The sequence below is a fragment of the Marmota marmota genome, unplaced genomic scaffold, assembly GCF_001458135.2.
Source record: "Marmota marmota marmota unplaced genomic scaffold, marMar, whole genome shotgun sequence".
NCBI lineage: Eukaryota > Metazoa > Chordata > Mammalia > Rodentia > Sciuridae > Marmota > Marmota marmota.
In genome coordinates, this window is record NW_025999926.1 from 3618329 (window position 1) to 3686704 (window position 68376).

General features: G+C 44.2%; 2 protein-coding genes across 4 annotated transcripts; one reads left to right on the top strand and one right to left on the bottom strand.

Annotated features, from left to right (window-relative positions):
* Window positions 1-33325: 33325 nt before the first annotated feature.
* LOC107157636 (homeobox protein prophet of Pit-1-like) lies at window positions 33326-37230 on the bottom strand. Its single transcript, XM_015503983.1, has 3 exons — window positions 37218-37230; window positions 36071-36225; window positions 33326-33973 (listed from the first exon to the last, which is right to left on the bottom strand). Exons 1-3 carry the CDS (start codon window positions 37228-37230, stop codon window positions 33326-33328), a joined length of 816 nt encoding a protein of 271 aa, XP_015359469.1.
* A 13973-nt stretch (window positions 37231-51203) lies between these two features.
* Window positions 51204-58880, top strand: Cdk20 (cyclin dependent kinase 20). 3 transcript variants are annotated; one of them, XM_015503954.2, is made up of 8 exons: window positions 51205-51554; window positions 51914-52027; window positions 54260-54448; window positions 54636-54757; window positions 54869-54931; window positions 55522-55645; window positions 56058-56213; window positions 57854-58880. In XM_015503954.2, the coding sequence occupies exons 1-8, from the start codon at window positions 51480-51482 to the stop codon at window positions 58049-58051; spliced, it is 1041 nt and encodes a 346-aa protein (XP_015359440.1). In that variant the 5' UTR covers window positions 51205-51479; the 3' UTR covers window positions 58052-58880. The 3 variants fall into 3 exon arrangements, with proteins under 3 accessions (XP_015359441.1, XP_048656257.1, XP_015359440.1); XM_015503955.2 differs by lacking the exon at window positions 55522-55645 and having other exon boundaries at window positions 51204-51554; XM_048800300.1 differs by lacking the exon at window positions 54260-54448 and having other exon boundaries at window positions 51204-51554.
* The last annotated feature ends 9496 nt before the right edge of the window (window positions 58881-68376 follow it).

Below are 68376 nucleotides of genomic sequence, written 5' to 3' on the forward strand. Positions count from 1 at the left end.
TTTAGTCAGCTTTGCATCATTCTGATCAAACTTCCCAACAAGAACAACTTAGGAGAGCAAAAGTTCATGGTTCCAGAGGTTCAGTCCAAGGTGGGCCGACTCCCCCACTATGTACAGTTACCATGGTTAGATCATTCAAATAGGATGGACTGGTGAAGGTAAAAGCTGTCACAATCCAATCACTTCACCTCTGAATATTCCTGCATTAACACAGGAGCTTTAGGGGGACACTTCATATCCAAACCACAGCAAATATGGAGGCAGTCCAGGTAGAGGAGGGTTTGGACCATGGTGGTGAAGGAGAATGAAAGCTGGGCCCAGAGATGTTCAGAAGGTTAAATCGAGAAGAATGCACAAGTCCTCTTTGTCTTTTCTTGGCCATTGTGGTGCTTGTGCTCGATTCAGCCCCTCACCCTGTCTTCTCACAAGACTTATAGGATCAAGTGATTCCTGGTCAAGAAACAAAAGCAAAATCATCCCATTCCCCAGTGGATTTGAATGAAAACTGGTAATAAAATCAGGTACAACTTCCAGAGGAGCAATTGGAGAACCAAGCTGAAATCTGCTTATCAACAGCCTCCAACCTTCTGAGGTTAAGATAGAGAATCCTTAGCTTTGCTGGGAGCCATTAGCCAAGTAGGTATGACAATTTCCTTGCCAGCGTACCCCATGTTGCTGACATTTTGCAGTGACATCGAATGTAGGTGACCTTGCTCAAGGACCAGGGCGGATTAGGGTGTTCCCGGTTTAAGATAATCGGGTTTAGGGCGTTCCCAGTTTAGGTTCCAGGTTTAAGGTTTAAGATTATTCCTGCTGGGAATAGGGCGTATCCTGCTGCCTGAGTTCCCCTTGAGTTCTCACGGGATTCAGACAGTATTTTTTGGGAGACAGATGCCCAGTGGATGTGGATTTGGGCAGAGAACGTGGATTTCCCCAGAACGTGATTGTAGACGGCTGGTGTGAGTTCGGGAATAAAGAGTTGCTGTTTGAATCTACAAGCTGTGTGGTGGCTCGGGATTGTGTGCCCAGCCAGACTGTGGCATAGCTTGGCCTGGAAAGCCCTAGTGATCCATCTGGTTCCCCAACTCTGGGCTTCTCTAGCTTCCAGACTGTTACATGTTCTCTAATGCCTCAGGGCCTTTGCACATATTGGTCTCTCTTCCTTGAATGCTCTTCCTTAAGGCCCACTGGTCTTCAACCAGAAAACTACTTCTCACACTCTATGATCCAGAGTAAGCAAGAGCCCCCTGTGATGTGACCTTGTAGATCACCCCATGAAGAGGTGAAGTCTAAGAGGAGAGTTGACCATGAGATTTGCTTTTGCAGATGGGTCATTCACACATGTAAAACAAGAAGGGACTTGTACATTGGGGCCCATTCTCTTGCTGTGACTAGAATCCCAAGACCACTAAGTTAGAATCAGCCTGCTAGATTCTTGGAGGTCATGCTCAGAAAGCTAAGGCTCTCTGGTGGGAAAACGGAGAGATGCCTGAGGCCACTCTCCACCAACCAGCAGCCAATCTATGCCCAACTTACCAGGATCAGAGAAGAAGCAGAGATGACCCAAGCTATCCCTGCATGGAAAGCCAGCCCAGTAACACAAAAAATCATGTGCGATAATAAAATGGTGTGGTTTTACGTCACTAAATATGGGGGAAAGCTGATGGATATGCATGAATTTGCATCAACACCCTATAATAATCAACAGCATCCACAGACTAAGAGCTTGTGAAGGCAGGTGCCAGGTGTACACTTACCCCCTCATCACTGATGTTTAAACAGCACCTGGCACAAAATAGATTCACCATAATTATTTATTATTCTGTGAATTAAGTAAATAAGTCATTAATCTCCACTGTGGAAACCAAATTAGCTTTCAAGTTCTTAAAAACAGCAGCTCTCAGGGCTGGGGATGTAGCTCAGTAGTAGCATGTTTGACCAGGAAGCTCAGTGCCCTGCATTTAATCTCCAACACTACAAAGAACAAAAAGTAGCCAGGTACAGGGGTTGTGCACGCCTGTGATGCTATCGCCTTGGGAGGCTGAGGCAGGAGGATCACGAGTTCAAAGCCAGCCTCAGCAAAAGCAAGGAGCTTAGTAGCTCAGTGAAACACTGTCTCCATAGACTGTGGACTGGGGCTGTGGCTCAGTGGTTGAGTGCCCCTGAGTTCAATCCTCGGTACCAAAAAGAAGTGATGCTGTCATGTTATCTCACACTTTCTTGCCCAGCTGAGATTTTATAGGGACCTTTCTGAGGCAAACGGATTATTCCTTTACAAACCACCTCCTCCTCCTCCCCGATGACTCTGGCTTGGGAACCCAGTCTTGTTCAATGCTGCAACCCCACCCCCAACTTTTTAAACCTTGGATCAAATAAAACAAAGTGAGCACATGAAGGACTGGGGTTATGGCTCAGAGGTAGAGCACTGGCCTAGCATGCACAAGGGCTTGGTGTCGGTCCCCAGTAAAGCGTTCACACACACATACACTCACACACACACACACACACACAGTAAGCACACGGAAAGCTAAGTGAGGCAGTGGCTCTGGCACTTGCACACTATAGATAAACCTGCAGGCATGTGTGTGACAGCAGAGGCCAGAGAGCCTTCTGCAGTGGTGGAAGCACTCTGCATCCCCACTGTGGTGACCCCGTGAGTGTACGTTATTTATCAAACTTAACTGCACACTTAAAATAGGTGCAATTTGTTGTGCTCTACCTTCCAGTGACCTCTGAAGGGCCACGTGTGGTCCTTCTCTATTTCCTGGCTTCTTCTCTGCTCACCTGCCACCCTGGTCAATAGAGGGATGAGGAGGAAGAGGAGAGGGCTCCTGCTCCCCTGTCCAGGCATAAACAAGCTCACGCTGGGACCTACAATAGTCCTCGGAGAGCAGTTCCCCTGGACCTCTGTTTGGCCCAGGGCAGGAGTTATCCCCAGCCCTTGTGCCCCTGGAACCCCAGAGGCTCTGTTGAATTGACCCTCAGTGGGTGGAGGTGAGAAGGCAAGCACCCATGCCCTCGACAAGGCAGGGGGAGGGTCTCCCGGTACATGCTTCCCCAGGCTGTCTCTCCATGGCTCTCCTGCATTTTCTAACTTCCATGTTGGGGTGGGGCAGTTCACGTGGGAGCTCAGCATCCTTGGAAACTTTAACCGGTGGACTCCACCTTGGTCATATTCAGAGATGTGTTTGTGGCCATCGGGCTTTTTGTTGTGTTGCTATTGGTTCTACCTCTGAGTCACACCACCCATCATCCGCAGACGATTCCTGCCACTGGAGCTGCTTAATTCTTCTTAGGTAAGATTTCCCCAGCTCAATCCACGTGGTCCTGGTGAAGACGACTCGGGAGATGAACTCAAAAAGTGGTGCAGAAGCCCATCCAGGGACAGAGGGCTTGGCTTTGTAGATACCCCAGAAAGAGCAATCTGGACCCAGGGCCTGTTAGGGACTGGATGACGCTCCTGCCCATGTGTATGTTGACACAGGGCTGATACGACATAATAGGGGCCCAGTGATGTCATAGGGTGGGGCCCTTATGACATCAGTTCCAATGGAGATGGGCTCACAGTAGGGGTGGGAGTCCCTGGGAGTTTTCTTTCAGTGGCCTCTTATCCTCCAGGAAAGTAACAGCGAAGTCACTGGGTGAGGGTGAGAGAGTAAGTCCAGGTCACCAGGTAAGCACAGGGACACAGGGAGGGGCCGGAAGCCAGAGCTCCCAGGCGGGTAATGGGGCCTGGACTCCAAGAGGCAGGTTGGAGATCAGGGGAGTGCAGGGGAGTGAAAGGCGAGGTCACTTGGCAGGGGAGCCAGGAGAGGATGCCAAGATCAGGGTGAGGCGCAGGCAAGGCGCACAGGCTGGCTGGGGACTCACAGGGACCAACGGTGCCAAGCGCGGAAGAGTCTCTCAGGGCTTGTGAAAAGCTGTCAAAATCCAACAGGTGTTTTAAGACTGGTAAAGCGAAAATGAAAACTAGCTTGAAGGTAAAATTACAGAGGGCTGGGCGCAGTGGCTCGGGCCTGGAATCCCAGCTACTCGGGAGACTGAGGCAGGAGGATCCCAAGTTTAAAGCCAGCCTGGCAGCTCAGTAGGAGAGTGCCCTTGGGTTCAAAGCTAGTACCTGGGGGGAAAAAATTACAAAGAATCTCCACAGGTATTTACAGTGAGCAATGACACACGAAATAGTCTTCTACTTTTAAAATAAATATTAAAATGGAAATATAAGGAATGGTTAACATTTAGTAAACTACTCTGCCCAGATGATATTAGACTTTAAAATTTCAAACATCTCTCAAAATGACTATTGATGAATCTGTGGCCAAATTAAAAATTGAAACTGTTAAATGATGTTTAAAATGGTCATAAATATATCCATAAATGCCACATGATTCCTATTTTGCTACAGAACCAAAGGACTTTTAATTTATATTTCATATAGTGCACTCAATCTTCCTTCTGGCTCCTTGAATCCTTAGCTATTCCTGAAATTAAGAAGAGATTTTCATTGAAATTGGCAAAATTTCAAAAAGATCGATTGGTTTAACTTGACACTGACCAGCGTGTTTTTCATTTTCATTCATTACTTTCGTCCAGGCTGATCCAGTTTTGCCTCCTGCCCCAGAGAAGGAGCCAGAGCAAACCTGCAGAGCAGCACCATGGAGTTTCAAAATGGGCTTTTAGGTTCCCAGCAGAAATCATGATTTGGAAGAAAAGACTTTGGAAACTCAAAACCACAAATTCTGAGCACCAGATTCAAAATTTTGAAATAAACAAGATTCACTATGAGGAAAATGCTGGAGTCTATTCAGAAAGTAAGTTTACAGTAGAAATTAAGTGCATAGCTACTAAAACCCTAGATGCATGCACTATGAGAGATATCCCATCAGCAACAAGTGAAAATCTGCTCAAAATCTTACTAATGAAGCCAGTGGAAAGAAGAAGACCAGAAACTGGGATGTGTTTGAAGAAAAAAAATTTTATATATTTATACACACACACACACACACACACACACCTACACATACTTTGCCATTAGCCTTGGAATCTAAAAATTTATCTGATTGAATAAAAAATGTCTTGTCTTGGGGCAAATAGAGCCTAAAATGCACTGGTATTCTGCATAAATGTCTGTTTTCCTTAGCAGCAAAACATCTGGTGAGATAGGATACATTGTTTTAATTTAATTCTAGACATGGGATATCCCCAAGAGTCCCTTCTGAGAAAAGAGCAGTAATGCTGAATCTAATAGATGAAACCTGAAAATGAGAATCCACCTTCCCTGGAAGACAAGATGCTGTGGAGCCCTGTTTTAGAATGGGGATGGCCCTTCTGTAAGACAGCAGGCGGGATGTCTAATTCATTCCCATGCTTGTCACACCTTGATCTTAAATTTCTGGGCCTCCCTGATCAATTTCATCACTAAATAGCTGGGGAATTGATATTTCAAGCCCGGAGACTTCAGTGGTAGGCCACTTCCTGCATGAGGGGTGCTCTGTTCTTTCAGACTAGACTCTGAGCAAGGAGAGGAGGGAGCCTGGGAGGTGACAAAGATTCTGCTTCATCAAACTTAAGTCAGGTTTCTGAACCTCCCCCTAGGCCCCTCTGTACACTTCCTGGCAAAATCCAAGAGCCCTGCTAAGTCAGTTTAGCAAGAATCCCTACCCTTGATTCCTGATGGGGTTCTTCTTCTGCCACCCTCTCCAGGTGACTCTGGTTACCCTGGTCTGGCTTCAGCAGGAATCCCGTTAGGCTAGTTGAGCCAGAATTCCTCCCACCTCTATTTCCCCGGGGTCATTATCCATCCACCGCCCATGCTGTGTTCAGAGATGATCCCAATCTCTTTCCACCACTGCACCCACCACAGAGGTCCTAAGTAAAGTCAACCGTGCCTTTTCTTTTTAAACAAGAGTCATTGAGTAATATACTTTTGAAAGCTGCTTTGAGGGCAAGGTGGAATGTGCTTTCCAGACTCAGCCCCTCACCAGCCTCTACTAATCATGCTTCAATAGTGGCCAGCTCTCCTGGCCTCCTTTACATCCAGGTGGAGAGGGGTCCTGCAGCCAGACAGCCTCAACTGGCTGGGACATAGCTGGGGCAGCTGGTCCCATAGACAGGGGCTTGTCCCATAGGGTGCTGCCCAAGGCCTCCTGAATCTCCTCTCTGCTCATTGGACTTCCTCCTGTCTCTGGGAAAGGACCTCCGTTTTCTCAGAACATTTTTCTTTAGAAAACGAGGATATGCCATATTTAGATTTAATTGAAAGCAATGTATTCTGTCTCACCAATTGTTGCAAATTTTTTCTCTGTCCTTTCCAGATGTATGTAAATCTTGTTTAAAAAGCCTTTTGCCAGGATGGCTTGAGCCCAGGAGTTTGAGGCCAATCTGGGTGACAAAGGAGACCCAGTAGCTTGCTGATGGAGTACTTGCCTAAGCATGCATGAAGTTCAGGGTTCAATCCCCAGGACAACGAACCAACAAACTCCTCTTTCTAGTTTTTAAGACCCAGAATGGTGTTTCTCTGAGACCTTGGCACCCTCTCTTAAAAATGTAATTCATCATCCACCTCTGCGCCCACAGGACTCCAGGCTTGGGAGCGCCCCTGGCTGGTCCTTCATGGTGAGAGGTTTTGGGGTGCTTCTCTCCCTTCTGTGTAGTTGACAGTCTAGGTGGTGAGGAGATGGCTGACAGTGTCAAAACCTTTCTCCAGGACCTTGGCAGGGGAATCAAAGACTCCATCTGGGGTATCTGTACCATCTCAAAGCTAGATGCTCTAATCCAATAGAAGAGAGAGGAGCGTCGTTGAAAAAGGGCAAGTAGTGTCCTGGGCGCAGAGGAGAGCCCGGAGTATAGAGCGGAAGCTAGAGAGTGAGCCACGTATTCTTGGTAGATTTTTCCAGGGCGGTGCTTGGAATGGTGGAGTATTCTGGGAATTGAAATGCACCAGCGATTGTCAAACATAGAAAGGAATTGGCCTTACTACTTTGGATTTGGTTTGCCCTTGGCTTTCCTAACAGCAATGCGGTCCTCATACATTATCAGTGGCTGCCTCGCTCTCTTTCCTTTATCCATCATCAGTGCTAACAAAGCAAAGACCCCTGGAACAGCATACCTTTTCCAGTTGCGCCTGTTCTCCTTGGTGGTCTTCTTAAGCAACAGACTCTTCCACAGGACAGGCTATCTGCAGTCTGCCCTGAGCAGCTCAAGGTCTGCAGACAAGTTCCCTTCACCACATCCATCTCCTGCCAAACTGTCATCTAAAGGGTCGGTTGGATTGGAAGGAGGCTGTGGCAGCTCCTTTCTCTATCCTGTCCTGGCTAGGGAAGGCAGGACCCACTCTGCCCAGAGCCCTCTGTGTATTCCCTCCTCTCTGAGGAATTAGAATTTGTCTCTGGTACACGGAAGGCAGAACCTTCCGACACCAGTCTGTGGATTTTTAGTACCCCTGGGAGTCTGAAGGGAGCACAGGTTTCTCTGTAGCTATTTTCTAGCATTTGCCAGCCCCTGTGCCTGGACTGATTTAAATACTTTGTTTTTCTCCCTGTGCCATTTACCCTCCCACCTCTCCTTCCTGCCTCCTAGCACCCTTGGATGAATGGGTCTTGTAATTCCACCTGTTGTGTTTTGTGGGTTTGTTATTTCTGTTGTTTTTCTGTGAAGAACATACATTGGATGTGGGAGCTAAAGGAGTTTTTCAGTTGCTCCTTGTTTACTCCCTTTATAACCATCACTGTCTTGTTTCTTGTATTAGGTTTTGGTCTCTCTTGCTCTACTGCAAAAAAAGTAAAAGAAAAAAAAGCAAAAAAAAAAAAAAAAAAGATTTTTTTCCTGAAGATATGGGACAGATTGACAGAATGAAAGACCTCACAGCCAGATTGGCTGGGTTTTGAGGAGTGATCTTTTTTCCTTCCCCTTGAAGGGGGGAAAAAGCTTTTTTCACCGGTACATTTAAAGTTCCCCAGCTATGGGGAGGTACCAGTTCTGGACAAGTGCCACTGTAACACAGAATGTTCAGAGAAACCGAACTTTTCAGCTCTGGAAGGTGGAAATTTTCTCTTGGTCACTGCCAGGTCTTACTGGTATTTCAAAGAAACATTGGATGCTGAAAATAGGAACTAAAGGGGTAAACTTATTAAACTCATTAAACCTGTGATCAGTGATGTTTTCCTGTTATTTTAAGAGACTAAATATGGGCTGGGAGGCTAGTGGTCAAAATACCTGTACAATTTTAAAATGTCACAATTAAACGTGAGCTGGTTTCGGAAAAAAAAAAATGTAATTCATCTCAGGAGCTAGTGCCCTCGCTTCCCAGTGCCTAACTAGGAGGCTGCAAAGCTACCTTTCTTCTGACAATTACCAAACACATGTATCTTGAGGGTTCCTCTTGCCCAGTGCTGAAAGGCCCTCCATCCTTAGTCTCAACAGAGTTCAGGCTGAGTGCTGTCCTCTCCTCCACATGAGGATAACTTCGAATAAACTCTTCCTTACCTTTTTTACCTGTCTGGTGCAGGTTTTTCTTTGACAGTACCATGGCCTCTGCTATATAGGTAGACTATGCAGGGCCCTGGTTGGCCTCCTTGCCTGCTCTCTATTAGGAAGAATGTGACACAGGTGGTGCCATTCTGAAACATATCCTTCATCTTGGAACAGCAATCACCCCTCGGTAACTGGGACTCAGCCGCTCAGCCCAACCTAACCCTCAGACAATACTCCAGCATGACACAGAAAGGGAACTGTTACCTGGGACTGAAATCCGGCAAAAAACCTGGTTCAACATGAAACAGGGACCACCACAAAGAATGGAGGTGACACTACAGTGACCCTTCCCTGACAATCCCTAGCAACGGCCTAACCACAAAAGTCCCTTCACTCCCTAACTCTCCCAGTGGTCTCAGTCTCCACTGGGGCTCCCTCCGCAGGTTTGCCCAAATAAACCTGTGATACTATTGAGCTGCCTTCCTGCATCTTCCAACACTGATGTGCTCACTGTCTTTACCAGGATGGAGTGGACCAGGAACACGAGTTAATTCTGGGTGCAGCCAATGGGTGGATCAGGAGGGGCTGATGTCCAGTCCTGCAGCCTCGGGGCCTCTGGCCTAGCTCACTTGCCATCACTTGATCCTCAAAAACAAATTTCCATAGAAAGTTAATCATCAGGGGGAAAAAAAGCATTTATTTCCATTAAGCCCACAGTGATATAATAACCTTCAGGCAAAAGGATGTGGGCTTATCTCTTCTTTTTTTTTTTTTTTAAGATCAATTATATCCTGAACAAAACTCTGACATGTACCTCAATTTTCCACCTACACAGTCAACTTCTGCCTACTCATAGAAGGAAAAGATTCTTAAATATTAAGGTCAGTCCTGAAGAATGATTTCAACTTTTTGTGGAAAGCTTGGAGGCCCCAGGTAGGACAGGCCTGATTTTAGGCCTTCCTCTGAGGACCCAGTTATCTTGTGCTTATGCATGCCCCTTTGGAGGACTGGAAGACTGGCCCCAACTTTTAGGGAAAATGTGACATTGATCCTAATGTGATCTTCCTAAAATGGAAATACCATCAAAACTGCCTGGGAAGCACCAGGTTAGGGGTACTGGTTTGATTCGGATTGGTTTGGGGGTGGGGGTTCTTTGCTAGAGTTGAATGGTCCATCTCCCTTTCCAAAGAAGACAGGGAAGGATAAAGTCAGATGTTTGCAGGAAGGTGGTCTTTGGCTCAGACCAGCCAGCTGCAGCAGCCACCTCACCCTGCCCCAGGGAGCAGCCCCCGCCCCTGCCTCCGCCCCTGCCAGGCATTTACACTTAAAGACTGGGCTGTGGGGCCTGGAAAGGTGCCCCCAGCGCCCTCATCCACTCCCAGAATGGCTGCTTTTGTTTTCTCAAGTACTTCCTTGCTGCTCAAGGCGCTCAAGATGCACTTTGTAAAAGGAGCTAGAAATAGAACCCTCTTAGAAAACCCTCTGGAATCCAGATAAAGAAAGGGAGCCCATCTGAAAGCTTTTCCCAGAAAAGGACTGCAAACCTCGGATGTGACGCAGACGGGCCAGCGGGTTGGGCCAGCGGACTCAGCAGCCACGCTGGGGCTTCTTTAACACTCCTGCACAGTCACTTTGCAGTCCTTTGAGAGGACACCTGGTAAGTATTTAAGCATTGACCTGTCAATCCTAAGCCCTGTGCCTTCTGTGCCAAGTACACTCTGCCTTGAAGTGCTAGGTGTGGCTGCTTATGAATTGGTAGTCTCTGGAGTCCAGAGAAAAACAGGGTAAAAGTTCTAGAAATTTTCACAGTAATTGTCATTATGAAAGACAACCTGACTTCCCAAACACTAAAAAGAACTTGTTTCACTTGTGTTCTAAAAGACACCTGGTTGCTGGACCCAGTGGCACATGCCTATAATCTAAGCCACTCAGGAGGCTGTGGCAGGAGGATCATGAGTTCAAAGCCAACCAACCTCAGCAACTTAGTGAGGCCCTAAGCAACTCAGTAGACCCTGTCTCTAAATAAATTAACTTTTAAAAAGTTATTTTAGTAGTTCCCTATTATCTACAGGAGATGTGCTCCAAGTGGATACCTGAATTTATGATAATATCAAAGCTTACACATGCCACACTTTTTCCTATATGTGCCTATGATAGAAACCAATCAATCAAAAGGATGTGGCTCAGTGGTTAAATGCCCCGAGTTTAATCCCTATTAACAAACAAACAAACAAACAAACAAAAAACACAACACCTTGTGATTTTTATAGCCCCCAACTGATAGGGATCTATAATAATACAATGCCTTTTAAAGTACAATGTAAACTGGGTGTGATGGTGCACACCTGTGATCCCAGCAGCTCAGGAGGCTGAGGCAGGATGATTGCAATTTTGAGGCCAACCTCAGCAAATTAGCAAGGCCCTAAGTAACTTAGCCAGACCCTGTCTCAAAATAAAAAGGGATGGGGACGTGACTCTGTAGTTAAGCACCCCTGGGTTCACTCCCCAGTACCACCCCCTCCAAAATAAGAAGAAAAAAAATGCACACACACACACACACACATACACTTATATATAATAAAATACAATATAAAAATATGTTGTTGGGTGTGATGGCATGCACCTATAATCCTAGAGTCTGTGGAGGTTGAGCAGGAGGAGTCCAAGTTTAAGGCCAGTCTGGGGGGGGGTGCACAATTTAATGAGACCATGTCTAAAAAAAAAAGAGGAAGAGCTGGGTATGTATCCCAGTGGTAGAGTACCCCTGAGTTCACTCCACAGCACCTCACACATACACTCTCTCTCTCTCTCACACACACACACACTATATATATATATATACACACACACACACACACACATACAGTTGTCTCTCTAAATCATGATTTTGCTTTCTGAGGTTTCTGTGGTCAAACTCAATCTGAAAATATTCATGGAATGTTCCAGAAATAAGCCATGGTCAATGGTGCATGCCTGTAACCTCAACTACTTGGAATGCTGAGGCAGGAGGATCACAAGTTCAAAGACAGCCTGGGTCTCAAAAATTTCTTTTAAAATTTTTTAATGGGATGAAGAAATAGCTCAGTGGTAGAGCGCCATTGAGTTCAATCCCCAGTACCACAATTTTTTTTCCAAAAAACAAATGAAATGTAGAGAGAGAAAATTCTAGAAATAAACACTTTATATATATATATATATATATATATATATATATTTACTTATTTTTTGAGGTGATGGGGACAGGATGGATACAGGGCCTCTTGAATGCTAAGCAAATTCTCTACCACCAAGCTTCTCTCCCAACCCCTACAATTCATAAGTTTTAAGTTGTGCATTGTTCTGAATAGTGTGATGAAGTGTTGAGACACCGTGCAATGTCATGCCAGACTTAATCATCCCTTTCTCTAGACATATCCCCCCCTGTATGCTCTATTCGCCTTGTAGTAATCTAGAAAGACAGAGACAACACATATATCTGTACTACAGGTTACTTGTGTTACATGTTGCTATGATTGTTCTATTTCATTAGCTATTGTTAAACTCATGCTGTGCTTCATTTATAAATTAAATTTTATCATAGGCACATAGAGGAAAAAGTGTGGCATTAGTACTATCATAAATTCAGGTATCCACTTGGAGCACTTCTCCTGTAGGTAAGAGGGAACTATTATAATATAAAAATATTTAAAAGTGGTCATTAAAGTACTAGCAGTTGTCAAAGTATTCTTTAGGTGTAAAAGTGTAAAGAAAGCTACTTTATGTATTTTGCCGCAGTCTGGCTGGGCACAAATGCCGCAGTCTGGCTGGGCACACAATCCCGAGCCACCACACAGCTTGTAGATTCAAACAGCAACTCTTTATTCCCGAACTCACACCAGCCGTCTACAATCACGTTCTGGGGAAATCCACGTTCTCTGCCCAAATCCACCACCACTGGGCTTCTGTCTCCCAAAAAATACTGTCTGAATCCCGTGAGAACTCAAGGGGAACTCAGGCAGCAGGATACGCCCTATTCCCAGCAGGAATAATCTTAAACCTGGAACGCCCTAAACCCAATTATCCTAAACCGGGAACACCCTAATCCGCCCTGGTCCTTGAGCAAGGTCACCTACATGCAATGTCACTGCAACATGTCTTATTTCCACGAGTCCTTCCACTAAGCAACATGGGGTACGCTGGCAAGGAAATTGTCATACCTACTTGGCTAATGGTTCCCAGCAGTATTTAATATCATTCTCCATTGTAGAGAGGAGCTTGCATTCTCTATTCAGTTATGCAAACAGTTTTCCTTCTAGTATCCCATTTTATACCTGGCACATGAAACTGGAAATCTTTTCAGAGGAAGTTCATGATGTTTAATACCACGTGAATCCTTATCATTAGCAGTTTCCTTCACAGCGATCTTAGAATAAACTCAAACCCCGCTATCTTATTCCTCAGGGCCTTTAGGATGTGGTCCTGGCTGTGGTAAGCCATTCTTATAAACCGTGGCCGCCATTAGAAGATGGCGCCGGCTTCCACTGTGGCCTGTGATAAACAACTCCTTTTATGGAGAGTTGGCGCGCAATCCCTTACCACCCTATGAGAGAGATCCACGTGGCGGCTTAGGATTGGGATGCGGGGGGCTTTATTAAGCTGTGCTTGGACATGGCGGGTGCGGGCGCTAGAAGATGATACATGACTCAAGGCCTGAATAAACTGCTGAAAGAAGAATCCTGTGTCGTGTTTTCCCTTGCCGGCGAGGGGTCGAGACACCTGGCATAACTTTTAGAACTTCCTTCCTCACTTTTAAAACTTCAGACTGTTACAGAGCTGCCTTCTGAGAAACTGAGGCAGGGCGAAGATCTCCTCTGCTCTTCAATTCCGATCCTTGCAATCAAGTCAGAAATATTTCAGACATGTCACTAATAAGAGTAACAGGCGTGAGTTTATTGAAGGGATAGGGAAAGGGAAAGGGGACACTCTCCAGGGTGAGAGTAGATCCTCTCAGAGAGGGACAATGTTCCTCTCCTGCACTCCAGTTTTACTGGGGATCCCAAAGAAGTTTCCAGAGAGTCCCACCCAGATCCACCTCTTGACTTTTGACTAACAGCAGAATGACATCAGACTTCCAAGTCCCCACTGCCATGGCAACTCTAGGTGATGTTGGCCCATGCTCACCAGTTCTAATTGGGTTCTCTCTCTCTCTCTCTCTCTCTCTCTCTCTATATATATATATATATATATATACACACACATATATATATATATATATCTTAATTTTATTTATTTATTTTTCAAGGATGCTGAGGATCAAACCCAGTGCCTCACATGTACTAAGCAAGCTCTCTACCACTGAGCCACAACCCTAGCCCCCTCTAATTGGGTTCTTAACCATATATTCTTATAGATTTTATTGTTAGGAGGAATTATCAGAATTGTCCTCATCTTTCTGATTCAGGATCTGTTCACAAAAGTCTCTTGGGTTTCACGGGCCTGCATTTCTTCTGCAGATAACAGGTCATTTGCTGGGGAATGTGACATAGCCTGTCTACTTAGGCCAGGCAGGGCTGCAGGTAAATTGCTTCTTAGAAAAGAAAGCATGTGGGGTCAGCACAGTGGGCCCATTTTATGGAATTACTCTCTGAACCTCATATTCCCACCATCCTCATCTATCTGTTTCTTAACAAAATCACTCTTCCTGCATTACTGCAGTGCCTGTCTTTTTTCCTCCAAGGTAGGACCAACCCTCCTCCTTCCTAGAGAGTCACTACATTCACCTGGTAGTGTCAGCTTATCTGGGTCACAGTGCCTAGATGTTTAGTTGAGCATTATATGATTCTGTACAGGTATTTTTTTTAATTGCTTTTATTTTTTAAATACATGACAGCAGAATGCATCACAATTCTTATTACACATATAGAATACAATTTTTCATATCTCTGTTTGCATATAAAGTATGTTCAGACCAATTCGTGTCTTCATACATGGACTTTGGATAATGATGTCCATCACATTCCACCATCATTGCTGACCCCCTGTGCCCTCCCTCCCCCTCCCACCCCTCTGATATTTTTTTATTTTTATTCATTTAAAAAAATTTGTTGTTGTTGTAGATGGACAGAATGCCTTTATTTTATTTTATTTTATTTTTTAATGTGGTGCTGAGGATCAAACCCAGTGCCTCATGCATGTTAGGCAAGCACTCTACCACTGAGCTACAGCCCCAACCCTACAGATAATTCTAGATGAATTTAACATTTAAATGCCAGGTATGGTGGTAAATACCCGTAATCCCAGGGACCTGGGAGACTGAGGCAGGAGGATCACAAGTTCAAAGCCAGCCTCAACAACTTATAGAGGTTCTAAGTAATTTAGCCAGACACTACCTCAAAATAAAAATTTAAAAGGGCTAGGGATGGGGCTCAGTGGTTAAGCACTTCTGGGTTCAATTCCCTTTCCAAATAATAATAATAATAATAATAATAATAATAATAATAATAATAATACCAGTAGAAATTGAGGACAAGATGACCCTCCATAATACAAGTGGGCCTGGAAGGGTTCAGAATATGCCACTCCAAAAAACATTTTGTGTCAAGAATCATTTTGTGCCAAAGGCAAAAAGGAAAGAAGAATAGACACAAGAGGAGCTCTCCACCAGCCCCCTATCGACTGTTGAATCTCGACTCAAAGAAAAGACCACTTTTAGATTAAATTAAAGCAAGCTGGTATTTGTGTATACAAAGAGAACTGATCAGTGGCTGTCTCTCCTAATGCGGGCTACAGACCAGTCCCCCAGCTCTCTAGGAAAGAGATTCTATAGCACAAAAAGTTGCAAAGGAGGGGTGGGAGAACTTAGAGCTAACAGGATTTTAACAAGCATAATACAAAGGAGATAGCAGGTTAATGATCCACAATGGCATGATATTTCAAGGTAGGGAGTAAATTCAGATCCCAACATTAGAATTTATGAGGCCCCGCTGAGGTTTCAGAGAGGGTTGTTAACTGGTCAGGGAAAGTCAGGCGTGGGTGAGTTCAAGGCAGGGCAGGAATTCCAAACAAAGTTCAGAAATCACAGTCATTTATAGTACAACAGAAATTAACTTTGCATGACTTTGTGATCTTAAGATGGAATTAGGCTGGGTTCATCACGACCTGAAAACAGAACATAAATTCCCTTTTATAAAGGTGTCACTCAACTTCCCATGTCAAAACCTTACCACTAGAGACAAGATGGAATGAAGGAAGAGTCTACCTAAACAAAACTCACCTCCCACTTGTTTTCCCAGATGTCTACCTTCTCAGTTTGCAACACCTGACAGTCTAGACCCCTTTCCCTTCTCTGCCAGTTTATTGTTCTTGATTAAGATGCTATAGAAGCCCAAGGCCTAACATCCTCAAGTTACTCCTCTCAGTATTCCCACATATAAGCAAGATGCACACGCTGATAAACTTCATTTGTTTTTTCCTCTTGCTTATCTGCCTTTTGTGGTCTACTTGCAGGGCCCCCATGCAATGGACTTAGGATGGGTAGAGGAAAGATTGTATTCTGTCTCCTACAGTCCTCATACCATCAATTGAAGGCCTTGGGGGTAAAAAAGTCATCCTCCCTAGAGGAGAACTCTGGCAGTAGATGGCCCCTGGCCTCCAGCTGCAGCATCAAACCCTTCTGAGGTCTCCAATCTGCCCTACAGATCCCAGACTTGCCAGCCCCCAGTCATGTGAGTCAGTTCCTTAAAACAAAGGTATCAGACAGACAGACATCTTTTTTTTTTTTGTAGTTGTAGATGGACAGAATACCTTTATTTTATTTGTTTATTTTTATGTGGTGCTGAGGATCGAACCCAGTGCCTCATGCATGCTAGGCAAATGCTTTCCCACTGAGCCACAATCCCAGCTCAGACAGACATCGGTCTATTTTTCTAGCATAACTTGACTGATACAGACAGTTTTCTAACCTCCTCATCTAAAGGTGGTGGCTGAGACAGTGGCCTTTCTGGATGCCCTTGGGCATTTCCACACTCTGGGGTTCCTTGTGTATTTGTTCTCTGGCCACCCCAATGCCTGTGGAGCCTCCGTGGGTACTCAGCACAGCCCTTGAGCCAAGCACAGAGTAAGTGATGAATGGACAGGTGGAAAATACATGTTTTATTTATTTTAACAACATATCTTCTTTCAGGTAACTCTAGGATTTGACTAACATGATTTTGAAGCATAATTACATTTGAAAGTTAATTCCAAATTTATTTTTAGACATTTGAACAGGGGAATCAGTGGAACAAGAGCTAGAGAACATTTCATTAAAAACTTAAAGCTTGAGGCTGGGATTGTGGCTCAGCAGTAGAGCACTCACCTAGCACGGACGGGACCTGGGTTCAATTCTCAGCACCACATAAAAATAAAGGCATTGTGTTGTGTCCATCTACAAAAAAGATTCTCTCCTCTCTCTCTCTTAAAACAAACAAACAAACTTAAAGCTCTGCTAACAACTTATTAGTTCATTAATAATAATTTTGTGTGTGTGCATTACTGGGGAGTGAACCCAGGGATGCTTTACCACTGAGTACGTCCTCAACTTTTTTTTTTTTTTCTGAGTCCGAGTACTCTTGAATTTGTGGTCCTCCTGCCCCAGCCTCCCCAGCAGCTGGGGTTAAAGGTGTGTGCCACCACACCTGGCATCTCCTTAATAATTACAACATGAGAACCTCACAGGCCAGTCCCTACAAACACCCAGCAACCACCCTGAATCAGCAGCTGGGCGCCACTGCAGACTACTGTCCTGTGGGGCAGGGAGAGGAGGTAGGGACAGACAAAGCATCTCCATCTCAAAGCACCTCCATGGAGTGCCTGGGCACACTGAGAATGTTTCCACTGCTGCTCCGAGGACAGGGTTTGGAATTCCTGGAGAACTGCCTTTTGAGAAACTAGAAATAATTTCTTTAAATTCCGTCTCCAATTTTTCATAGACACATCAAGAAACCATGAACAATGAAGTTCAGCTGATGAAGGTTTTAATGCCAAGAACATTCTAGACCAAAAAATCAAATGAAGTTTCTTCTGATGATTATAAGGACGCTTTCTGTCACAGATGATAGAAACACTCTTTTCTTTTTTCTTTTAGTTCTATGGTTGAACTCAAGGGCACTTGACCACTGAGCCACATCCCCAGCCCTATTTTGTATTTTATTTGGAAACAGGGTCTCACTGAGTTGCTTAGAACCTCGCTAAATTGCTGAGGCTGGCTTTGAACTTGAGGTCCTCCTGCCTCAGCCTCTGAGCTGCTGGGATTACAGCTGAGCACCACCTCGCCCAGCCACTGTCCTTTTTATTTTTTATTTGAGACAGGGCCTAGCTAAGTTGCTGAGGCTGGCCTTGAATTTGTGATTCTGCCTCAGCCTCCTGAGTCACTGGGATTTCAGGTGTGCACCACTGGGCCCAGAGAACATTAGAAACACTCTAAAGAAATATCTAAGGCAGTTAAAAACTCTTCATGCAGTCAATGCAGTGAGCATCTTTTTTCTTTTAGTTCTATGGTTGAATTCAAGGGCACTGTCATCGGAACAGGATTTGACCATGCTAGCTACTGCGATACATTGGCACATTCTCGGGGTGCCTGCAGAGAAGATAATCTCATGCAAATCCTTATAAGCAACTGTCTCAAATTAAGTATGCTGCCAATAATGGAATCCAGATGATGACTTTGATAGCAAAGTCAAGTTGATACAAGTTACCAGAACATCCAAAGGCAAAGTTGGTTTTGCGGATCAGCACTCCTGACTCCAAGGCAGTGTTAAACTGTGTGCTGCCCTCAAAATCTGCAGACTTTCCTTGGAACAGGCAAAATATCTATATATTGATGTTATCTTTCACACAAGGTGTGTCTGTACTGATCCCCAGATGTTCGTACAGCTAGTCTTGGATGCCAACTCTGTCTTTGACTTGGGAACTGAGGTTGGTTTCAGCATGTATCTGATTGATGTTGACCATGGCTTTCATGTACCCAAGGATGTGAAGCTTAAATTTAAAGAGATCACCCATGTGATCCACTAACAGGGTCAATGACCTGCATCTTGTTTGGGGGTTCTTCTTCCTGCCAAGGAGGATGTAAGCCACTGGAAAACTTAAACTCTAAAATAATTAGTGAAGAACAAAACACAAAGAGTCAGAGATATATTCACAATAGTGGAACCCCTAATATGTCCAGTCCATACAAGAGACGGAACTAGACAAAGGAAAGATGGCTCTGGTGGTTTATTTAAGGGGTACATCAAAGGCAGGGATAAGGCTTCACGGGCAGAGTCTTGCTTCCTGATGATGTCTTGCAGTCAGCAGGTTGATTGGCATCTTGGCAGGTCACACCCATCTCAGGTGTTGCATGGGACATGGCAGAGCAGGATAAAAATTCACAATGTCTCTGGGCAATTGACCAGAGAAAATGTCCATTTGTCATTCCCAGACATCAGAGGTTTCTATCCACTAGACTTTGATGCTCAGTGACCCACACGCAACCCATGGATGGCTCCTGGCAATCCACCCAGCACTGGACTTCATCAGACTCTGCAGTGAGAATCACAGCTGAGCCAGGCAGCTGCTGTCATATTGCAGTTAGCATAATTGCCCACCCCCACAAAAAAATCATATCAAAGACTCTGATGGTAAAGATGAGTGGAGTCAATAAATGTTTACATATCGAGTGACGGAGTATACAAATCATTTTATTGCATACTTTATGCTCATGCACATGTAAATCTCCTGATGCAGAAAAGATCCAAAGTATAATTCATCTAGAAGTATACGGGGACCAACATGTGAAGGCTTGGATCATTGAGTGGATTCCAGAGTGGAACTCCACTGGATTCCAGAGGCCCACTCTCTATTATGTGTTATCAGGACCAACATGGCAACTATGTAGCAAATCCAGAACCATGGCTTCCTGCTGTAAGTGGAAGACCAGCTCCTTGGCTGTCTACCGATATCTTGTGCTTGGGAAATAGAATGAAATATCATGTGACAGCTTGTTCTTCCACGAACATCAATGTGTACAAAGCATTCCTACCACTGTGAACTCAGAGTTTAGCTTGCATTAAGGGATGGGGGGGGCATTTAACTTAATTACTGCTAATTTTATACTGTTGCTCACTCTTATAAATGTCTTACTCTTATAAATGTCTAAAAGTAAGGTTGGCACAAATGTAGCAACATAGAAGACTAGAAGATGGGGGGGGGTCACACTTACCTGAGTTCCTATGGAAACTATTTGAATATTTGTTTTACACGGATTTTTAAGTCACTTTCCAAACAAGCTACTAAAGCTCAGCTGCTGAGCAAGCATTTGGAATTGGGTCAATGGTCAAAGGAGCCACACACTCAGCATCGTGACCTGTTTTGAAAATCGAGTATCTTAAAATAATTTTAAAAAACTTCTAAATAAGTATAATTATTGAGTGCCTCATTTATTATCTTAATAGTTCCCTAAAACTTCCTTCAAGATGTCCCCGGAAATGAGGCAGGGAGAAGGTGACACTCCTACTGCACCTGCCTCAGCTGGTACCCATTGCATGGCTTTTCCGGCCAGTCCCTGCCCCAGGCCTCCCTCCAGTCACAGTTACTGGATCAAATTGGGGAAGGGATTGACTTCCTGTTTGTCCATGATCCTCACGGGTATGGAAGGAAATCGAATAGTACAGATGAGAAAGCTTTACAGTGAAGACCCCCTTTGCCCTGTGTCCTGACCTGAAATAGAGCTTCCCAGTGAAGGGGCCCCATGACCCACCAGAATGGCCTAAAGATGATTTCAGACTGAAGACATGAAACAGCAGACACAGGAGCTGTTCTGAGCTTCCCTTATCTGATGAGAAGCAAAGCTCTCTGAGAATAAAGCTGCCTTAAATCCCTTCTCTGGGGCAGCTTCCAGCCAGGAAGGAAACCATCTATCTGCACCAAGATGAACAGCTGAGTTAAATAAGCCCGTTAAAACCTTCCACGTAAGCCAGGCATGGTGGCGCGGGCCTCTAAACCCAGCTACTTGGGAGGTTGAGACAGGAGGATTGCAAGTTTGAGGGCAGCCTGAGAAATGTAGTGAGACCCTGTCTCAAAATAAAAATTTTTAAAGTCTGGGGATTTATTTCAGTGTTCCAGTGCCCTGTGTTCAATTCCCAGTATCAACCAACCAACAAACAGAAATATATATATTCACATGCTGTCCCACCAAATTTCTAACCTTCTGTCCTTTTTAATCACACTGATCTATAAACCATTTTCTGGATGCTTGAGAGCCACTCCTTTTTGGATGTTCCTGAATACTTGTGAAGTAAATTTTTCTTCTGTTCATTTGCCTGTTGATTAATTTGCAGCCTCCCACCTCACAAGCACTCAGACCCGAGTTGGTTGAGGAAAAGTTTTCCTCCCCACACTCGGATCCCCCATGTTAACTCTTTTCTGGTAATTATTACTCTTCTTTGAACTCTTATATTACAGTTTTCTCCTTACTATTCTGTAAAGTCTCAATTCATTTTGATTCTTTTGTTGCTGATCTTTACACTTTTAAATAACATCCTCATAACCCCATCCCTTCTTTTGTCAACTTAACCTGCCTCTGTATTATATGAGAATACAAATGCTTCTTCACTCCCATTGAGGTTCTGTCCTGATAAACTCATCGTAAGTTGAAAATATCGTGAGTTGAAGGTGCATTATGTACCTAACCTGAACATCACAGCTTAGCCACGCAGTGGACTGCAGTGTTAATTCTCCAGTGGTCGCGGGGCTGACTGTGGGACTCACCGATTCTTCCCAGAATCATGAGAGAGGTTCGTGCCACTTACCACTAGCCTGGGAAAAGATCAAAATTCCAAAGTCAAAGGGTAGTTCCTTCTGAAAGCACATTGCTTTTGCACCATTAGAAGGTTGACAACATTGTAACCAGGGGCAGAGGCACTTGTCTGTGATTCCAGGGACTCAGGAGGCTGAGGCAGGAGGATGGAAAGTTCAAAGCCAGCCTCAGCAACTTATCAAGGCCTTAACTAACTTAGCCAGACCCTGTCTCAAAATAAAATAATAATAATAAAAATAAAATAAAATAAAAAGGTCTGGGAATGTGGTTTGGTGGTTAAGTACCCCTGGCTTCAATTCCTGGTACAAAAACAAAAATATATTTACAAAGAAGAAACATTTTAATTTCAAAAGTTTCATCAGACATTAAGGGCTAATGATTTTTGTTTGTAATCCAATGTGTAATCAGAACAGAGTATACTTTACCTCCATTTCTCTGTATAACATGTTGGCAAGATATTATGTGACCCTCCCAATTTCTTAGCCAATTGATTTAATATCTTCAATTAATAATTCAGTGAAATGAAGTAAACCAATCTTAGTTGACCACTTAGTATCATAAATACTGTGATATACCATTTCCTCTGTCCTTCACATTAAAGGTTCTTTTACCATTGATAGTTCCATGTAGCTCAGTGTCCAACCAGGATCAACACAGGAATATGCCCTTCAACTTTTGTGGTGGTGTTGGGGAGGTGTTACCAGGAATGGAACAGGGCCTCACATGTTCATGATAAGCAAATGTTCCACCATTTATACCCCTGGCTCCCACTTCAACAATTTTAAAGCATGAATTTTTCATTTTCTTTGAATGCAAGAGTAATTGATGACTAAACTTTTTGAATATGTACATGTGCAGGCATGAAACCAAATACAGAACAAAGGCTGAGCCATTTATGAGCTTGAGCAAGCTGATGTGCTTATCACAGTCTAAGCTCTTTCTAAGTTAGCCACAATAATATTTTTTTTTTCATTTGGGGGCCATTTTTGAAAAATCACCTAGAGGGCTAGGGGTGTAGCTTTATAGTAAGAAGGCTTACCTAGAATGCACAAGGTCCTGGGTTCCATCCTCAGCAATGCAAAACAAGCAAACAAAATAGAACTAAGAAGCCACTCATATGAAAAGGCAGAGAAAATTTGTGTATATATATACAGAGAGAGAGAGAGAGAGAGAGAGTAGGCAGAATGAGACAAGAAGGTAGGGGAGGGAGAAATAACAGGGAGACCAACGTGAGGATTGCATACTTTGTTCAGCTGACCCAAATTATTGATCTAGGGACCAAAACTGATATGGTCAATAATTGATATTGCTGGCTTTTGGAATCCCACAATTTTTGGCCTCCCTTTTCTAACTCTCTAAGCCTAGTTACACAATTCTGTGTTCACATGTTGTCTAAGGTTCAAGTCAGAAAGTCGTTTTCTGAGACCCTTCATTCCTCCAAAATGATGTGTCACTTTGCTAGTCAAAGAAATTATAGTACAGGGTTTGACTGTAATCTCTGTAATTGCAAAAATGTGCTATTTCGTGAATTTTCTAGTGCAGGTGGATATCATGCAGACTGATCTGGAGTTGACTGTGTCCAGCATTCCTGTTGTTAAAGGAACAGGTGCACAGAGATGCCCTTGAGTCTTCCTCGGTGGAAACAAATAGTAATGCTTTAAGATAATGGGCAAATATCAGAACAGATTTTAATCCAAAATGATTTTGTACTGTGTGTATAAGAACAGGAATGAGCCAGGCGTGGTGGCACATGCCTACAATCCCAGCAGCTCTGGAAGCTGAGGTAGGAGGATCATGAGTTCAAAGCCAGCCTCAGCATCTTAGTGAGGCCCTAAGCAACTCAGTGAGACCCTGTCTCTAAATAAAATGTGAAAAGGGCTGGGGATGTGGCTCAGTGGTTAAGCGACCATAGGTTCAATTCCAAGTACCAAAAAAACAAACAACAACAACAAAAAAAATCAGGGATGAGAGCTGGGGATGTGGCTCAGTGGTAGATCACTTGTCTAGCATGCCCTGGTTCAGTCAGCAGCACAAAACAAAGAAAGAAAAGAGATAAGAAAGAACATGAGAGTTTTTAGCATTGCAAATGCTGGCGGACAGTAGTCCTTCTCCCTGTAATAGCTGTGCAGTCATCCCTTGGCTTCAGCAGGGACCAAAATATGTGGATGCTCAAGTCCCTTGTATAAAATGGCATAGTAGGGCTGGGGTTGTGGCTCAGCGGTAGAGTGCTTGCCTAGCACATGCGAGGCCCTGGGTTTGATCCTCAGCACCACATAAAAATAAATAAATATTAAAACAATATTAAAAATAAATAAATAAAATGGCATGGTATTTGCATATTAACTACACACGTCCTCCCATATACTTCAAATCATTTCTAGATTACTTACAATACCTAATACAATGCAAATGCTGTGTAAATCATTCCTATTGCTAAGAGAATAATGACAAGGAAAAGAGTCTGTACAGGTTCAGAACAGACGCAATGTTTTTTCACTTATTTTTGATCCACAGTTGGCTACAACCACAGATGTGGAACCAGGGACTATGGAAGGGCAACCCCATGTCTAACCCTTTTTGGTATATACCAGATGAGCACACAGGCACATCACAAGTGTCTGGTTTGAGTGAACTAGTATTCAGACTCAGGAAGAGATGTCTATAAGACATGCAGTCACAACTAAGGAAAGGGAGGAGACCTGGTGCTGAGGTTCAGTGGTGGAAGGCTTGCCTGACATGAATGAGGCCTTGGCTCCACCCCCAGCACTGGAGGAAGAGGGAGAAGGGAAGGGGAAGGGGGAGGGGGAGGGGGAGGGGGAGGGGGAGGAAGAGGAGAGGGAGACGGAGAGGGAGAGGGAGAGAGAGGTGGGTGGGGAGGGAGAAAGTATGAGTGAGAAGGTCTCTAAGAAAAGGTATTCAGAGTTTAACATGGAAATAGTCAGAACAGGGCTTTTGACCTGGCAAAAACCCCCATCCCTGTGTTTTCCCAACTTTGGTATTAATCCAAATCCTCTGGAAGCAAGGCTTCCATATAAATCATCCCAGTTAAATGTGAATATTTGTTAAATACAATTTCTTTCTTTCTTTTTATGGTATTAGGATTGAACCGAGGGTCTTGCACATGCTGGGCAAATGCTTTATCACTGAGCTATATCCCCAACCCTCTTTTTAAAATTAAATTTTAACTTTATATTTATTTTTTATCTGTTTTGTTCCTTACTAGGGGGTTGAATTCAGGAGCACTCTATCACTGAGTTACATTCCCAGCCCCTTTTTAATTTTTTTATCTTTTCTTTTGAGACAGAGTCTCACTGAGTTGCCCGAGCTAGACTTGAGCTTGGGATCCTCCTGCCTCAGTTTCCCAAGTAACTAGGATTACAGGTGAATGCCACCAGACCTTTTAGAAATATTTATCTATTTGCAGTGCTAGGGATATAACCAAGGCCTCATGCATGCTAGGCAGTCTACCACTGAGATACACCCTTAACCCCACAAGCCGTTCTTTACTATTAAGTGTGTCCCATTCAATAACTGGGATATACTTATAATAAAAGATATGATCTGTTGTTTGGACTTGTTGTTTGTGTTCTGGGTTTTCGTTTGCTCTGCTAGCTCCCCTCCACAGAGATCCTGCCTGGTCCATGCAGAGATCCTGATTCAGTGGATCTGAATCTGCATTTCTGACCAGTTCCAGGGGATGGTGATGCTGGAACATCCAAGGAGACTCTTTCAGAATCACAATTATAAAATCCTTGCCAATGTGATAATGTTGCCGTGTCCCTCTGAAGGCTCCCCTGAAGGACACTGTGAATGCTGGCTGTGTACCCTCTGCCACTGAGCCTGCTGGCTTCCATGTGTCTTCCCATTTCAGACAGAGATGTGAGACGCTCCTAAGAATCGACATGCTCATTTAATACTCCTTACATTTAAATGCTCATTTACATCTCATTTAAAGAGTTCGTTTTCCCACACTGGACACATTTTCCCATCCGTGGGAAATCTTTAGAATACTTAATCTAGAAGCACAGGGCAGGTGAAGGAGTTTGATGGATTCATGACCATTGCACTATTGATTTTGTCTGTGGATATGTACATGGAATAGTACATGGCATAAGTCACCATGGCACTTCTCAACATGCACTTCATATGAGCTTTATTCATATGCAGAAAATTTCTTTCTTTCTTTCTTTTTTTTTTTTGGTACTGGAAATTGAACCTGGGGTGCTTGACCACTGAGCCAGCCATTTTTATTTTTTTTATTTTGAGACATTCTCTAGATAAGTTGTTGAGGATCTCACTAAGTTGCCTAGGCTGGCCTTGAACTTGCAATCCTCCTGCCTCAGCCTCCCAGGTAGCTGGGACTACAGGTGTGAGCCACGATGCCCGGAGAGACATTAGTGCCTCATCGACATATCTGATTTAGCTGTTACTAAGCATTTTAAATTTGTCAATGTCTTGCTCCTTGGAGGTAGAACACATACCACTGGACTCCTGCTATTCTAATCAGCCAAATGCATCCCACCAGTGCTTAATGACTGATTAGACTTTGTCTCCTTCAGACAGGATATACATGGCATTGTTCCCAGGTCATGGACTCACTTCCCAACAAGTTAATTCTGGCTACAGGCCAACTGTGTTATTTGCTGGGACTGTCATAACCCTCTGTTGTCTGACCTCTCCCCTCAAATCCATTTGTTGAAATCCCAACCCCTAGAATGTGCCTTTCATTTGGAGGGTCTCTGCAGAGGTCATTAAGATAGAATGAGTTCACTAGGGTGGGACCCAGTTCAATCTGACTGATGTCCTTATAAGAGGAGATCAGGACACAGACACACACAGAGACATCACCATGTAAGGTCACAGAGAAAAGATACCATTCACAAGCCATGGAGAGAGGCCTCAGCAGAAACCAACTCCTCCAATAACTTGATCTTAAACTTCCGGCTTCCAGAATTGTGAGAAAATAAATTTGTTGTTTAAGCATCCCAGCCTCTGGTACTTTGTTACAGTAGCCTGAACAAACTAAGCCACCATGTGAGTGCAGATTATCCTTTCCAAAGAAGACTGAACAGCCACACATACCCAAGACATGACCATTAAAATTTAGGATCCTATTTGAAGAGGCAGGCAATTTTCACCCTAAGTTAACATTTGATTAGAGATCCTAGGTTGCCTCTCTCAACAGATTGTGCTATTTCATCCTTCAATTCCTGTCTGCCCTAAGCCAAATGGAGACTGCAAACAAGTACAAATCCTGGGCAGTAGACAGGAACTATCTTTCCACAGCTACTGCCCTCTCTCTGTGAATTAACACTTCCTTCTGCCAAGAATCATCCTTAAAGGTAACTGCCTTAATTTTTTTTCATTATTTTTCTCCCTCCTTGCAACAGGCATGATTTATTTCTCCCCAACTCTGCATTGATTCAAGACAGTATCCTTTGCTAATTTGAAGTGTGGTAAAATAAACAGGAAAAGATTTCTAATAGGGCTTGGAATATAGCACGGTGGTAGACTGAAAGCCCTACTTTCATTCCAACACCACAAATATGTATGTATGTATAACTTTGCTAATTAAACCAAAATAATGACAAGGAGACCTGTCTCCTTGTGCCTTTTATTTTCTCTAGGAGAATTATTTTCTTCACAAGAGTTTGTTTCTTGATCATCACTTTCTCCATATCACTCATAAACTGCTAGAAATCATAAATAAAATGAATGATGTAATTGTATAACTTGTACTGAATGTTGAAGATGCTTAGACAAATATTCATGGGTATACTCATAACCAAGGCTGTCACAGACTTTTCAAAGACTTTGATCATGCAGCCTGAACATTCTATTTATTCTGGACTCCCGCTTCTAATTGTCATGCTTACTTATATCACTGTGTCACTGTAAAATTGCAATCTAATTATATTAGTTCTCTAATATATATAATTTGCTCCATTTTTAGTTAGCTTCCCTTCTCCAAAAATAGCAATGGTTGTCTTTGATGAATCTTGCTGAGTCAAGCCAAACCTTATCTTGCTGTCAATTGCAAGCATATATTTTAGTTTTAAATAGAAACAGCTCACATCCCACTGCGCAGAAAATAAGGAGTCAGGGTGAAGAATGACGGATGGTTAGGAAATTAATTTCAAAAGTAAATGGATCCTCTATTGACTGACAGACAAAATGTAAGAACGAGAAAGAAAAAGCAAGATCCTTTTGCCGCATGTGCTGGGCCCTTGGATACCAAAAGTTCTCTCATTAAATAAAGACTTATAGTTTATTACTAATTTTATTCATTCTGAGTTTATTTCAGTAAAAATTGTATCACTTTTTTTTTAGGTGTTGATGGTCCTTTATTTTTTGTTTATTCATTTATATGTGGTGCTGAGAATCAAACCCAGTGCCTCAGGCATGCTAGGCAATAGGCAAGCGCTTTACCACTGAGCTACAACCCCAGCTCTTAAAGTTATATTACTTTTGAAATGTGAATACCACAGCTAAGGATGGCCATGACAATTTTAGGGGAGAGAACTTCTACGAGGACAAAGGTGTCAACCAGAGGTGGGGAAGGTCCCTGGTGCCCAGGTAGAGAGAGTGAGCTGGGAGCGGTCAGCTAGAATACTGAGTATGAGCCAGTGACTGCCAATCCAGAGGAGCTCCCAGGGCATGCCCTAGTGGACAGCCTCTGGAACTGATGGGTGCACTGCTCCTGATGGTTGACCAGCAGCCCACCCAACACCAGGGATGCAAATTCTCAGCAACCCCACCATGGACCCGCCCCCCCAACCCACCCCACCCCACACCCCACACCCCACACCCTACACCCCACACCCCAGACCTGCTTAGTCAGAAAGTGGGAGGGGCAGGTACTGAGCCTAATCTAATGGTTCTTTTTGAACAGCCCATGGATGATGCCTTTGGAGCTCAAGTTTGAGAACCACATGCTATTCTGAAACATGGACTGGGGCTGCCATGGTGGCACACACCTGTAATTCCAGTGGCTCTGGAGGCTGAAACAGGAGGATCACAAGTTCAGAGCCAGCCTCAGCAACTTAGCAAGGCCCTAAGCAATTTAGTGAGATCCTGTCACAAAATAAAAAATAAAAAGGGATGGGGTGTCACTCAGAGGTAAAATGCCCCTGGGTTCAATCCCCAATACTAAATAAATAAATAAGGATGGGGATGTAGCTCGGTGGTAGAGGGTCCCTGGATTCAGTCCCTAGTACCCCACCCCCTACACAAAATAAACCTGTGAGAACTCAAAGTACAATAAGGTCAAAATCTCTCTGTGTAAACTAATGATTGCCGTTTTCAAGAGGGAACATTACTTTCACACAAATGGACTTTGAAGGTCCCTCTACCTGTTCCTTGATTCTCAAACCCAAAGGACAATATTACTGTAGTTAGAGTTTGGGTAAAAGAAAAGGGTCTCCTTTTTCATGGCACACATGAGTGATTCCAGGGGTCTCCCTGGGATGTGAATGCCTCAGTGAATTTAGTGAGTACACTAAAAAGTACGAGGCACGGGGAATTGAGGGATGCCAGCCCACGTAATGCACCACGGACCTAAAACCAGCCTCGCTCCCTGCTGTTCACACTGGTGAATCCTCTAGCTGTATTGACACATTCACCCCAAGCAAAATGGCTTAGGAAGGAACGGTCCTCCAGTGAAGTCTACCTCTACTGGGCACCGAAGGAGTCCTCCCACTTAGGCTTTATGATTGGATGGTAAACAGATAAAGGATCTAAGATTGTAAACCTGACCATGAAAGGTCAAAACCAGAAACAAAACAAGAGGCCACTCCCTGTAATTCCAAGGGTTCAAGGCCAGCCTCAGCAACAGTGAGGTGCTAAACAACTCAGTGAGACCCTAAATAAAATGCAAAATAGCAATAAACCTTCTTTTTCCTTTTTCTAAAAAAAAAAAAAAAATAGGAGCTCAGTGATAGAGTGCTCACCTAGCACGTGTGAGGCACTGGGTTCGATTTCTAGCACTACATAAAAATAAATAAATAAAAAAAAGGTATCCATCTACAACTTTAAAATCTTTTTAAAAATAAGGTACAGGAATCACTTCTAAAGTTCTGTAGCACAGTTGGATAACTATGGTTAATAACAATTAATTTTAAATTTCAAAATAGTAGAGACAATGTTGAATGTTCCCCACACAAAGATATGATAAATTTATAAGGTGATAGATAGGCTGGTTACCCAGATGTCATCATTATATATTATATACAGGTATTGAAATATCTCACTGTTCCCTAAAAATATATAATTTTTACGCACCCCTGAGTTCAATCCCTTGTACCAAAGAAAGAAAAAGAGGAAAGAAAAGAAATACATAGCAAAAGAAAATCATTCCCCAAAAGCAGAAGGCAGAAATGAATGAAATAGTAATGAATATATAATTATAAGGTGAAAAACCAGCCTCTACCTCAGAGCAAAGCCTGTCCAAGGAAGGGGGCATGATCCTTGTCCTTGGAAAGACCCACAGAGCACTCCTAGGCACATACACACCCTTCTGAGTTGTTTATCTACAAATAACAGGAGAGATCTTCAGAGCCAGGTGTCCCTGACTCAGTCAGGCTAGGTGAGGACCCATAGCAACCCCCTAGCAACCACCAATCAGCATGGGACAGGGAAATACCTGGGATGCAGATGACCCTCCCAGTAGTTTATAGTGGTTGATAACATGTTGGGAAACCATGTAGTTCAGCATGTACACCCCTCATGGTTCAAACCAATCACTTCAAAAGAATCCTCCTCTTGTACTAACCAATCACCCCTACCCAACTTGTTCCCGCCAGTGAATGTGCTAATCATGTTTTAGAGTTGTTTTGTGATTTTTCCAGCGGTGTGTGATGATTTGCTAAGAGATGCTATGATGTATGTAAAGTCCCTGCCTTCCCCAAAGAGTGTATAAAACTGCCGAAAATCCTGGGCTCGGGGCCTCTCAGCATCACCAGTTGCTGTGTGTGTGGAGGACCGAGCTAGCTCACAATAAACACCTCTTTGCTGCTTACATCAAACTTGGTCTCTGGTGGTCTTTTGGGGGTCCTGAATTCGAGCATAACAAAGGGTCAACAAAGTCTAAAGTTGATTCTTTTAAGGGAGAAATAAACAAATTTCTGGCTGGTTGTTTGAGAGAAAGAGATACATGATTCTTGTTTGTTTGTTTGTTCTTTTAGATATTCATGACACTTTAACATATGATGCGTACACGAACACGGAGTAAAACTTATCCTAATTAAGATCCCATTCTTGTGGTTGTACATGATATGGAGCATTTAATTAGTTTTCAGTGATTTTGCTGAAAGATGTTTCTGTGCCTCTAAAGGCATTTTTAATTTAGCTAAAGATATCTGATGAAAAAAATAAAGGTTGAGTTTGACTAATCAGATAATCAAATTCTTTTCTTGTATTATAGGGGATTTAGTTAGCCACATAATTTTTGCCCAGATGTTGAAAACAAGACTGTGTATAATGAAATATTCACTTAGGACATTGAAATGGGTGCAGGCATGAGTTCATTTGCTTTCATTAAACTTTATAAATCATTTCTAATATCTACTATTATAGAAAATGCTTCTTAAACATTTGACCAGATGTGACTAATATTTTTTATCATCATTACTATTATTATTTTGCAGTACTAGGGACTGAACCTTAAATATCTGTATGTGGCTAATATTTTTATCATTATTACTATTATGATTTTGAAGTACTAGAATTAAATCCACTTTACCACTGAGCTACATCTCCAGTCCTTTTTAAAAAAAAATTTACTTTGAGACAGGATCTCAACTAAGTTGCTGAGGCACTTCAAACGTGCAATTCTCCTGTCTTAGCCTCCTGAGGAGCTGAGATTACAGGTGTGCACCATTACATCCAGCTTGAAATTATTACTTTGGAATCCATAGAATAGGTAAAAGAATAGAATGGTACTGCATTATTATTAAAGTTCATTCTGGTAGCCCCTTTTGTTTAGATTCATCTGAGAAAAAAAAATAGGGAGCTGGGGTGGTGGGTTAGTGGTGAAGCGCTTGCCTAGCATGCATAGGGCACTGAGTTCGATTCCTGGCACCACATATAAATAAATAAGTTTCATCAACAACTGAAAAAAAAAAAAAGAAATGGGGATAGGGTGCGCAAGAGCTAGGGTTTTAGGCTAGAAAGATGTCTACTGATCAGGGCGAGAGTATGTTGTTTCATTTGGCACTGGGGATTGAACCCAGGGGTGCTTTACCACTGAGCTACATCTCCAGTCCTTTTTAAGACAGGATCTCCTAAGTTGCTGAGGGTCTTTCTGAGTTGTGGAGTCTGGCCTGGAACTTTTGATTTTCCTGTCTCAGCCTTTGGAGTCACTGGGATTACAGGCCTGTGTCACTGTGCCTGGCTGCACGAGTGTTTTAGAATCATAATCTGTAGCAGTACTCGTGGGTCCCATGTTAGACTCCTGGGGCTGTGTGGCAGGGACACAACAGCCAGGCCTCACCTGCCATCTCCACATCAAACTTGTGTGGAACACAGGGGCAACCCAGTACACCATGACATGGTGGGCTCGGGTGCATGATCGGGTTTGTGAATATATGGTCTCTCTTCACAGATTGATACGGTTCCATGGAAGGGAATATGCAAGTATTGGGCATTTCTCTGGACACATCACATTGGTTTTCTTTCCTTTTGTACAGGAGACTGAATTGGGGCACTTTACCAGCCCTCTAAAAAATTTTTTTGTTTTCAATTTTGAGACAGGATCTTGCTAAATTGCTCAGACAGGCCTTGAACTTGCTATCCTCTTGCCTCGGCCTTCTGAGTCACTAGGACTGCAGGCGTGCATCTCTGTGCTCTGCTCAGCCCCTGATATTTCTTTTTTTTTTTAAAGAGAGAGAGTTTTTAATATTTCTTTTTTTTTTTTTAGTTTTCGGCGGACACAACATCTTTGTTTGTATGTGGTGCTGAGTATCGAACCTGGGCCACATGCATGCCACGTGAGCGCGCTACCACTTGAGCCACATCCCCAGCCCAGTCCCTGATATTTCTTAAACTCACACTGTGCAGGCCATTAATCCCTTCCTGATTTCCTCTTTGATTCATACCTGATCCTTTTATACTTATAAATAAGGAAAAGGTCAATTTTGCTTCCCAGTGAGCCTAAAGTCCTGGTCTTCCAAGAAATGAGAGGGGTATCTATGATTTCCCCAACCATGAGGGGTTCTCCCCAGTCTCTAGCTGAGCACATCACCTCCATGCTGGTGGGCTCAGCCTCCCTACTCCTCCTGTTTCTACTGTTCTTCTCCCCTTCCTGTCCCCAGTTGGCTGGCTGGATGCTGGGAGGAGGAACAACATGCTATGTACTAGACTATAAGCATGTGGAGAGAAAAAGTGTGTTTCTGTCTCTGCTCAGACCCATTCATTGTTCTCTGGAGTTTGCATCAGGCCCTCCAAGGTGAGTCAGGTGGGAAGGGCTTGTTTCCAAGAAACTACCCACTGATAGGGTTATGCCAAGTGTCCAGAAAGAAGCCTTTCTTGGCTGCACAGAGGGAGAATTCTGCAGAAAGCTGAGAAGTGAGAGCTGATCAGTCGGAGGCTGAATGGGCCATGTAAGGCTGGCCAAGGGATGTCACCACTGCGCACATTTGGAAGAGGGAGAACCCACTCAAACAGCCGGTGGAGCTGGGGACGGAGCTCAGAAGTATAGTTTACTAGTATGCAGTATGAGGCCCTGAATTTGGTGCCTAGCACTGCAAAACAGAGAATAATAAAGAAAAAGAAGCAGAGAGTGCCCACATCATTGTGCCTTATTAATTGTAGAATAATGCACTTGTTGAGAGCAATCTTCATCTTGTCCCTGAGCCCTTTGTCTAGTTTGCAGGACATGTCTTCATTTCACTGAAAAGTCTGTCTGGGAGGCCAAAATTTCCATGGCAGAGAAAACAAATTTTGCATATTTAATCTTTCAATGTAGAATCATCGCTAAGTTCATCATCTCTTATCAGTGGACATATACTTAGGTCATTTCCTATGTTGCTGTGACAGAAGCTTGCACTACAGAGCCACCCGAAGGCTGGGCACTCTAGGGCACCATAAAGGTTCCCTAGGGAGGGAGCAGTTGCTCCTACACTCAGATGTCCCCATCACTGGCTGTGGTTGAGGCCAGAGCAGAGGGAAAGAAGCTGGATACAGACAGAACGGTTGGGGAGGGGACAGTAATGGCTGCTCACAGGGATCCCCATATCCACATGCCACTCCTGGCTGTAGCTCTCCAGAACAATGATATTGCTCTTCTCCGTGCAGGACCCAGTTCCCAGGCGGCAGCCCAGATCCCTCCACACAAACCTGAGCCCCAGCACCAGTAGGATCCAGCTGTGAAAAGAACTCAGGGGAAGCAGGAGGCGAAAACATAGTTAAATTCGAGAACAGAGAGCTACAGAGGTCTCCAGAAGGCTCGCTCCACACGCAGGCTGGAGTCTCCAGGCCAGAGAAGGTCCTATCCACGTCTAGGATACCAGCATGCCCGCAGAGGACAGCTGGACCAGAAGCATGCTCCGGCTCCCAGGGGAAGTGGTTCATCTCTCTCAGGGTCCCCAGAAGGCTCTCCTGGCTCAGGACAGGGACCTGAGCCCAAGCTGCCTTCCTGCCAGAGTTTCTCTGGCTTCTCTTTAGTTTTCGAGCTCTCCGGTTCTGAAACCAGACCTGGAAGGAGGTGGGGGAGAGATAGAGAGGGAAGAGAGAAGGAGAAAAGATATTTACTAATTAAACCTAGTCCCATAATTATCATCATCAAGTAGCATATGACCAGGGTCAAACATTTGTCAAATAAGACTTCTAGTAGGACTTAGGATAAAAGCAGAATCTTTGGCAAGGCTGATCCAAACCACTCCCTGTGTGACCCAGTCAACTGCGGTACTTGTGCTGGCCCAGGCCTCGACCTGTGCTTTGGCCAGCACTGTCACAGCTATCCCCTTCCCTATCTTGCCAGCTGCAGGTTAGCCTATTATCCAGCTCATCTCTTAAAAAAATGTCTCTCCAGTCTGACCTATCAGAACCACCACCACCACCACCCCAGTCTGAACTAGGGATTGAACATCAGGACATTCTATCACTAAGCTACATCCCAGCCCTACCAATTAATTTATTTATGGTACTGAGGATTGAACCCAGGTGCACTAGACCACAGAACCATTTTGAGACAGTGTCTTCTCCCTAAGTTGCCTAGGGCCCTCACTAAGTTGCTAAGGCTGGTCTGAAACTTGTGATCCTCCGCCTGCCTCAGTCTCTCAAGTTGCTGGGATTACAGCTACGCACCACTGCACCTGGCTTATTTCTTACTTATTTAATTATTTTGCAGTGCTGGGAATTGAACCCAGGGCATCACACATGCTAGGCAAGTGCTCTATCACTGAGCTACATCTTCAGCCCCAATTATTTTTTGATTTTTTGATTTTTTAAATTTATTTTTTAGTTGTAGGTGGACACAATATCTTTATCTCATTTTTATGTGGTGCTGAGGTTTGAACCCAGTGCTTCACATGTGCTAGGTGAGCACTCTACCACTGAGCCACAACCCCAGCCTCTTAGTTTTCATTTTGAGATAGGGTTTCTCTAAGTTATTCGGGCTGGACTCCAATTTGCAACCCTCATGCCTCAGCCTCCTGCGTTGCTGGGATTACAGGTAGGTACCACCGTTAGCAGCTGTGATTACATATATATATACACACACACACACATATACATAAATATATATACACATATAAACACACACATAAAATTCCTTATTATCAAATATGTATTAAAAACATACTTTGTGTCAGGTATAATAATGGTGTAATAATGCTGCAATCCCAGCAACTTGGGAGACTAAGGTAGGAAGATCACAAGTTTCAGGTCAGCCTCAGCAATTTAGCAAGACCTTGTCTCAAAATTGAAAAATTGCTGGGCACAGTGATACACACCTGTAATCCCAGCAGCTCAGGAGGCTGAGACAAGAAGATCTCAAGTTCAAAGCCATCCTCAGCGTCTTAGCAAGGCCCAAAGCAACTTAGGGAGACTCTGTCTCAAAATTAAAAAAAAAAAAAAAGTCTAGGATGTGGGTCCATGGTTAAGTACCCCTGAGATCAATTCCTGATATCATCATCGTCATCATCACCATCATCATCATGGATGTAGTTCAGCAGTAAAGCACCTGTAGCTTCAACCTTCTCCCACTAGTTGCTTCTTTCAACCACAAAGGTCAGTTCCATTCCACTCACTTCCTCTGAGGGGCCTTTCCTCGACTTCTCCTTAGGCAACTTAGCCCTGTGTGCAAACTGTGCCTTCTGTTTTCCCCCAGAAAATTTCTCCTTCCACACAACCCTGCTACTTAAGATAAAATGTGTATGTAATCATTATTTTAAATTGCATTATATTAATGAATTATTTTTAGTTTTCAAAATTTCCTAGGTTTTTTTTTTTTTGGGGGGGGGAGGGGGATGACAGGACCTTGAACATGCCAAGCAAGGGCTCTACCACTGACTTATACACTCTTAGCTCATTTTTCAGGTATTAGACACTACTTGTAGACAGAGTTGTAATTAAATTACATTATCTCATCTTTATTCTCCCAATCTAGTGAATGCAGAGCAAACCAACCGACATCACCAGGGTATTGAGAAGACTAAAGCAAACGTGCTTGCAGGAAGCACTGTGTTCAGTACCCATTATCAGGGGTTGCAGGGGTTGGCTTTGATGTTGGAGAAAAATGGGTGCTCAGTACATGTCGAGTAGATGGGGAAAAGTCATCTTTTTCTTTACCTGGACTCGAGGCTCAGTAATCTGGGTCAGCTTGGCCAGCTCTTCTCTCATACCAAAGTCTGGATACTGGTTCTTTTCAAAGGCCTTAATAAGAACCTTGTACTGATTTTTGTTGAACTTGGTCCTCCTGCGCCTCTGGAGTTGCCTGGGTACATCTATAGCCACCCAGGGTAAGGGAAGAGAAGAAATAGAAAGACTGTAAGCCTAGGTGTTTCCCAAGACCCTCTCTCCTGTCCCAGTAGGAACCACAGGCTCCCAACAAGGATTTGTTGCTTTGCAGAAAGTTCCTTTTTTTTTTTTTTTCTCCTGTGCTGGGGACAGAACCCAGTGCCTTATGCATGGAATGCAAGTGCTGTACCACCAAGCCACATCCCCAGCCCATCACATATCCTATTAGGGTATCTGAGGGTTTTGTTTATTTGTGGCTGTGGATTAAACCCAGACCCCCGTGTACACGCTAGAGAAGTGCTCTACTACTGAGAGCCCTTTTTATTTATTTTTTATTTTGAGACAAGTTCTTGCTAAATTGCCCAGCCTGGCCTCAACTTCAATCCTCCTGTCTCAGCCTTCCAAACTGCTGGGATTACAGGCATGTGCCCCTGGACCCAGATGGATTATTCTAATGAACTATCCTATTAATTGTCCTTTTCCAAGGCCCCAAAAACACAAATATTAAGAGTTTCCAAAAGCGAAAACATAAGTCAATTTCATGAGGGAAGACCTAAACTCAAGGGATTTTTCACACAATTAGTGTTTCTATTTTCCTGTGTGAATGGAGAAGCCCCCAGACCTGCATTTTGACCTTGCCCTTCCCACAGCCAGAGTCCTTTCAAGTTAGTTAGACTCACAGTTGACTTGTAACTCAGCTCAGAGCAGAATTCACTCAGAGAAATAAACTAGCAAAACACAGACCCAGGAGAAGCTGCGGCTCCTCCTGAGACCTCTTCTTCATGGAGGAGGAAGCAGCTCCTCTGCCCAGACCAGAGCTCCCAGAGTGCTCCCCGGCTGCCACAGGGAAACTTTAAGGCAACCACATCAGGTGGGGCCTGTCATCCGCCATCTATCACCAAAGAGAGAAGCTCCCTGGGTCCCCAGCTCTTCCGCTAAAGACTCTATACCAGCCGGCCCTCCCTCCAGGAGAACTTACTGTCTGCAGCCATGGTCCCAGCCTTGATCTCTCCACAGGCTTGATGGAAACAGACCACCTCACTCCAGGGAGGCCTATAAAAAGGGCCTTGGGACCCGCCCCTTTAGGGCACTTCCCTTCATAGTTCTACCTGATCTTCTCTAGAAAGGGATGTTCCCAAGAGCATCTGACCTTCGCGTTAGGAGCTTAGAGATTCTTCTTCATGCGCTCCTCTGGCCTCTAAGATGTGAGCAGCCTGCTCATCGGGGAGTAGTATTTGGAGGGGCACAGCCACAGATGGATGGGTTACAGATTACAAAGGAAACTGTGCAACCTGAAGGTGCCCTTTTGGTTGGGTGCAGCCCCCCACCCACCTCACACACACCAAGGACACTCTGGAGGAGGGTGGGGCTTCCCAGTGACCCTTCCTTACCCAGTTCCTTACAGGAACTGCTTGCTTCTTCATCTTGATTGCTCAGTGTTACTGTGCACCGACTCCTGACCCCATGTGACATTTCCATCATGGAATGAGCTCTTATAGAGTAGCTTTCCTTGTGCCTGCCTAGAACGAAGATGGCGGTGAGATCATATTTAGAGTTGTGCCATATCAGACACCATTTTTCTTGAATTTAGAGGGACTGATTGTTATGCTCGAATTCGGGACCCCCAAAAGACCACCAGAGATCAAAGAGGTGTTTATTGCGAGCTAGCTCGGTCCTCTGTGCGCACACAGCAACTGGTGATGCTGAGAGGCCCCGAGCCCAGGGTTTGCAGCAGTTTTATACATTCTTTGGAGAAGGCAGGGACCCCCACATACATCATAGCATCTCTTAGCAAAGCATCACACACCGCGGGAAAATCAAATAACAACTCTAAAACATGAATAGCACAGTCACTGGCGGGAACAAGTTGGGTAGGGGTGATTGGTTACTACAAGAGGGGGATTTGTTTGAACTGATTGGTTTAGGCCACGAGGGGTGTTCGTGCTGAACTGCATGGTTTCTCAACACATTATCAACCACCATAAACTACTGGGTGGGCTAATCCCAGGTATTTCCCTGTCTCATGCTGATTGGTGGCTGCTAGGGGGTTGCTATGGGTCCCCACCTAGCCTGACTGAGTCAGGGACACCTGGCTCCGCAGATCTCTCCTGTTATTTGTAGATAAACAACTCAGCAGGGTGGGAATGTGCCTAGGAGTACTCAGTGGGTCTTCCCAAGGATAAAGGTCATGTTCCTTCCTTGGACAGGCTTTGCTCTGAGGTAGAGGCTGGTTTTTCATGATCAGGTCCCAGCATTCTCTAGCAGCTTGGAAAAGCAGAGTTGAGCAGAGGAGGGGTAGAGTTGTAATGCCAGATTCGTGGGACCCCAATAGACCTCCAGAAGCCGAATCCGATGCAATCACATAGAGTCTTTATTGCAAGATCAAGCCTGGACTCACAACCGTTCCCGATGCAGCGGTCCCAGGGAGTGAGTCTCAGTCCTTTGTTCAGTGAGATTTTATAGGTTTGGGAGGATACTCTATGCGTTACAACATCACAGAGCAAATCATTCCGTACCTCGGGAAAATCAAACAACTCTTAACATTGATTAGCACATTCACTGGCGGGAACAAGTTGGGTAGGGATGATTGGTTAGTATAAGAGGGGGATTCCTTTGAACTGATTGGTTTAGGCCACGAGGGATGTATGTGCTGAACTACCTGGTTTCCCAACATGTTATCAACCACCATAAACTACTGGGTAGGTCATCTGGCATCCTAGGTATTTTCCCTGTCTCATGCTGATTGGTGGTTGCTAGGGGGTTGCTATGGGTCCCCACCTACTGACTGAGTCAGGGACACCTGGCTCCACAGATCTCTCCTGTTATTTGTAGATAAACAACTCAGCAGGGTGGGAATGTGCCTAGGAGTGCTCTGTGAGTCTTTCCAAGGACAAGCGTCACGCCCCCTTCCTTGGAAAGGCTTTGCTCTGAGGTAGAGGCTGGTTTCTCAAAAATGGAGTCACATCCAGTTTCTCAGAGTCACTTGGGCAACTGGCAGGATGGGTTCTAGTGACAATCACTGTGTAATGACGGTCATCAGGTAATCCTTTTCAAACTGTTGTCACGTTTCTTTTTGTTTTTCACTGGATTAATTTGTATATGAAATGTTTGGACATCCAAATAAAGTCTTTTGGGAATTGCGTCTTGTGGAAACTTCCATCTCAGTGCCTCGATGGGAAACGTCCTTCCTCTGTTCCTCCTCCGTTTTCCAGGAATCGCAGAGGAATGGGGAGCTGCACATTCTCGTGGATGCCAAGTGGGAGACACAGAAAGTTTCAGGTTGTGACAGGTCTCCACCCTCCCGAGGTGTGCTTAGCCATGATCTTTAGAGCTATTTGTGAGTCACCTGGGGCAGAAGGAACCATCTTCTGGTTGTCTCAAAGCTCTTTTCCAACTCACCCCTTCTTTGGCTCCTCCAGACCTAGATGAACACAGGCTACCCCTCTCCTTGAACAGGGGACAGTTCTGCCATCTCCTTACTGACTACCCGACCCCACACGGCCTCACATAACCACCACCAATCTTCTACCCTAGAAATCTCTCACTTCATTTCTTACCTCCCAGAACCCTGTTTAATATGTAACTTTAGGAGATATATAGTAGTTTCAGGACAGGGAGGGAAGGGAAATTTTTTGCAGAGTAGAGAAATGGCCAGGGGTGCGGAAGTGAGTTCAGCAACATGGCTATGGTGAAGGTGAAGTTCACAGGAACGCAGAAGGATCGACCCCCATAGAGAGATGGACACAAGTTTGGGGGTGGAGCTGAGGGTGTGCCATCTCAAAACAGGCCACATCGGTGTACTTGTTACTTCAAGCTGAAATTACCCAAGAAATTGTCACCTCAGACAGGGCCATTTGTCCTGTTTTGTTACATGCAGCAAGTTGTAAAGATGGTGACCTCCCTGTACCCAGACGGGAAAACAGCCTTGATCACCAAGACTGTCAGCTGGGCTATAATGAACTGAATAAATGAACTCATTGGACTGTCAGTTGCCGCCGGTGTGGTGGTGCACACCTGTAATCCCAGCAGTTTGGGAGGCTGGGGTAGGAGGATCCCGAGTTCAAAGCCAGCCTCTGAAAAAGCAAGGCGCCAAGCAACTCAGTGAGACCTTGCCTCTAAATAAAATGCAAAATAGGGCTGGGGAGGTGGCTCAGTGACCAGGTGTCCCTGAGTTCGATCCCCGGCACCGCATCCCCCTGCAAAAAACAAGAAAACACTGTCAGTTGGGCTATAATGAACCTGAATAAATAAATAAATTTATTTACCTGCCACTAGCATCACTCCCCCACCCCCACATATATCTTAATGACATCTCTAGAATTTACTACCCTAGTCCTGAAATCCCTTTGTCCTGTCATTCCTTCACAAATGCATTTTTATTTATTTTAAACGTACAAAAACATCTTGCAATAGCCAATTCTTCAGACTTTGTTCTCGTGAAGATACACACACACACACAAAACCAATAAAACTTGTACGCTTTTCTCTTGTTCATTGGCTTTCATATTAATTTGACTCCAACTAAAGAGCCCGCGGAAGAACTAAAGGTGGATTAACTGGGTGTGGTGACCCCAGTTACTGAGGTAGGAGAATCTTACGAGTCCAGGAGTTTGAGGCCAGCCTGGGCAACATAGTGAGATTTCCTCCTATCCCATCTCAGAAGGAAGAATAGAAGAGAAGAAGGAGGAGGAGAGAAAGCTACTAAGGGTAGGTAGGGAGCTCTCTCCCTCCCCTACAAGGGGAAACTTGTTTTTGTTTTTTGGAGTTTGGGTTGGTTGGTTGGTTGGTTTTGGTACTGCGGATGGGACCCAGGGGCCCTTTACCCCTGAGCCACAACCCCAGCCGTTTTTATTTTTAATTTTGAGACAGGGTCTCGTTAAATTACTCAGGACCTCGCTAAGTTACTGAGGCTGGCTTCAAATTTGTGATCCTCCTTTCTCAGCCTCCTGAGTTGCAGGGATTGCAGGCATGCGCCACCATGCCTGGTGGGAAACCTGTTTTAGAATGGGAGAGATTCAAGCATGGCTGTAGGCGAGGGAAGCACAAGGCTGGAGTATTTTGATGTCTCCTCTGGGTCAAGGTCTGTCCTGTCCTGCCCCTGTGTTACTTAGCCATCAAAACAATCCTTATCTACATTTCTTTTGGAGAGGAAGCCAGAGACCAGGCACAGCTCCTTCCCAAAGTCCCTCAACTGAGTAGGTACAGCCCTGGGACGAAGGCTAGTCTCAGCCACCATGAACTGTGTAGTACTGGGGACAGAATGCTTCCTCCTGTCACAGGCTAGTGTGTGAGGGAAGAGAAAGGCAGTGAGGGACTTTGCTTTCACTGGTCTGCATTGCCCAATGTAGAGGCTATGAATCACAGGGGACAATCGAGTATCACTTGGAGAGCCACATCCTCAGCCCGTCTTTTATTTTTTTAAATATTGAGACAGGGTCTCACTAAGTTGCTTAGGGCCTTTTTAAGTTGTTAAGTCTGGCTTGGAACTTGCAATCCTCCTGCCTCAACCTCCCGAGCTACTGGGAGTACAGGCACGTACCTCTGTGCCCGCCTGGTTACATTTTGAAGACTCAGCATGAAGACAGAATGTGAAATCTTACTGATTTTTACACAGATTTCATGTTGAAATAACATTTGTGACATTATAATCCATTTCACTTGTTTCTTTAAAGCTTGTATTGGTTTATTTATATATTTTCTGAGAAAGGGTCTCACTATTTTGACTGACCTTGGACTTCCGGGGTCAAGTGATCCTCCCAGCCCTCAAATAGCTGGGATTGCAGGTATGCACCACTGTACCTGGCTTCTTTGCAAAGTAGTTACTATAAAATTCAGATTCACAGCTCGCATTAATTTTCTCCTGGGCGGCATGACTCCAGGATGGTGGGCTCTGAATCTGCCATCAGCCCTCTCAGTTGTGCTGCAGAGCTGTGGTGCCAACCTGGTTCTAGAAACTGGAGCCTTCCCATCATTCTATGGTAACGTATTCCCAAGAGGGATGCCAAGCTTCCTCCACTTATGGGCAAATGTCTATATCCCCCCTCTCATCTTTTCTTCCAAATCATCTTTGGAAACTTTTGACATCTTGGCCAGTGTCTTCTGCCTCCTCCCCGCCTCCGGAAGAGGCATCCAGCAAGGGAAGCCAGGTACACCTTCAGAGTTGGTAACGTCCAAGGTGCATAGATAACAGATTCCCAGAAGGGAGATGCATTTGGAGATTGCAGAGAGGAATGAGATCTGCCTGCTCTTAACCCTGTCTCCACCCTGGACGTGCCTTGGCTAAGAAACTTATAAGTGGCTTTCATAGAACACTTTGTTTTCTGGGTCTCAGTTCTTTCTTTTGTTTATTTGTATTTATTCGGTGCTGAGGATCAAACCCAATGCTTCATATGTGCTAGGTAAGCGCTCTACCACTGAGCCACAACCCCAGCACCCCCCCAACCCCCACACCCATTATATGAAGGGTCTCAGTTCTTACTGGGTGAGGTAAGGTTCTTACTATAGAACATCCCTAACTCACTTCCTTTGAGATATATGTAGACTGTCAAGGCCACCTTTGCACACCACCCCACTCCAGTGTTTTAACAACTCCATGCAAAAAAAGAAACAAAACAAAACAAAACCCTGCCCTCGCCTTATCCAAATGTTTGGTGTGACTTTTCTCCAAGTTTCTTTGCCTGAGGTTGTAACCATGACTCAGAGATCTGTTGAAATAAAACCCGGAATGCGAGGCCGATAGCTCAGAGATGGAAAATCACTTGCCCAACGGAACCTCACCCACACATGGCAAAGTCAACATGTTAACCTGAACTTCAGGTTGCAAGTGAAGGTCTACATCCTGGCACCCCCTGAAACAGGAGATGCTGGATCCTGATTTCCAAGCAGTCACCCAACTCCAACAGGCAGGGACTTATCCAGTTCTATTTCACTAGAAAACAGAGACTGGTTCTGGGGATAAGGATATAGATTAATTGAGACAGAAACCCTTCTCCTCTCTATTTTAATTTTATTAGTTTCATTTCAGAGGAAAATAAATCATATAAACAAGATTAAAGTCAACAATAATCTTGCATGCTTTTAAAATTATTATTATTTTTTAGTTTTGATGGATACAGTACCTTTATTTTATTTATTTATTTTACATGAGGATGGAACCCAGTGCCTCATATGTGTGAGGCAAGCGTTCTGCCACTGAGCCACCACCCCAGCCCTTGCATACATGCATGCTTTTTAAAATGGTATAGCTGGTGTGCAGGCCAGCACTCATAGTCCCTGCTACTCAGGAGGCTGAGGCAGGAAGATTGCATGAGCCCAGTTCAAGGCCAGCCTGGACGGCACAGCAAGACCCCCGACTCAAAAAGTAAATAAATTTCAAATAAATAAATTTAATTTTTATTTATATCTATTTTTATCATCCCCCCCCCCAATACTTGCCCCTCCAGCTAACCATTTACATTATTCTCCTGGAATCTTCTTGCATTTATACATTAATATATTAATTGTTTTACAAAATTATGCAAAATCTATTAGACGGCAAATCTATTTTCTCTTGGAGATAATTGCTATGTAGAATTCAGCTTTTGTGGATTCATCCTTTTTCCACAGGTAGATAAGTTCTTTCTAGTATTTTGGAGCTTTAGTGAACTTCCTTGCACACAATCTTGTAAAATTAATTTCTGTTGGCAAGATTCATACGGTGAGCTTAGCAAATGCAGAAGCCCGTGACTCACGCTGCAGGTTTGTACCCCACAGTACAGGCGGAAGCTTCCCAAGGACACACACAGGTCTGGAAAGCAGCTGGGGCAGGTTTATCTACCAAGAAGCTGGGAAATCAGGAACCCTTTGACCTCGTTTAAACCTGTGAGAAAGAAAGAATTGGAGCTATAGAAGAATGTGATTGACAGGGGATGCGAAACATTTTCAAAAGCAGAATTGTAGCCCTGATGTAGCAAAATCTTGAAGTATCTTTCAAAAAGGAAAAATCCTTGAGGACAAATGGCTCTGTTCACTGTCTCTCCCAGCCTTGGACAAGCAGGCCACCTGCTAACTCTCAGGGTGTCTTTCTATACAATTTTGGGTAGGCAAAGGGCTCTTAGAAAGAATGCAGAAGCTGGACCAGGGGCACACAGATAATCCCAGAGACCCACAAAGCTGAGGCAGGAGGATTGCAAGTTCAAGTTCAGCCTCAGCAATTTAGAGAAACCCTGTCTCAAAATAAAAATTAAAAAAGGCTGGGGATGTAGCTCAGTGGTAGTGTCAGGAAGCCCAATTTCATCATAAATTCCTGTGTAAGGCAAAGGAGGTTCTGTTGGTGGGGGGAATGTATTTTTATTAGCCTCTTGTCCACAAGGGGGATATTATTTGTAGCCCTTTCTATTTTTTTTTTTTTTTAATTTTAATACAAGATCTCACTAAATTGCTGAGGCTGGTCTTGAACTTGCAATCCTCCTGTCTCAGCCTCCTTAGCTGCTGGGATTTCAGTTGTGCATCACCATGTCTAGTAAATTTTTCCACCTGACCACTGGGAGCTCTTTCAGTTAATTCTAATGCCTCTCTGATTTAACCTCATGAGTTCTTTTTCAAATAATTCCTTTATTTCTCTCACTACTTGATGCATCAGGCATCTTGTTGGCATAACTTTATTAACTCTTTTCCTTTCAATATATCTATATTGTTATATTAAAAGTGAGTTTCTTGTGGACAGTATACGTTTAGATCATATTTTCTTTCTTGGCACTGGGGATTGAACTCAGGGGCACTTAACCACTGAGACACGTTCCCAGCCCCTTTAAATTAAAAAAAAAAAATTAAAAAATTTGAAACAGGGTCTCACTAAGTTGCTGAGGCTGACCTCAACTTGTGATCCTCTGCCTCAGCCTCCCAAGTCACTGGGATTACATGTGTGCATCACCATGCTCAGCTGGGTCATATTTTGTTGGGTTTATTTTGTTTGGGGCTCACTAAACATCCTGTATCTATAGATTATGTCTTCCTCCCATCTGTAAAGTTCTCAGACATTATTTATTCAAGTATTTTTTTCAGCATTACATAATTTCTCTTCTCCTAAATATTAGATTTGATGTTATTATCTGGCAGGTCCCAGAAACTCTGTTAATTATTTTAATTTTTTTTCATTAAAATTTTAATCAATTTTTATGAATGATGATAATCCATTTTTCTGTAAAATTTTACTGCCACATATTGATGTAACTTGTGTTAATTATGTTTTGGTGCTCAAAATGGAACTCTAGGCTTTATTCTTACTAAGTACATACTAAACTACTGAGTTTTCCCTCCAACTTCTTCTTCTTCTTTTTTTTTTTTTCCCTTGGTACCAGGGATTGAATCCAGTGACACTTAACCACTGAGCCACATCCCAGACCTTTTTAAAAATATATATTTTATTTAGAGACAGGGTCTCCTGAATTGCTTAGGACTTCACTATGTAGCTGAGGCTGGCTTTGAACTCTTATCCTCCTGCCTCATCCACCTGAGCCACTGGGATTTCAGGCATGAACCACTGGGATTATAGGCGTGTGCCACTGCACCCAACCCTCTAACTTTTTTAAATGGAAAAACAATCTTCATAAGTATGCATGTTAGTCAATAGCAGAAATGAAACACAAGATTACAAATCATTTGTGAAATAGGAAAATTGTAATAGTGTATGCTCTTTATGAAAGAAATGGAGTGTAGAATCTCCTCAACTTATGACAGTTGGGCCCTTATAAATCCATTTTAAGTCAAAAATATTGTGAGCCAAATATGCATTTAATATACCTAATTTATGAACTATTATAGCTCAGCAACACAGCATAATGCACGGTATGTGTTGTTTGTATTCATGATCTCACTGCTGGGTATTTAACTATGGCTTGCTGCTGCCGCCCAGCATCTTGAAACAGTATTGCATGGAGTATTGCCAGCCTGAGAAAAAATAAAAATTAAGTTTCTAACAAATGAACATTACTTCACAACATTATTTAAAAACTTGAAACATCATAAGTCAAACAGTTCTTATTCAGTGACCACCTGTACAGACAGCCTTCAGTCTAAACTTTTGACACTCAAAAATTCAGTACAAGTATTTTTTTCAGTATTACATAATTTCTCTTCTCCTAAGGTCACAGTGTGTCCTGTTTCAAAATTATAGGTGAAAATTGCTTCTGTCTTATGGAGAACTATATGTATTTGTCAAAATTTGGTTAAGGATGTATCTCTATGGTTGATTGCTTGCCAAACATGCAAGAAGCCTTAGGTTTAATATTCAGCATTGTAAATAAATAGAAGACATTAACAAGAAATCAGATGCAATGCAACTATCTCTTAGTAAAGAGACTGTCTCTTTTGTTTTTCTGTTTTGTTTTTGGATACTGAGGATTGAACCCAGGGGTGCTTTACCACTGAGTCACATCCCCAGCCCATTTTTATATTTTATTTTGAGACAAGTTTTCACCAAGTTGCTTAGGGCCTTGCTGAATTACTGAGACTGGCCTCCAGCTTATGATCCTTCTGCCTCAGACTCCCAAGTTGCTAGGATTACAGGTATATGCCACTGTGTTTGGCTCTCAGTTAAGCAGTCCTTAGGATTCGTGGACTGGGGCTGCAGCTCAGTGGTAGAGTGGTCACCTAGCACGCCCAAGACCCTGAGTTCAATCCCCAGATACACACACACACACACACACACAAACACGCACTCCAGAAAAACAGTGTAGCTAATCCCATGGGTTTCTGATGATGGAGCGCATTCCTGGCTCTTAAGTACCTTCACATTTCTGAAGCTGTGGGAAAAGTCCGTGCTCTATAATGTCGCAGCAGCCGTGTTCATATCCTGGTTCCAGCATTCACTGTTGATACTGGACAAGTTACTTAACATTTCTGAGCACTGATACTCTCTTAATGACATGGGCATATTGATTTTTACCTTATGAAGATTTAGTTATGGTGGTAATAGTGGTGATACTGAGGAATGAATCTAGAGCTTTTCACATGCTAAGCAGGCCCTCTACTGCTGGGCTTAAATTGTGTTTTAAGGTATAGGAAATTTTTTAAAAATTAAAAAGGGCAGGGAAAGTGGCTCAGTGGTTAAGTGTCCCTGAGTTCAATCCCCAGGGCCAAAATTAAGAGTGATTTTTTTATTTGTTCTAATTAATTATACATGCCAGTAGAATGCATTTTTTGACATAAGAATGATTTTTTTGGTGTTAATTTTTTTGAGTTCTTTATGTATTTATGTACTTTCTGAACATTAGAGGTCTCATTGAAGAAGTCAATGCCTGTACCTACATGATGGAATGTCCATCCTGTGTCTTCTTCTAGCAGTTGAAAAGTTTCTGGGTCTTTGATCCACTTTGCATTGGCTTCTTTTAGGATGAGAAACAGGGATCTAATTTCACTCTTCTACATGTGAATATCCAATTCTCCAGTACCTTTCGTTTCAAAGGTTGTCTTTTCTCCAATGTATGTTTTTGGTACCTTTGTCAAAGATCAGATGATTGTATCTGGGTTTGTTCATCTCTGTATCCTCAAAACTATTCCATATATTTTTTTATGCCAATATCATGCAAGGTTTTCTTGGTTACTATAGCTCTGTAGTATGATTTGAAGTTGGAAATTATGAATTCTCCAGTATTGCTCTTACTGCTCAAGATTGCTTTGACTATTCTGGGTTTTTATTCTTCCACATGAAGTTTTGGACTGCTTTTTCTAGTTTTGTGAAGAATGTCATTGGTATCTTGATGGGGACTGCATGGAACGTATATATTGCTTTGGGTAATATGACCATTTTCACAGTGTTAATTCTGCACATCCAAGAATGTGGGAGAGCTGGCTTGGGAGGCTGAGACAGGAGAATTGCAAGTTCAAAGCCAGTGTCAGCAATGGCAAGGCACTAAGCAACTCAGTGAGATCCTAACTCTAAATAAAATACAAAATGTTAGAGTCTGTAAACAAGTCAAAATAACACCTGGCATTTTGCCAGGGGAATGTTAAAGTTCGTAAACAAGTCTGGATGGTGCCTGGCAAAATGTCAGAGGGAGTGGTTTGAGAAGTAACAAAACCGAGCCATTAGGTGTAGAGATTCCTGATTGGTTGACTGATGTATCTAGTTTATGCTAATTAGATAAGCTGTGTGGAATGTATAAATACTGCTCCTGTCCTGCAATAAACGGCTCCTACTCCTGCTGTATCAACGTACACAAGTTATTCGTCACCCCCTGATTATTTTGCTGCAGCCAGCAGGACTGCGGCAACAAAATAGGGCTGGGGATGTGGCTCAGTAGTCAAGTGCCCCTGAGTTCAATACCTGGTACCCAAAAAAAAAAAAAAAACATTGGAGATCTTTCTGTCTTCTAGTGTTTTCTTCAGTTTCTTACCTCAGTGCAGGTTGCAGAGATTCAGGCCATGGTTGTCGACTCTCAAGCTCTAGGCCCAAAGTGAGATAGAATATCATGGTGGAAGAATATCATGAGTGTTGTTGCAGAAGAAAGCAGTATATGACATGGCAACCAGGAAGGAGCTTATTCTAATATTTTTTATCTTGTGAAATTTTAATTGTGGTAAGAAATGCATATAAAATTTACCAGCTTAATTATTTCTAAATGTAAAGTAAATGTAAAGTTCAACAGTGTACCCTTTCTTGAGCAACCAATATCCAGAATTTTATCATCTTGCAAAACTGAAACTTGACACCCATTGAACAACCACTTACTATTTCTTGTTTCCCTCCACCCCTGGAAACTACTATTCTACCTTGTGTCTCTATGAATTTGACTATTCTAGTACCTCACACAGGAGGAATCATATATTATTGTCTTTTTACAACTAGCTTATTTCACTTACCATAATGTCTTTAAGGTTGAGTTATGTTTATCATATGATACCTTCCTTCTAAAAGTTGAGTAATATTCCATTGTAAGTGTGTAGACCACATTTTGTTTATCCATTCATCCACCAATCAAGATATGAAGTACTTCCATCTGATATATAGGAGTGGGAAAAGCCTCTTCAAAATAAAGTTCTTAATTCTTTCAAGTGTAGGCCAAGAAGTAGATGGATTATATGCTAATTCTATTTTTGTTTAATTTTTAAAAAAATTTTAGTTGTTGATGGACATTTATTTATTTATCTATTTATGGTGCTGAGAATTGAACCCAGTGCCTCACATGTACTAGGCAAGTGCTCTACCATTGAGCTACAACCCTAGCCCACTCTTTGATTTTTGGAGGAACTATTTCCCATAGTGACTAAATATTTTACATTCTCCCATAAACAGTGTACAAGGGTCCGTTTCCTCTGCATCCTTGCCAAAACTTCTTATTTTTGGTTTTTCTTATAGTAGTATCCTCATGGTATGATGTGATATCTCGTTGTAGGTTGACTGAACTTCATTAATGAATAGGGATGTTGAATGTCATTTCATATGCTTGTTGGCCATTTATATACCATCTTTGGAGAATTGTTTATTCAAATTCTTTGCTCATTTTTTACTGGGGATTAAAACCAGGGCTTCCTGCGTGCCAGGCAAATTTTAATGCTGTACCACTGAGCTACATTCCCAACAATATTTTGTGGTTTTTCCATGTGAATTTTTTGCTTTCTTGTTTATTTTTTGAAACTTTAATCCTTTTGATGTTATTTTAAGTGGAATCATTTTCTTGACTTCCTTTTTGGATTACGGGCTTTTCATTTATATATAGCCATTGTTAAATCAAGTTAGTTTCTTTCCTTCCTAATTTATTGACTGCTTTCTTCTTTAAAAGGTGTAGAATTTTGTCAAATGCTATTTCTGTATAAATTGAGATGATCATTACCCTTTAGCATTTCTTGAAGAAAACAGTGAATGACTCCTGTATTACAATAATTGTACAAGTCTTCTTAGTCTGATGCAATGTAAAAAGAAAAAAAAGGTGTGTATAGCATTTAATAATTATACAATGGTTTTCTGTGTGGGAAAGGAAGTAAAATTTGGTCAAGTGAAAGTAATCAGTCACGCAGAATGACATTTGCCAAGAATAGAAGATAATTGGATTAGGCACAGTGGAATAAAAGGAAGGGAGGGGAATGGCAGTAGAAAAGACAGTAGAATGAATCAGACATAACTTTCCTATGTTCATACTTGAATACATGACCAGCGTAACTACACATCACTTACAATCACAAGAATGGGAAGTTATACTCCATTCATGTATAATATATCAAAATACACTCTACTGTCATATATCTAAAAAGAACAAACAACGAATGGCATTTGCTTTGAAACTTTTCTTGTGCTTCAAACTCTAGGTATTAAAACATGACTAAGTGAAAACTGATTTTCATGCTTAAATAAAAATTTAGGTTTAAAAAAATCTTTATTTTTTGTTTATTTACTTTTATGTGGTGCTGGGGATCAAACCCAGTGCCTCATATGTGCAAGGCAAGCCGCTGTGCCACTGAGCCACAACCCCAGGCCCTAAAGATCTGATATTTTTAATTTACATTATTAAAAGGAGCATAAACACGTTTTCTTCTTTCAAAGGGAACATGTATTTGCAATGTTACATTATGCTCTCATCTTTTCATCTTTTTTAAACGTTGCAAAGATGGATAAAAGGACACAAGTTGAAACTTTGTAGCTCTGAGTCTTAGCAGGATAAAGGGTACTTGAGTCACGGGTGCGGAGCTTCGGGCCTCCCAGTAGTAGCAGCCCGCCTGTCCCTCCACACCCTCTTGCCCAGAGGCCCCTCCCTCCCTCCACGCCCCCTTGTCCGGAGGCCCGCCCACCCTCCACACCCCTTTACCCGGAAGCCCCGCCCCACTCTCCACGCCCCCTTGCCCGGAGGCCCGCCCACCCTCCACGCCCCTTTACCCGGAGGTCCGCCCACCCTCCACGCCCCTTTACCCGGAGGCCCCGCCCCATCGACCACGCCCCCTTGCCCGGAGGCTGCGTGGCCCCGCCCCTCCAGGAGCGCACAACGCCCGCCCTCTTTACGCGACGTCGGGGCGGTGTCGAGGACGCGCGGGCAGCCATTGCTCGCAGGTGGCGTTTGGAGTTAAGCGGGCTGCTACGTTATGGCGGAGGGCTAGGGAAACGCGCAGTCGAACCGGAACAACCATCCATGAGCCAACGCAGATTCAGTCTTCTCGGTCACGTGCTTCCGCAGCTCCGCCCCAGCAGGCCGCCCCGTTGCTAGGCAACTGCGTCTGGGACCTGGGCGGCACGGGCGGATAAAGGGTGGGCTCTGGGAGCTGCGGGGCGCTGATGGACCAGTACTACATCCTGGGCCGCATTGGGGAAGGCGCCCACGGCATCGTCTTCAAGGCCAAGCACGTAGAGGTGAGACGCTGCCGCACGGGCCGCCTGGGAGTGTTCCCCACACCGCGCTGCATCCTTCGGGAGGGGGTCTTTCTTAATCCTGCGGGTTTCCCGGCCCTCCTTTGGACTGTGGCGCCTGCCTCAGTGCTCCTAGCTCCGACTTCATCCCTGTGGTCCCTGTTCGTCCAGCGGCGGGCCTGCTGGGTCCTGAGTGGACCCCTTAGCGGCTCCCCTTGGCGCGGCAGTTTCGCGCCCCTTTAAGCAGGTTCTGGGCCACTCGCGACCCGGGAGGGTGTCTTCCTCTTCCCCACCTCTCCTCCCTCTCACTCTTCCTCTGCCCCTGGAGTGGGATGGCAGTGTCTGCGCTCTTTCCTGGACAGACTGGCGAGATCGTTGCCCTCAAGAAGGTGGCCCTGCGGCGGCTGGAGGATGGCATCCCTAACCAGGCCCTGCGGGAGATCAAGGCTTTGCAAGAAATTGAGGATAATCAGTATGTGAGTGGGGCTTCTGGGCCCAGGTGGGCAAGGGTGATTTCTGAGGTTTCACCTTCTTGTCCCCCTTCACTCATTCCCACCCTTTCCAGCCTTTATCTATCCAGATACACCTGCTTTTAGGGATTCCCTCCCTTCCCCACTGTGTTCATCCATCTGATTCCTTACACCTTATTTATGCCCTATTTTGTCTACCCCCATTCTCTTAATTGCTTCATTTATCCATCATTCACTCATTTCTTCGTGTGTGTGCATTAATCTCTTTGTCAACTTGCACGTCTCTCTTAAAATGTTTAGTGGATTTTTACCCCCATTTATTTATTTATTTATTTATGCATGCACACCGTGCTGGGGTTCAAACCCAGGGCCTCTGGCATGCTAGGCAAGTGCTCTACCATTGAGCCATTTTCCCAGCCCTAGTGATTTCTAATGATAAGTAGCATCTGTTGAGCTCCTGATGTGTTCTGTAGACTGTCAAATGCTTTACCTCTGTCCATTGTCATCTCAAGTCCTCTTCACTACTGTGCAAAACAGGTTTCAGTATCTTTGTTTCTCAGGCAAAGATGGGAATTTCTGTCACCAGCTCATGAGCCCTTCCTTGTCAGTGGAGGCTTTGGCTCAAGTCTGAGAGAGGAGTTCAGACAGCCTTCCCTTGGGGGCTTCCCTAATAAGCTCTGCCTTTGTGGGGCACTTGTGACACAGTGAAGAACTGGCCTTGACCTGACTCCTAAGAACTAAAAGTGTAAGGGACACCTGCAGAGGCAACAGGGCCCCACTTGGTATGATGTGTGGCAGGGGAATATGGGGACTAAAGGAGGGACATCTTAAATCCCCCAGCATCATTGTTCATATGGTGCTTTCTCTTTTCCATTTTGGAGTAGAACACTCAGCTTCCTGGAGGGTGACAGGCTTGAGTCTGTATGTGAGCCTCTGACTTATGTTCATGGTCCTGTGAAGATGTTCATGATGTATTGGGTGACAGCATCTTATAAAACTTTAGGTGTCCTTTGGTTTTATATGAAAATATTTTTTAAAGTCTGGTAGGATGTGCTTCAAGATTGTAGGTGGTAGGGTTTTTCATTTGTTGTTTTGTTCCTTATAACTTTATGTATTATTTGAATAGATATGTGTTTTTATCCATAAGATAATTATATACTACCTGAAAAGTCAGAAAAACAGCAAGGCAGTTCTTATTTTTTGTGGAAAATAAAAGGGTTTCCAGATCAACCTTGTATGTGGCAGGTGGAGAAAAATCCATAAGAGGCTGGTGATAGGGCCTCTGCATGCATCTGGTGTTCAACAGTCCCTAAGGTTCCATTTAAAAAAATATTCCAAATTTGTCTCCATCTCAGGTTATTGTCACCATTCGCTATAATTTCTTAGGCATCTCTCCCATGACTAGCACCAGTCTAGGCTCCATCCATTCTCCTTTCCCTCTAGACTCTTTTTTTTTTTTTTTAAAGAGAGATGAGAGAGAGAGAGAGATAATTTTTTTAATATTTATTTTTTAGTTTTCGGCGGCACAACATCTTTGTTTGTATGTGGTGCTGAGGATCGAACCCGGGTCGCACGCATGCCACCGCTTGAGCCACATCCCCAGCCCCTTCTAGACTCCTTCTGTCCCTGTCTTAGGGCTTAGCACTTGCTATTCTCCCTGCCCAGAGCTTCTTCCAAATCACCGCATAACTGGCTTAACTCTGTGCCCTCCTCTGACCCCACATCATCCAAATAAAGTGTCACTTTCTCTACTTAAAATCCCGTTGTCATCTTGTATATGTGTTCCTGTACACATCCCTTTTGTTCCTTTGTTGATCATTTGTCCCTGGGATGAGTTCCTTAGAGTCCTTGTGTTCTAGCTCTCTGCTATGTTCAGCAGGCCCTCTGACACAGGTGTCCTGGGTATTTGTGATGTGTCTCCTGGTGCTTTCCTTAGATCCTGGGGTTTAATGGTTGTAGAGGAAGTGGGAGGCAGGCTGCTCACATATGTCTCTGGGGTTGTGCTGGTTGGATGTGCTAAATTCTGTCTGCTAAGTGACCTTATTCTAACCCTTTCCCTGAGTTTCTGTGGAGAGGTGGAGTGCGTCACTTGCAGACCAGTGTGAGTGCTGAGTCCCTAGCTGACATTAGGCCCTGTGTTGACTTCTCTGCCTCCCTGATCCTCTGTCAGAACAAGATGGGGGTCCTGAGGTTGCAGAGGAGGTCAAGCAAGGTGAGTCATGGAATGCCTGCCTGCAGGTGGTGCAGCTGAAGGCCGTGTTCCCGCATGGAGCAGGCTTCGTGCTGGCCTTCGAGTTCATGCTGTCAGACCTGGCGGAGGTGGTGCGCCATGCCCAGAGGCCGCTGGCTCCAGCACAGGTCAAGAGCTACCTGCAAATGCTGCTCAAGGGTGTGGCCTTCTGCCATGCCAACAACATTGTGCATCGGGTCAGTCCCAGCATGGGCTAAGGGTGGGCTAACCCTTGAAGACGTTAGAGGGGATTTTTAGGTGAGTAGCTGGGGGTAGGAGTGCTTTAGAGGAAGCAGGGGCTGGGGCTGCCCTGGGTGTCAATTCCTCACATCCCAGAGTCCTACAGTGGACACAGAGGGACTGATGCTTCCTTTCATGTCACAGGATCTGAAACCTGCCAATCTGCTCATCAGTGCTTCAGGCCAGCTCAAGATAGCAGACTTTGGTCTAGCCCGGGTCTTTTCTCCTGATGGCAGCCGCCTCTACACACACCAGGTGGCTACCAGGTACGGAGGGCCAGATTCCCCTCAGTCCCTTCCCGGGGGAAGAGGTGCTTATGGGGTTGGGATGAACTTCCAGCCTGTCAGACCAGTGACCAGCAACCCTCTTCTGCACAGGTGGTACCGAGCCCCTGAACTCCTGTATGGTGCCCGCCAATATGACCAGGGCGTTGACCTGTGGTAAGACAGGGAAAAGGGTAATGTGGGCCATGGGGGAGTCTTCCCTGGCTGGGGTATTCTGAGCAGTTTGTCGTGAATTTAGTGTTCCTCACTCTGATGTTTTTGAGCTGGGTGGGAGATTAGGGTAGAAGGAAAGTGATTGTCTCTATCAGAGAGTGGATTGTTCTGGGCCAGGGGGGAGGTGGTCTGAGATTCAAGGTGTGGGCTATTGAAGCTAGTATGTGCAGGGGTTGGAGCCCAGGATAAGTGTCTGAACTAATCAGAGGCCTGTGACACTGGGTTTAAAGGCTCTGAAACATTTTCTTTTTTGCGGGCTTTGAAGGCTCTGAACCTTTTTTGTGCCCAAGGGATCTGAGATTTGGGGCTGTTGTAGGTCTGCCCCAGAAAGTGAAGGGGGAGCTGTGCATCCTAGAACATGAGGCTCCGGGACATCTTGGAGTTGTTGGGGGCTTGCTCTGTGTTCTAAGGCTGAGGACTTTGACTGGGGGTCTGCACCCCTGGACTTGAAGCCTTTAAGCCTTGGAGCTATGTGAGTAGGTCTGCATTCCACAGGGTGAGATCTTGAGCTACTTGGGATTCTATATCCACAGGGCTGTGGGCTGCATCATGGGGGAGCTATTGAATGGGTCTCCTCTTTTCCCCGGAGAGAACGACATTGAACAGCTTTGCTGTGTGCTTCGCATCTTGGGCACCCCTAGCCCTCAAGTCTGGCCGGTTTGTAGGGGTCCTTGGTGGAAGGGTGTGGGGCAGGTTCATTCCATTCTCCAATAGCAAGTACTGCTTCTGCCCTGCCACTTTCTCTCACAGCCCCAGTTCCCCTTGACCCAGCCCCTCTTTGACCAACAGGGACCTCTGTTCCAGCCCAGGGTTCCTCTCTCTTTCCAGCTGGAGGCAGGAGGGCCAGGTCCTATTCTCTGCCTATTCCTACTCCAACACGTGCACACACAGTGTCTCTGTCTCTGGGGGCGGAGCGGACATTGAGAGGGTGAGGAGTAAGTGAGTGGCGATGGGGCACGTGGACGGGAGAACTGTGAACCTGAGAATAGGAGGGACTGGGAGCTGGCATCGGGGAGCAGCTGGGGCAGTGCCTCCTCTCATGTGCCGCTTTCTCTTTTTCCTGGCCCAGGAGATTACAGAGCTGCCAGACTACAACAAGATCTCCTTTAAGGAACAGGCGCCAGTGCCCCTGGAGGAGGTCCTGTCAGACGCCTCTCTTCAGGCCTTGGACCTGCTGGGTCAGTTTCTCCTCTATCCTCCTCACCAGCGCATTGCAGCCTCCCAGGTAAGGCAGGAGTCCATGGTCACTGTCCTCACACTCTGCCCCCAGTAGCCATGGGACCCAAGTCAGTGATCCTCAGAACCTGTGATGGGCCAGAACCCCAGGTGATGGGAGGCTCGGGGCAGGTGTGCTTTTCCATGAACAGACACCACCGGACATCTCCAGTACCTCTTGAGGTTTTACAGTAGGGGTGGCCCATGGGGTCTAGGGAGAGTGCAGACCATGTGGCAGACAGCAGCAGAGTCCCTGGGGCTTCATGCCGTCATCTCTTTAGAGGCATGGACTTACCATGTGGCACATGGCAGGCATTGACAATATGACCTGTCCCCAGGGCATCCCTCACCCCCATAGTAAGGCAGCCGCAAACCCACAGGGTCACGAGTGTGGTGGTCTCCCCTGGTGGTTGGGGCTGAACAGGGGCAGCCCTGGCATTGGGCAGTTTTAAGCACAAGGTCTTTGAGTTGTTTGCTGAAGAGAGGTGGTGAGAGTGGTCCAGGGGAGAGGACCCGGGAGGACTGGCTGTAGAAGGCAGGAAAAGACAGTGAGCACCACAGAGGCAGGGGCTAGGGGGTGTTGGAGCCGCGCTCCCAGGGGTCCTGTGCCTGCAGCCTGAGAGCTGCCCATTCCCTCTCTCACTTGGCACCTGCAGCCTGTGTTTGCCCATGTCCTCGGTTCCTGCCCTCAACAGCTCCTGAGGACTCTGACTCCTCTCCTGGACGGCTTTCCAGAACCTGTGACTTCCCTCATCCCGTTTAATATCTTCTCCACCTGGCAGAGAAAGTGACTCTCCAGTAGAGCAGGTCACACACCTCTTCTGCCAGGGGCCTCTTGTGCCCCTTCACTCAGGAAGAGTCAGGGTTTTTGGAGCCCATAGCCACTGTAGGTGGGCACTGTCACCTTCTGACCTGCTTGCTACTGTCCTTCATGGTCCTTCCTGTCCAGCCCCAGGGCCTCTCCCTGGGGCCTGTGCCCTTCTCTGTCTGGCCCAGAGCACTCTTCCCCAGGACTCTTGCTGCTCCGCTTGTTGACTCACTCACCTGCCTCTCAGGTAACCCTTACTTCTCTCTCTCTCTCTCTCTCTCTCTCTCTTTTTTTGGACCAAAGATTGAAGAAGGGGCTTTCAACTAATGAGCTGCATCCTCAGCCCTTTTTCATTTTTTATTTTGAGACAGGGTCTTAAGTTGTTGAGGGCTTCACTAAGTTGTTAAGGCTGCTTTGTGTTCCTCCAGCCTCAGCCTCCCGAGTCTCTGGGGTTACAGGTGTGTGCCACTGTGCCCAGCTAACCCCTCACCACTCTTCAAGCCTCTTCAAGCCTGTAGCCTCACTTCCGTGTTCCTTACCAACCCCCCTCCCCAATCTTCTTTATAGCACTAATCATTACAGGTCATACTGTGTATTTTACCTCTATCTGGTTTATTATCCCTCCTAACTTCACCCCCACCATCCCCTCCCCGCTGCTGTGACAAGGCAGAGCTTGGTTTGTGTGTTCACCACTGTGTCCCCAGTCTCTGGAACAGGGCTCCACACAGGTGGCCCCCAGGAAAGGTTGCTGAGTTGGCTGAATCTAAGTCAGCTGTTGACCTCTGCCTGGGGCTGACATGGTATGGTGACTGGCCTTCCTTCTCTTGCCCCTTATTTGCCAGGCTCTCCTGCATCAATACTTCTTCACAGCTCCTCTTCCTGCCCACCCATCCGAGCTGCCAATTCCCCAGCGCCCAGGGGGGCCTGCTTCTAAGGCCCACCCGGGACCTCCTCATGTCCATGACTTCCATGTGGACCGGCCTCTTGAGGAGTCGCTGTTGGATCCAGAACTGATTCGGCCCTTTATCCCAGAGGGGTGAGACACTGGCGCAGGTCCTGCCTGACCCCCAGAAGTACCTGGGCTGCTTGTTTGTCCGCCTCCTGCCTGATTCCACCTTCCCGGGCCTTCCCAGGGCCACACTGGACTCATTCCACACTAGCCTTTCTCCCACTGTGGCCTGCTCCTTAACCTCCCTGATGGGGGTTCCAGGGTTCCAAGGAGGCAGAGGTCACGTTTCAGCCAAGGCAATGAGGATGTCTAGCCAAGCAGAGGAGGAGACTATGGCCTCCATTGTGCTGCATACTGTCCAAGGACCACCCATGCAGTGGCACTGCCCTCCTCCAGGACATTCCTGTTAGAAGCATTTGGGAAGTGCAGAGAGAAAGGTATCCTCTTGTTGGGAACCTGAGTGGGCAGGTAGGTTTGTTTTGGTTCCCAGAGACAGTGAACACTCTTAATTCAGGATTTAAGATTTATATAAAAGCCCCAAATGACTTTGCCTATGTCTCATCCTCCTCTGTTTCTACTAAGATTTATATAAAAGCCCCAAATGACTTTGCCTATGTCTCATCCTCCTCTGTTTCTACTGGTAGAAGTGACAGTGTCTCCTGGCCCTCACCTGAAAGGTGACTGCAAGCACAGCTGCTTTTGCCCTGAGGGCTTCCTGTGGCTTCACGTGATTGAGTGCTTATTTGGAAATGAGGTAGAGGGAAGTCTAGGTCCAGGGATGGGCAGGCTGGGGATTCAGCATCGAAGTCTTTGCCTGTTAGGATGTTACTAAGGATGAGGGTGAACCAAAGCAGCTGTGCAAGTAAGGAAACCTGGCAGACCTGGAATTCATTTATTCAATAAATCCTAGTACAACCCCAGCTGGTACAGATATTTTTATTTGATAACAATTTGGAAAGATGATTCCAAAAATACATGGGAGGGCTGGGGTTGTAGCTCAGTGGTAGAGTGCTTGCCTTGCACGCATGAGACCTTGGGTTCAATCCTTAGCACCACATAAAAATAAGCAAAAATAAAGTTTCTTTCCATCTACAACTAAAAAGAATATTTAAAAAAAAATATATATGTGTGTGTGTGTGTGTGTGTGTGTGTGTGTGTGTGTATATTATATGAATGCAAACTGCCAAGAGGAGGAAGAAGAGGAGGTGATGATCAAAGAACTTACCAGGTGTCAAGACTTACTATAAGGTCACATAATGACTAGGATGGTGGTCACATAAAGACTTTGGTTCAGTGAGAGAGAAAAACAGAAGCTTAACCATAGCAGTCCTTTATTCTTAAAGGGTTTTTTTTTAGGCGTCATGTGCATAAATTCTTTGAGCACTGAGGATACAGAAGTGATTAATGTCACTGTAGCTGCTGGTTTCTTGGTGGGAAGATGAGACAAAAAAAAAAAATCCCAGTTGTTGCTTTTAGGAAAGTCGGATGTTTTCATGATCTGGCCTCCATGTATTTTTCCAGGTATATCTGCATACTCTAAACTCCAGTCAAGCTCAGTTTTTCAAGCTCTTAGGTCTACACAACCATATGTAGACCACCCTGTACCTGGACTTGATGTATTTGAAAACAGTTTAAATAAGATACAGTTGATTGGGGGCTGGGGTCATAACCCAGTGGTAGAGCGCTTGACAAGCATGTGTGAGGCACAGGGTTCAGTTCTCAGCACTGCAGATGAATAAATAAAGATCCATTGACAACAGCTGATTGATGAAAAGCTCATTTGGTGATTATCAACAGATGCCTTAAATTATTTCGGCAAAATTTTTTCTAACTATATATTATACAACAACCAGGCACATAAGACAAGAATAGAAATAAGCAGCACAGCGGCTGGGGTCTTAGCTCAGTGGTGGAGCACTTGCCTCAAATGTGTGAGGCAGTGGGTTCAATTCTCAGCACCACATAAAAAAAATAGATATTTTTTAAAAATAAGCAGTACAGATGCAGAAAACTTACTGTAGGTTTTCTTGATGGTGGGCTTACAAGAACAGACTATGTAACAATTATACTCCGTAAGCCCGGGATGCCTTGTACTTTCTTGGGTAAAAATAAAGTTAGAATAAAGAGGGCTAGGGCTGGGGCTGGGGCTCAGTGGTGGAGCACTTGCCTGGCATGCTTGAGGCACTGGGTTTGATCCTCAGCACCACATAAAAATAAACAAACAAAATAAAGGTGTTCTGTCTATCTACAACTACAAAAAAATTTTTTTTTAAAGTTAGAATAAAAAATATGCAACATCCAAAACTACAATGAAAAATGGAATAATTAAGAAATAATATAATAAGGTACAAATATATAGCATGTAGTAAGATGACATTTTAAACTGAAAATGTCAGTAATTTAAATATAAATAGAATAAATGTTCCAGTTGAAACATGGGTATCCTAATTAAAAAGAAAATGAAACTGATATTTTCAAGAGAAAAGTAAATACCAAACATGCAAACAAAAGGACAAAAATATGTAGTTACTTGATATCTAACAATAGATTTTAAGGCAAAAAATATTATAAGGTGTGAACAGATTACATTCTAATGAAAAGATATTCAATTCATTGGCAAAATTTTCTAAATTTGTATGCATGTAATAATATAGTAAACATTGAGATGTTAACTAAATAATAGCAGAGCTAAAAATCAGACAAATATTCCAAATGGTAAGATTAAAACAGCTCTCCAAGAAACAGAGGTCAAGAAGACAAAGCAATTCCAAAGGTAGGCAATTTAACCAAGAGGGTGAACAGATTTACCTAGTGGTTGTGTATAGCCAAAAATGAGTCCAGACTGAGAGACTGTTAGAAAAGACTTGACTTAATTGGGAGAACACCTCAATCTCAGGACCTGAAATATTGGAAAAGCAAATGGAAAAGGGCATTTCTTTCTTAAGGAGAGATAAGCAGAGCCAGCAGAAAAGTTCAGGGAGTGGGAGCAGGCAGTGAGAGCCAGGAGACAGCATCATCAAATGTTTTTCCAGGACTGTTTATTTTCATTAGTCTTCAGATTCAGGCCTTACGAGAGCAGGTCTACCTCTTGATGCTTGCCTACACTGAGGGGCCCAAAGTGCAGGGGGCCTAAGGCAGGGAGAGAAGCCTAAAAATGAATAATAGGCAGTCAGACATTTGTGAATACTTGGCCAATATAGGACACAGATAATGCAGGATTCATGTTCTTCCCAAGCACACACTTCAATACATTGAGCATATACTGAGCCACGGTAAGTCTCAACAAATTTCAAAGGATCAAAGTGAAATTAGGTATCTAATTTTTTACTATAATATAATTAAGCTAGAAACTAATAAGAACATAATTTCCCATGTGATTGAAAATTAAGAAATACATGTCTAAACATAGATTAAACAAATATAGAAAATATTGTGAACTCGCTTACTGATAATACATGTCAGTACTTGTGCTGTAGTTGTGGCAGTGCTTAGAGGTTCATTTATAATCTTTTTTGTTGTTGTTGTTAGTTTGTTTGCTGTTTTTTGTTTTTTGGAATCAGGGGGTTGAACCCAGGGGCATTTAACCACTGAGCCACTCCCCAGCCAATTTTTTAATTTTATGTTTAGAGACAGGGTCTTGATAAGTTATTTAGGGCCTCACTTTGGTGAAGGCTGGCTTTGAACTACCAAACATGAAAATACCAAACATGCAAACAAAAGGACAAAAATATGTAGTTACTTGATATCTAACAATAGATTTTAAGGCAAAAAATATTACAAGGTGTGAACAGATTATATTCTAATGAAAAGATATTCAATTCTTTGGCAAAATTTTCTAAATTTATATACATGTAATAGTCTCAAATATTGAGATATTAACTAAATAATAGCAGAGCTAAAAAATCAGACAAACACACTTTCAAATGGTTAGATTAAAACATCTCTCCAAGAAATAGAGGTCAAGAAGACAAAACAGTCTGCTTCAGCCTCCCAAGCTGCTGGGATTACTGGCATGCCCCACCACGCCCAGCTCTAATTTATTTTATTATTTATTTATTTATTATCATTATTATTAATATTTGTTCTTTAGTTGTAGTTGGACACAATACCTTTATTTTATTCATATATTTTTTATGTGGTGCTGAGGACCGAACCCAGGGTCCTGCAGGTGCAAGGCAAGCGCTCTACCACTGAGCTACAACTCCAGCCCCCACTCTAATTTATAATCTTTATGACATAACAATATAAAAAAGGCTGGTGCTGGGTATGGAGATGTGCACCTGGAGTCCTGGCTACTAGGGAAGCAGAGATAGGAGAGATAGGAGAAACCTTTGAGCCCAAGAGTTCAAAACCAGCCTGGACAACATATTTGGACCCTCTCCTGGAGGGATTTAATTTTTAAAAAAGAGAAGTCTGTAATATGTAGAAGAAAGGAAATAATATTGACCAGATTGAAACAAAGAGAAAAAGAAGTGAAGCTAAAGCTGGGCATGGTAGTACATGCCTGTAAGCCCAGCGGCTCCGGAGGTAGAGGGCCAGTTCAAAGCCAGCCTCAGCAATGGTGAGGTGCTAAGCAACTCAGTGAGACCTTGTCACTAAATAAAATACAAAATAGGGTTGGGAATGTGGCTCAGTGGTGGACTGCCCTGAGTTCAATTCACCCCACCCCCAAAATAATAAAAAAGTTTTTTAAAAAATGAAACCAAAAAGTCATTCATTGAGATTTGTAAAACTGACGAACATCTAGCCATACCGATCAAGAGGAATAAAAGAAAAGTCACAGATTATAAAAAAGCAAGGATTACTTGGGAATGAGATGTTAGTATCAATGGTACAGATTTTTCATATATTAGAATATTATGAACTTTATATTGACAAAATTAATAACATAAAAATTGGCCAGTTCCTTGAGAAAGAGAAATTACCAAAGCTTACCCAAGAAGAAATATGTAACTTAGTAGCCCAGTATCTATCTATTAATGAAATAAAAATCGTAATTAAAAACCTTTCTAAAGACAATTCATTAAAAGATTAAAAATATGTTGTTTTGACCTTCAGATTGAACTTTACTCTGATACTTTGGTATTCTAACTAAACTTCAAACTAACTCTGACCTATAGTGATCTTTAACTTGCACTTGAAACTGACCTTAACCGTGAACCTGACCTAACCCCCACCTACCTGTTCTTACCATGACGGTAAACTTGACATTGACTTTAATCTGATCTTGAATTCAAGCCTTATCCTGGTACTAGCTTGATCTCAAACACTTTCCTAACTGTGATGATGCTGAAAATCATATTCTTGACCTCATCTTGATTCTGAACCTGAGCCTGAATCAGATGCTCACTTTCAGACTGAGTCTGAGCCTCAAACTTAACTTAAATTTGAACTTAGCATGGAATTTGTTTTCGTCAGCTTTTTTGCTGCTGTGATCAAAAGACCTGAGAAGAACAATTTTGAAGGAGGAAAAGTCTATTTAGCGCCAACATTTCAGAGGTCTTGGTCCATAGACAGCTGACTCCATTCCTTGGGGCCTGAGTGAGGCAGAACATATGGCAGAAGAGTGTGGCCGAGGAAAGCTGCTCCAGACGTGGCTCCAGGAAACAGAATTCTCTCACCAAGGACAAAATATGTATCCCCCAGATACGCCCCAAATGACCTACCTCCTTATCCATACTCTGTCTGCCTAAAGTTATGACCCCTGAGGATCAATGCACTGATAATGATTAAGGTTCTCATAACCCGATTATTTCACCTCTAAGCTTTCTTACATTGTCTCACACATGAGCTTTTTTCATATCTAGACCATAAATTTGACCACTCTCACATTCAACCTTACAATGACCTGGAACTTCACCTTGAACCTCATTTTTTTTTGGTGGGAGGGTATTGGGAATTGAACTCAGTGATCACTGAGCCTCATCCCCAGCCCTATTCTGAATTTTATTTAGAGACAAGGTCTCACTGACTGCTTAGTGCCTGGCCTTTGCTGAAGCTGGCTTTGATCCTCCTGCCACCGCCTCTTGAGCTGCTGGGATTGCAGGTGTACCACTGCGGCCGGCTACTCCATTCTTTTTGGGTATTTGATCACCAATCTGACCATTTGGATCTAGGATTGGAACCTGACCCTATTACTGCACTTCAGTTTTACATTGGTGCTAATCCAGATACTGACCCACCCTGGCCACTGACTTTCAACCAAACACATCCATACAACTCCCTAAACTTGACACCATCCTAACTTTTGATTGACCTTGAATCTGACCTTCACCCTGATTTTCTGATTGAGGCTGAACCTAACATTTAACCTGAATCTGAGACAACCTTATGTTTATACTTAACTTAAACATGACCAACCCTAACCTTGATTGAATGGACTTCAGGCTTCTCTGACCTTGACCTATACTTTCACCCTCACACAATGCTTTGCTGGACTCTGACACATTACCCAGATTCTTTTTTTATTTATGGTATTTTTTTTTAAGAGGGGGAGAGAGAGAGAGAGAGAGAATTTTAATATTTATTTTTTAGTTTTCGGCGGACACAACATCTTTGTATGTGGTGCTGAGGATCGAACCTGGGCCGCACGCATGTCAGGCGAGCGCACTACCACTTTGCCGCAGTCTGGCTGGGCACAAAATCACGAGCCACCACACACCTTGTAGATTCAAACAGCAACTCTTTATTCCCGAACTCACACTGGCACTCTACAAACACGTTCTGGGCAAAATCCACACCTCCACTGGGCTCTGTATCCCAAAATACTCTGAATCCCGCAAGAACTCAACAGGAACTCAAGGAGCAGGCGCGCCTGAGGCAGCAGGATACGCCCTATTCCCAGCAGGGTACACCTTAAACCTGGAACCGCCCTAAACCCTGATCCGCCCTAAACCCGGATCCGCCCTGGTCCTTGAGCAAGGTCACCTTTCATGCAATGTCACTGCAAATGACCTGGGTCATGCCATGCGTCATTCTTACTTGGCAATGGCTCTCAGCACCACTTGAGCCACATCCCCAGGCCCAAACCCAGATTCTTATTAACACCTGATCTCAAATTTAACATTTGACTTTATCATAAACCTGAAAGTGATTCTCACATCGTCTTTTACCCTGATTATGGCTCTGCTCTAACCCTGGCACTGACCTAACTCTGACCTTACTTGACCTAGAAGTTAAACTTATCTATGAACTTGATCTTTACCTTGACAATGACTCATCTTAGACTGATGTTCACCATAGCTCTGATCCTGACCCTGACAGTAACTAGACCCTCACATGCACCCTAACCTTGACCTGACAATAAACATCTCACACTAATCATGATTCTGAATTTGACAGTATCCCAGGACACTATCTTGAATAGCACACTCATTGTTAGTTTGACTTTGAACTTCAACCTCACTCTGCCCCTAGACTGAATCCCCACCTTGACAATGACCATCGTCCTGACCCACTGTAACCTTGAACTTGACTGAATTATATACATAGTGAAACTAATCGACTTTGACCTTGATCATGACCCCTGCTCCCTGCTTCAGACACTGACCTTGACTCAGACCTCAATTTTAATCTCACCTTTAACATGACCTTTGTTTGATGCTGACATCAACTTGGCACTGAAATTGAACCTGTTTTTCACCCTGACACTATTCTTGCCTGTGTAGCCATTTCCTCATCCTTAACACTGACCTTCAGGGAGAACCTTTCACTTGACCTTTACACTTAACCTACTTTAAATCCCATCAAAATCTTAAACTTGACTTTGAACTTGGCTTTTAACCCTAAAACTGAACTGCACCCTGATACTGACCCTCATTATGTTGATCCTTGAGACTGCTTCCTATCCATGATTCATCATTACATTGAATTTAGATTTGAACCTGACCTTAACCACAAACTGGTCATTGATTTTCATCCTGAGATCTTAACTGCACTGGTAGGCAAAATAATATCACCCCTGTGTCCTAATCCATGACTATGTTGTCTTATAATGGTGCTATGGTTTGAGTGTATTCCTCACAAGTTCTTGTGCTAGAAGCCTGGTTCCCAGTATGGCCATTTTGAAATGGTGGAACCTTTAAGAAGAAGGACTTAGTGGAAGGTGCTTGGGTCATTGGGAATGCCACTCTTACAAGGAATTAATGCAGTTATTGTGGGACTCCAGTTAGTCCCCATTAGCAAGTTATAAAGGAGGAAGCCTGGCCCCGTGAGTCCTGCTGGCCTCCTGCCTTGCATTGTGATCTTCCACATGTGCTCCCACCATGATGACGTTCACTATGGGCCCTTACCATAGGATGAACAGATGACACCACCTGATCTTGGGTTTGTGGTCTTCAAAACTGTGAACTAAATAAACCCTTATAAAGTACCCAGTCTGACATATTTTGTTATAGTTACAGAAAATGGTCTAAGATGCCTGGATAAAGGAGCTTTGCTCAAGATGTGATAAAGGATATATGCCTTGGGATGGAAGAGCATCCTGGATTATGTAGGTGGGTCTGAACTAATCATATGCAGGAGCCTTTGTTTGCTGCACTGAGAGAGAAAATGGAAGGATGAGGAGAAGGACTTGACCCAATTACTGTTTTTTTTGTTGTTGTTGTTTTTTAATTCAAAGATGGACTTGGGAGCCCCCAAGCCAAGGAATCCAGGTTGCCCCTAGGAGCTGGGAATGGCTTTCCACTGGCAGTCAGCAGGGAAATGGAAATTCATTCTTAAAACCATGAGAAACTGAATTGTGCAAACCTTAATAACCAAGAAAATGAATTCTATCCTAGAACCTGCAGTAAGGAATGCAGCCCACCTGATACCTTGATTTGGGCCCAATAAGACTCAAACCAAACTTCTGATCTACAGCTGTTAAGATAATAATTGTTGTTTTAACAGGACACAAGGTTGTGGTAACTTGTTAAGGCAGTAAGGCAGTAATAGAAATATACCCACCTTGACTTTTAATTGACCTTAAACTTGATGATTAACCTCATGCTTAACCTGACCTGGCATCTAATTCAGCTGGACCCTGACATTATCTTCATGTTGAACCTGAATCTGACACTAACCCTAATCCTGAACGTTAAATACATGGTTATCCTGGATATTTACCATCAGCCTAGATCCAACTCTCTGCCTTAGTTCACCCTGACAGTGACCATCATCCTGATCCTGACCTACCCTATTCTTAAACTTAACCTTCACCCTGTCACTGACTCTGACCCTTACCAGAACTCCAATCCTGATCATGACCCCCACACTTTATCATGACCTTAACCTGATTTAGAACTTAACCTTGGCTATAAAACTTCCTTCACATTGATTTTGATCTTGAATGATTCTAACTATAACCATGGCCCTGACCTCTCACCATCATCCTTCACCTGCCACATACTTCACCCTAGACTAGATACACCCTCATTCTGATTGTTACTCTCATTGCTTTGTCCCTGGCCATACCCTCACATACCAGCAATGACCCCAGAACTTGAACTTGACCTTGACTGTCACCCCAAACTTTACCCATAAGCTAAATCTGATCTGAACCCGGCAAGATCCAGGACCAAGACAGTGTTATGTCTAGGATCAGTACCCAGACTAGGACAAAGAAGGGTCACGGTGGAGGAAACTGCCCCTGCATGGATGAAGACTAGTCCCAAAGGTAAAGTTGAGGGGTGGGCCTGAGATGAGGGCAAAACTAGGCAGAGGGAGGAGGAGGGTCAGGTTTAAGTTCGGGATGAGAGTGGAAGCCCAGGAAAATGAGAGCAAAGTAAGGGACAGGGCAAAGACCAGGGGCAGTGCCAAAGTCAAGACAAAAACTAGGGTCAGGGGAGGTTAGGGATTATGGCCAAAATCATGCCCCTGGTCAAGGAGAAGGTCAATGGTAGAGCGTCAGGGCCAGGGAGAAGGCTAATGGTAAGGAGAGGAAAAGTGAGAACATCAGGGCCAGATTGAAGATCTGTGGTAGGAAAGGAGACAGGGTCAGAACCCAACCTGGGAGAAGGACAACAGTAGCGAGTGGGACACTTGAAGAGGAACAGGGTTGGTGAGAGGGACAGTGAAGGTGAGTCTGGGAGAAGGTCAACCAAAGGACAGAGAGGGTCTGGGCCAGAGTGAAAGTCAGTACAAAGACTGGGTGGGAGCAGGGGCCTGCCCACGATCAGGGAAAGCAGGGTTTAAGGGGGAGCTGGGAAGGGCGAGAGTAGGCAGGTGGGCCTGGGCCAACTGGACCTAAGTTCTGCTGGGCAGGCGGGGTATAAGTGGGGCGGAAATGCAGGTGCGACAGCGGCGAGTCAGCCCGCGGCGGAAGTGCAGTTTAACTAGGCGGGGCGGAGGCGGGGGGCTCGGGGGGGGCGGGGCGGGGGGCGAGCGCCGCGGGGGTCCGGGGCTCGGGCGGGTCCGGGGCGCCGGAGGCTGCGGGTG

Coding starts and splice junctions, on each gene's coding strand:
- LOC107157636 (XM_015503983.1), bottom strand. Junction 33,974..36,070: donor TTACTGAGCCTCGAGTCCAG/GTAAAGAAAAAG, acceptor ACCTCCTTCCAG/GTCTGGTTTCAGAACCGGAG.
- Cdk20 (XM_015503954.2), top strand. CDS start 51,480: ATGGACCAGTACTACATCCTGGGCCGCATTGGGGAAGGCGCCCACGGC. Junction 54,758..54,868: donor ACACACCAGGTGGCTACCAG/GTACGGAGGGCC, acceptor TCTTCTGCACAG/GTGGTACCGAGCCCCTGAAC. Junction 54,932..55,521: donor GACCAGGGCGTTGACCTGTG/GTAAGACAGGGA, acceptor CTATATCCACAG/GGCTGTGGGCTGCATCATGG.